The 72,089-nt window shown below is 35.5% G+C and overlaps 2 protein-coding genes and 1 long non-coding RNA gene across 4 annotated transcripts; 1 reads left to right on the top strand and 2 right to left on the bottom strand.

Annotated features, from left to right (window-relative positions):
• Nucleotides 1-20,094: 20,094 nt before the first annotated feature.
• LOC140891223 (1-aminocyclopropane-1-carboxylate synthase-like) lies at nucleotides 20,095-22,545 on the top strand. The gene is made up of 4 exons (XM_073299607.1): nucleotides 20,095-20,522; nucleotides 20,636-20,767; nucleotides 20,860-21,020; nucleotides 21,200-22,545. Exons 1-4 carry the CDS (start codon nucleotides 20,352-20,354, stop codon nucleotides 22,197-22,199), a joined length of 1,464 nt encoding a protein of 487 aa, XP_073155708.1. The 5' UTR covers nucleotides 20,095-20,351; the 3' UTR covers nucleotides 22,200-22,545.
• A 1,896-nt stretch (nucleotides 22,546-24,441) lies between these two features.
• LOC140863274 (uncharacterized) lies at nucleotides 24,442-25,247 on the bottom strand. The gene is made up of 3 exons (XR_012143947.1): nucleotides 25,152-25,247; nucleotides 24,991-25,063; nucleotides 24,442-24,672 (listed from the first exon to the last, which is right to left on the bottom strand). It is a non-coding gene; the product is annotated as an uncharacterized lncRNA (long non-coding RNA).
• A 22,148-nt stretch (nucleotides 25,248-47,395) lies between these two features.
• Nucleotides 47,396-54,323, bottom strand: LOC140885185 (monodehydroascorbate reductase, chloroplastic/mitochondrial). 2 transcript variants are annotated; one of them, XM_073292141.1, is made up of 17 exons: nucleotides 54,146-54,323; nucleotides 53,873-54,057; nucleotides 53,671-53,770; nucleotides 52,823-52,900; nucleotides 52,509-52,580; nucleotides 51,904-52,022; nucleotides 51,379-51,463; nucleotides 51,199-51,288; nucleotides 50,025-50,126; nucleotides 49,533-49,622; nucleotides 49,299-49,379; nucleotides 48,909-48,980; nucleotides 48,743-48,837; nucleotides 48,586-48,674; nucleotides 48,406-48,468; nucleotides 48,276-48,316; nucleotides 47,396-47,958 (listed from the first exon to the last, which is right to left on the bottom strand). In XM_073292141.1, the coding sequence occupies exons 2-17, from the start codon at nucleotides 54,040-54,042 to the stop codon at nucleotides 47,827-47,829; spliced, it is 1,479 nt and encodes a 492-aa protein (XP_073148242.1). In that variant the 5' UTR covers nucleotides 54,043-54,057; nucleotides 54,146-54,323; the 3' UTR covers nucleotides 47,396-47,826. The 2 variants fall into 2 exon arrangements, with proteins under 2 accessions (XP_073148242.1, XP_073148237.1); XM_073292136.1 differs by having other exon boundaries at nucleotides 53,873-54,050.
• Nucleotides 54,324-72,089: the final 17,766 nt, after the last annotated feature.

Raw genomic sequence — 72,089 nt, 5'->3', positions numbered from 1 at the left:
GTACGGAGATGCGTGAGCCTCTGTCAAAATCTCCGCTCGCAACTGATCGACGTTCGGTACCCACATCCTACCACGGTACTGAACGATGCCATCCTCCACTGTATACAAGAGATTACCCCTAGCCTCATCTCTCTGTCTCCATCGCTGTAACTCCTCATCAGTGGACTGCCCCTCTCTAATCCGATCTCTCAAAACTGGCTGCACCGTCAACACTGACAAGCTCGGTGCATGGCCGCTCGGATAGCACTCCAAACCAAATCTCTGAATCTCGGTCTGTAGTGGTAACTGCACAGTCAAACATGATACCACTGACGACTTCCGACTCAAAGCATCTGCCACTACATTAGCCTTACCCGGATGGTAGCTAATGTCACAATCATAGTCCTTCACAAGCTCAAGCCATCTGCGCTGCCTCATGTTCAACTCCTTCTGGGTGAAGAAGTACTTGAGGCTCTTGTGATCGGTGAAAATCTTGCACTTCTCGCCGTAAAGATAATGTCTCCAGATTTTCAACGCAAATACCACTGCTGCAAGCTCCAAATCATGCGTCGGATAGTTCTGCTCATGAATCTTCAACTGTCGCGACGCATAAGCGATAACTCTGCCACTCTGCATAAGTACTGCGCCCAACCCAAGCTTGGACGCGTCGGTGTACACCACTAACTCCTCATGTGGCACTGTCATAGCTAACACCGGTGCTGAAGTAAGTGCATCCTTCAGCTGATCAAAGCTCCTCTGACAATCTGGACTCCAACTATACTTCGCGTTCTTCTTGGTCAAGGAAGTCAAGGGTACTGCAATAGAGGAAAAACCCTTGATGAACTTCCTATAGTATCCTGCTAAACCCAAGAAGCTACGAATCTCCGAAGCATTCTTTGGAATCCCCCAATCCCTCACTGCCTGCACTTTGGACTGATCCACTGCAATCCCATCTCTAGAAATAATGTGGCCTAGAAACGCCACCTGCTCCAACCAAAACTCACACTTACTGAACTTTGCAAACAGTCGATGCTCCCTCAAAGTCTGCAAGGCTGTATGCAAATGCTGTGTATGCTCCTCAATGCTCCTCGAGTAGATCAATATGTCATCAATAAATACAATGACAAACTGATCTAGATACGGCTGGAAGACACGATGCATGAGATCCATAAAAACTGCTGGAGCATTGGTCAACCCAAAGGGCATCACCAAAAACTCATAGTGTCCATACCGTGTCCTAAAGGCAGTCTTAGACACGTCTGAATCTCTGACCCTCAGCTGATGGTAACCAGATCGCAGATCGATCTTGGAGAATACCGAAGCTCCCTGCAACTGATCGAATAAATCCTCTATCCTCGGTAGCGGATACTTATTCTTCACTGTGACTCTGTTGAGCTCTCGGTAGTCAATGCACAATCTCATGCTACCGTCCTTCTTCTTCACAAACAACACTGGAGCTCCCCATGGAGAAAAGCTAGGACGAACAAAGCCCTTCTCCAACAACTCCTGAATCTGCTCCTTCAACTCTCTCATCTCTGTAGGAGCAAGTCGATACGGTGCCTTAGAGATAGGCACAGTATCCGGCAACAACTCAATACTGAACTCCACCTCCCTCACTGGTGGAACTCCTGCAACATCGTCAGGAAAAACATCTGGATAGTCACGTACCACCTCTATATCTGATAACGATCTGCTAGAAACATCTGAGGTAGTGACCACACTAGCCAGAAAACCCTGACATCCACTGCGCAACAGTTTCCTCGCACGGACAAGTGATATCATCTGAGGAATACTGCTAGACTGAGATGCAAAGAAAATAAACATCTCACCTCCTGCTGGCTTCACTGATACTGTCCTACGTCGGAAATCAATCGAAGCTCCATTAACTGATAGCCAGTCCATACCCAAAATCAAGTCGAACCCAGTCAATGGAAGAACCACTAGATCTGCTCGAATGGAGTGTCCCTGCAACTCCAATGCCATATCCCTGATGACACTAGTGGTAGTGATAATCTGTCCGGATGGCATGGTAACATCGTAACCACTGTCTACAACCTCTGGTGTAATGCCTATCCGTCTGATAAAATCCCGGGAGATAAACGAATGCGTGGCTCCTGAATCTAGCAACGCAAACGTGGAGTTGCCTCCAACTAGAATTCTCCCTGCACGCAGAAGATTCCCAACAATTCACACCACTAAGCTCCCAAGGTTAAAACACTAAAATCCTTAATTCTAATCACAAAGAACAAAATTCCTAGTCTAGCATGCTGATAATTAAACTCAAGAAACAGGTATTCAAATATGATTGCAATTAAATAAAAGCAAAGTATTGAAAAAGTTCTAGGGGTTAGGTATACCGGTAATCAAGGAGGTATCTGGATCTGCCTCCTCAGCCTGCATAACATAGACTCGCCCACTAGTATTCTGCCTCTGCGGGCAGTTGGCAATCTGATGCCCTGGCTCTTTGCAACGATAGCAGACTCCTGCTCCCAAAAGACACTGCCCGGAATGCATCTTCTGGCACTTCGGACACACTGGATATCTCCCTGGAGTAGGGGCCCCGCCCCTAGTCTGCTGCTGTGGCTTCCCCTGAGGCCTCTGCTGAATCGGGCCCTTAGATGGCCCTGTAGACTGCTTCTTCGCAGGTGGCTGCGAAGATGGTCGCTGATACCCTGTATGCGTAAACTGTCTCTTACTCTGTTGCTCTCTCTGGATCGCTGTCCGACCCTCCTCAGAACGCAAAGCTCGGCTGACTGCAGACTCATATGTGAAAACGTCTGCCATGCGTACGTCATGCCTGATCTCTGCCTTCAGGCCCTCAACAAACTGTCGCAGCTTCTCCTGCGGACTCTCAGCAATCATGGGCACAAAACGACAGCCCCTCTCAAACTGGCTCACGTAATCCACCACAGATCGGTCCCCCTGACGGAGACTCATGAACTCACGGATCATGCGGCTGCGCACGTCCTCAGTAAAATACTTGGCGTAGAAGATACGCCTAAACTCAACCCACGTCAATGTCGGTAGATGGACCCCTCTAACTGCACCCTCCCACCATGAGGCTGCATCGCCCCGCATCATATATGTAGCACAGCTCACCCTGTCGGTGTCTGTGATCCCCATGTAGTCAAAGATGGACTCAAGTGAGCGAATCCATCCCTCCGCCACCAACGGATCGGTGGTCCCCAAAAACTCCTTAGGCCCCTTCTTCTGGAACCTCTCGGCGACGTCCTCCTCGTGGGACAGTCTGGGACGGGCTGCCTGCTGCTCCAGCAAGGCAGTAATACCCGCCATCATAGTGGCACTGGCCTGCTCCAGTGCTGTAATAGGGTGCTGCTGAGGTGGCGGTGGAGGTGGAGGTGGATGTGGAGGTCTCCCACGTCGATTCACCTGTCTGGGAGGCATTCTGCACCACCACATATTTATTTACGTAAATCGCCATGCATAACTAGGTGTTTAAAAATTAAGGCTAACTTAAATTCTAGGAATTAAATCATACTATAAACATTTAAAACTTACAGACCGGTAGCGTGGATTTCTGAGCTAGCATAGCAGTAGTGACCCCTCCAAGAACCGTGCTCTGATACCAACTGAAACGACCCTAACTCTCTAATAAATAAATATGCGGAAAAATTTTTTTTTTTTTTTTTATACTACTAAATAAATATAAGTACATATATGCCCATACATATATGCACCAAATAAAAATACTAAAAATAAATTCATGACTAAATAAATAAACAATTTAAATACTTAAATAAAATGCATTCTTTGAAATAATTAAGCATCTGAGTCAACCCTAGAATTTAAAAATGTGCTGCATAAATAAAATAGATAAAAATGTGCATGCACTAAAATATTTAATAAAATATTCCAACACCTCAACCCATAAAAATCATAAAAAATGTATCATAAGACATCAGTACGGTGACTCAGAAGCTGTCACGGTCACGGGGCTACTGCAGCACGGCTCATACATCCTCACCACCGGTAGGAGTAACCTGTTCCTCTACGTACTCACCTGCACCATATCAGTGTAGTGAGCCTAGAGGCCCAACATGCATACTAACAAGGGTTTAAAATAATTTAAATCAATTTAATACTAATACATACATATACATGAATGAGCATGCTTAAAAATTACATAACATAAATTACATAAATAAACATACATAACATACATAATATCATACATACATAAGTTGTTGAGCATTTGTTTTCTGAACATCGTATGGTCCTATCCGTAAGTGTGACCCATAGTGCGACTGATCAGTCTAAGAAACCATCGTACGAGGCTGGTGGCGAACCACCCATACATAAATGGCAGCGAACTGCCCATACATAAATGGCAGAAACTGCCCATACATAAATGGCCACACTACTTCAATTTCCACCTAAAATATTTTATTTTGCTCAACCATAGAAACTAAATCATAGCATAAAAATTGATTTCATGAATGCATGTACTTGAATAAATTGTGTGTCCTTCATATATATTTAATTTAATTTTCTTACTAACATATAAATATTAAAATAACTTAAATGCATAAAAATAATTAAATATATAATCAGGACACATGCAATTTTCTCATGGATGGTTCTGGACTGATGGCCCTACACTCAAGCCCATTAACTTAAGACTTGGCCCATAAATCAAATCAAGCCCAATAAGACTAATTTAGGCCCAATAACACTGTCCCTGGCCCAATGGGCACAATGGCCCAATAACAGGCCCAATAACTTTCATGGGCTCCCAAGCCCATAAAAATTTCTGGCCAACTTAGAAATTTAAATAAAAATTATTAAAAGCCCAAAAATAAATAAAATAACCCAAAATAATTTAATGGACCCTAAATAAATTAAATGATACTAATTAAATTTTTGAGAATTTAATTAGCCCATTTAATTCCTAATTAACTTAAAAACTTAAAAATAAAAATACCCGAGCCCAATTAAAATAACCCGGACCCGGACCCACTTAACTTAACCCATATTATTTTAGACCCGACCCGGACCCAAGACCCGACCCGGAACCCACTAGAAACCCTAACCCGAAACCCTAGCCTAGCTTACCTTTCTCGGCCGCCGAAGGGCTTGTGCAGCAGGCCTTCCCGGCCTGCTGCAGCCCAGCTCCGGCCGCCGTGGCCGGAGCCCCGCCGGCAGGACCTCCCCAGGGTCCTGCCGGTTCGAACCATACCAAGGTCCCAACCCCATGCTTACCCTACATCGAACCGAAGCCCCTCAAACCCAAAACCCTAACTGCTACTCGGCCGAACCCTTTGCTGAACAAGGTGACCACCTGGGCTCGTTTGGCTCGAACCACTCGAGCCACTCGAGCCCAGACCACGTTCCCACACTCCCGGAGACCTAGCCATCAGCCGAACCATGCATGGATAGGAAGAAGACGTGAACATGCTATGAAATTCGAAGGCAATGCACCAACAACAAACTTCAAACGATTTTCTGAAAAGTTTCTAAAAGAATTTCCATGCCTACCTTAACCTACATAATATATACTGATATGATGTTAAAAACAAGAAGAAAATCATGCCTTTCACCGTAGGAGTTGATTAGAACGCACGTAGGACGTTTTCGGGACGACGGGGCGAACACACCTTCGAAGCTTTAAAAGATTTGAGCTATGGAACCTCCTAGGCTTGAGGAAGAAGATGAAGATGGAGAATGGAGGCGGTTAAGGGGGTGAACGATCGGCTAAGGGGTTTGGGGTAGATTAGGTTTAATTTTGTGTTAATTAAAATATAGGTTAAATAATAAAAAGGTTTTAAATAATTAATATACAACTTAAACTCTTAATTAAACATTTAAAAATCTGATAACATAAATAAAATCTCGAAATATTAATTTAGGGAAATTTTAAAAATACTAAAAAGTCAATATTTTGACTAATTTTAGATAAAAATGACCCCTAAAATTAAATAAAATTAAATACTAAAAATTTTGAGATAATAAAACTCAAAATAATATTTTAAGGCTCCAAAAAGGCTCATAAAATAATTTGGCTAGAAAGTTGTCATCTCGTCCGTCCACGGTCCCGTCTACGCGATCAAATAATAAAAATACTAAAAATCATAAAATTACTAATTATGGATTAAATGCTTAAAAATAAATTAAATCATGCATAAATAATTCACATAATTATTTAACCCATAAATCATAAATTTAAATAATTAAATATCCTAATTATGCAGGCGTATTTATGTAATTAAAAATACCGGGTGTTACATTTATAAATATGAATAAAAGCTAAATTAAGAAAATAATATATTCCTACTTTACCAATATAATTTACCCATATTACAAAGATATAGAATCCTAGGAACTAAAGAAAAGAATATTCAACATAGAGAATTAATATCATATTAGTGTTATTGAAATAAATTTAAGAGAATACGTCAAAAAAAGAAATAAATTTAAGAGAAGAAAAAAGTATAAAGAATAGTGTCGAACCACTTATTTTACTACTATTGATTTATGAAAAATAAACATATATATGAATAATAAGTTCTAGGCATTAAATTAATTTTTTTTGTCAAATATTTATAAATTCCTTTATATTTTGAACTTTTATCTCTTTCACGATTTTATATTTCGTCTTCCGTCGTTTTTTTCCTTTTTATTTGTGAAAGAAACAATATTCTCATCATCTTCATGAATAAAAATGCTTGTGATGTTATCGTCATCAATCATTTACATTTTCATAGTTTTATTCTATGATTCTTTTGTTGGAAGACCTATTTTTCTAATGTTGAAAATATTTTTTTTTCTAATAGTAGCAATAATTTCTTTATCCCCATTCTTCATTCTTGTGTTGTTATCGTCTTTTATTACATGTATGTCAATATCTTAATTATCGATATATTTGTTAGACATTATCTTTTTGTTTATCTCTATCTCGTATAGGGGTGCAAACGAGCCGAGCTACTCGTGAGTAGCTCAGTCAAAACTCGACTCGAGCTCGATTTGACCGAGCTTGAGCTCGAGCTCGAGAACATGCAATCGAGCTCGAGCTCGAGCTCGAAATATATGTGGTCGAGTAGCTCGCGAGCTACTCGATAACACATATAAATATAAAATATAATATAAATATATATAAATATAATTTATATAATATTTTATTTATTTATTTATTCATATAATTTTTTATTTATATATATTTATATATAATTATATATGATTTTCGAGCTCGAGCTCGAGCTCGAGTAACTCGAGATATAGACGAGCTCGAGCTCGAGTACGAAATTAAGTACTCGATCGAGCTCGAACTCGAGCTCGAGTAGTTAAATATGAGTCGAGCTCGAGCTCGAGTAGTGTGCTACTCGACTCAAGTCGACTACTCGACTCGGCTCGACTCGATTACACCCCTAATCTCGTATAAAAATACTCATTCATTAATTGCATGATCATTTCCATAAAATAATTGTTATAGTTTATGGTCTTTACGGAGAAGAAAAATTAATTATTTCGTAAACTGTATGTATTCAATCATATACGTTAAATTTTAATTATAAATTAAGCCTTTGAAAAATGTTATTTGTTTTTTTATATATAAAAAGATATAGATAAAATAAATACTCACGAAGTATTATAAGAATCATCTTTCTTCTATATCCGATAATACAGATATCACTTTAGTGAAATGTAATTTATAAGGGTCGAAATTTCTTTATGGCACCAACATTGATAACACACGATTTAATTATTTGAATTTATTGTCTGAATTCATCGTTTTAAAATAATTAATCTTAGTTTATGTCACATAAATGATATTAACGTCATGTCCTTAAACAAATTGAGTTTTTGTGTGAAAAAATATTTTCACTCTATATACAAGCAAATAAAACAAAAAAATTCCCTATCAACACCTTCTTGGACTAGCTTGTCACACGGAGCTTGCCTAGTGTGGCTTACCTGGCTAAAGTAGTTTTCAGGCTATTGCGTTAGTCCGATTGTTTAACCAGTGCGCACCAAAGATAGCGGCTGCGAGTTTTCACGTCACAAAAAAAAAACAAAACAAAATAAAAAAATTTCAGTATTTCAATCTTCTACAAATTAAGTTTTTGTATAAAAATTAATTTCACGTCATCTACAAACAAATAAAACAAACGAATTTTAGAATTTTAATATTCTCAAATTATCGTGGAAAAAAATTATGTTCAATTCATCTATCTATAAACAAATAAACACTTCTTGGAAATTAAATCCTTATTTAATATGTACGTAGTTTGACAATATTGACCTTATCATAATAAATAATTTCCCAAAAATATCCTCGCAAAATATCTAAAGTATGTTTAAATAAAGGATAAAATTAATAATATACAATTTAAAAATTTAATCTTAGTTCATACTTTTATAATTGAGATTGAGACGACGATGATGATGATGATTGATGATATAGATATATATTCAATGCACACATCCAGCCATCCTGCCCCAAGTACAACTCATCTTCCCCGAGAAAAAAAAAACAGCATGCAATTCAATAAAAAAGAACCAAACCAATCAGTCATAGCCCAAGCCCAATTATCAACTAAACATAGCCAATTAGCCATAGCCTAAGCCCAATTATACATTAGTACTCCTTTATTTATAATTTACAAAACATCTTACCAAAATTTAAAGACTTATATAGTTATATAGTTACTGAAATCATAATGAGTCATATTAAAGTATCAATATTTTTAATTTTTCTTTCCCTTTAAAACAAACAATCAAGACATAGGAAATCCTGCTTTTGGAGCATTTTCACCTCCCAACTATAATCAAACATTTTAAGAACAGATTTGCTATATATAGTTTTAAATGGAATTTTCATGCTGTCAATTTACTATGTTTTCTATAAAAAAAAAAATTAAAAAAAATTACTATGCTTTCTATACTAACCGCGCTCCTCAACTCCTCCCATTTTTTCGGTTTTTCCCCTTTACTCTATTTACTCAAGAAATATTTATTTTTAAAAAAATAATGTTAGCGCATTACGCCCTATTAATTTAATCAAAACCACTCAAAGTCCTTTTAATTCTTAAATATGTGTTCTGTAATTTAATAATTCGATTTTCTTTTAACTAATACTAGTTTACCCGATCCATACATACAATGGTCAATAAAAATTATTATATTATTAGTATTTATTTTTATTATATTTTGGAAAATAAAAATAATAAAATTCCGTCCCTGCACCTATTTGTAGGCCTGCGGAGTATATGAAGGTGCTGTAGATCTAAAGTTTTTCAAGAATCCACGGCTGAGAATAGATGGCAGCTAGTAGGATCGTCGGTCAATATTTTTCTCTCCCACGTTTTAAATACAAATTAATTAATCTAAAGTACTAGTATTTCATTTATCTTATCTCAATTTGTTGGCGTGTTTATTAAACTTTAAACACTTTTAATAGTAATCTTAATCTCATCCTCGAATTAATTAAAAATACGTATGCAAAATTCAGCTATTTTAATTAAACTTGAGGCTTCTCAATTTCATGATCAGTCATTTTATTCAATGTAAAATTTACTTGGCTAATTTGATTTCACAATCAATATTCCGAAAAAAAAAAGTTTATTATCATAAATTTATCAGCATATTAATATTGCTATAAAAAAAAACTTAAACCATATAAATAAATTTATATAATTTTTCTTTTTAACTAGTTAAGTATTAAACACGATGGATACTGGTACTTGTAAATATGGACAATGATTTGTGACGCCGAATTGAGAACTTACGGGATTTTTGTAAGGAGATAGTGATTCCGACAATAAATTTTCCGACATGTGATCCTCATTCCTCATTAATGATTTATATATACCATGCATGCATGCAATGTGTGTAACATTGCCAATTAGTAGATGCTCCTTCTCTAAGGTTTCTCAGTTGTCGTGGAAGGTTCCATAGCACAACATCATTCAAGGCTAGTGTGGTAAAAGTAAAACATGAGTCGCTAGATATTTATTGCAAAGTACTCTACATATTGTACTGGTCGTTTGGTGAAACATCAAATGGGCGTCGCATAAGTAGGGGTGTTCAAATTTTGCTTTCAGCCGAAAATATAAGATTTCAAACCGAAAACGAATGTTTATTTTAGATACAAATGTTAAAATGAAAGTTTATATGATTCGTTTTCCTATCATGTAACTATGTAAAGCAAAAATGAATCGACTGAAAAAATAAATTTAATTAGAAAAAATTTAGACTTTATATATAGAAGTTAAAAATTTTATAGAAAAAATAACTAAATACAAATAAAAAAGTTGTATTTTAAAATATACTATAATTGTTAATTAAATAATTTTCGTACCCAAATTTAAAATATACTATAATTGTTAATTAAATAATTTTCGAAACTGAAATACCCAAATCGTTTTAGTAAAAAACCGAATCGAAGTATATTTTTCAAAATGGAAAATCGAAAATTAAAAAAAAAACTGAAATAAATTTGAGTAAAAACTAAGCCAGACGAGAAACACCAATGCAGATAAGTTCATATACCAATCAAAAATTTTTATGCGACAATCCTTTTTATGTTATTTAATTTATATACTATTAAAAATATAACAAAACATGACATAACCTATGGTGTAATTACGTACGGAGTTATATCACGAATTGTGATGTTTCTCGCTTTATTTTATTTATAAAAAAATTGACCAAACTCTCTGACAAAGATGAGGAAGTCCAACTCAAGTTATTTTATGTTCCTTGCTCAAATTAAATTTGTGATCTAAAATTAAGGTTGGACTGATTGTTGACTTTTCAATTCCAACGTGGCATACTGATAATTTTGAGCCGACTATTCAAAAATTACAACCACAAAATGTGCATTTGAACCAAACATTCCTGCTTTATTAATAACATATGTACAGGTACATGGATTTTCTGTTTAATCCCCAAGCTGCCACTGCAAACTTTTATTTTCTGTTTCCCCATGTTTTGCATGCTTTTTGAGTACATTGATTAACATGTTTTTTTTTTTCCAATTTTTTCGCAGTATCTTATATATTATATATTCTTCAAGGCCCACCTATAGCTCATTTTGTGAAATACAAAGAACAATGTACTTATGGCCAGAGGCATGAAAATTTGAGTCAAAGTTCTTGAAATTTCAAGAACATAAGTATTGAATAATAACTTTACTAGGAAACTTCTCAAATGTTATCAAATCGCCAAACAATTATTTCCAACTGAATAATTTCTCGGAGAAAAAGGAAGTCCAAGATAATTACTGGAATATAATTAAAATACATTTCACATATATTAATTTAGTAAAATGGTCTTATACACTATATAGTCTCTATGTGTGGACGATGCTTCTAGATGTTAATACATTATATTTAGTAATAGATTGATCAACACCAGTGCTTTCTAATACAATTTTTTCAATATTTTAAGCTACTCTCTCTCTCTCTCTCCATATATATATATATATATGCTATCTATACCATCTATACTATATTATAAATACTATATTATAAAAAGAGAGCACCTCTTAGTAACTATCTTAATATGACCACCTAAAAATTAAAGAGGGAGTACCTCTTAGTTATTTGATTCAAAAATAATTCATAAAAAAATGGCTGCTAAAAAATATAATTTTTTAAAGTTAATTATCACACAAAAATGGAATATTTTTTTAAAAAAAGCTATTTTTTTTTTAAAATAAATAAATCTAACATCTTTTTCCACATGTTATATCACACACACAACGGAAGTGTTCCTTCCACTAACATGTATATATATATATATATATAGAAATTTTCGGTTTCTCAACAAATGTTGTCCACTTCATGCCCAACCACTAAAACCTGACTAAAACCCGGTGGTGAGTTTTAGTGATACAAAAAATCAAAACAAAAACTAATAATATTTGTTAACTGAAAACTTCTCTATATATATATACATGTGCATATATATCCCAACAATAACAAAGACTTTAAACTAATAATATATATATATATATATATATATATATATTATCTCTACTATTATATAATACTTGAGCATGTTAGAGAAACCGTTTTCTGAAGACACCATTTTTTCTTTCCTATTTTACCCCTCTTTTTTCATTTCTTCTTTCACATGTAGGCTCCCCACTCCCCATTTCCCACTTCCCACTTACCAGTCACTCCCCACTATAACTTCTGAAAATCTAAAATATAATTTATCTTATAAAATCATGTTGATTGTTATTGTACACACGCAACACATGTGCATCATTTTACTAGTATATATAATAGTTGAGCCCTTTAGAGTGAGAACACTTAACTTTTTTTCCCCATAATTGTACTTTACACTACATAAATATGTAAATTTGATTTTATTTATATATATTTACATATTTTTCTCAACTAACCATTATAGATAGGATAAAATGATAAATAACTTTTAAATTTTATTTTTTTATTATTATAGAAATTAAAATAAATAATATTTTTTAAAATTATTGAAAAAATAATATTTATGTATAGCATATAATACAAATATATTATATGATTTTGCTCACACGCAATGCGTGTGTGCGGTTATCCTAGTATATACAATATATAGTCTTTGTAACTTTGTTGTTAGTATACGGACATGTCAAGGGCTGAAAATTGAAATCCAATTGCACGTTATTAGTTTAAAGTCTTTGTTGTTGTTAGTATATGACATGTCCGGTCCAAAATAAACCTAGCCAGTATTAATATTTGCTGGATGGGTTAGGTCAAAATAATTCGAAGCAAAAGTAGTTGTGACAGATCTAGATCAATAAATTTCCTTGAATGCCATTATTTGCTAATGATGTATCAATATATGTGCATTTAATATACAGTTGCCACCGGGAAATTAGTTGCGCAACATTTAATGCATTGACTACAATAATTGAAAATTAGATTAGATATCATTTGGAGTTAATAATAATAATAATAATAATAATAATAATAATAATAATATAGAGATAAATAATGTAATATGATTAAAAAAATGATAATTGATATAATTTTGATTTGATTGATAAATAATAGTTTGTTTGATTTGAATGATTAACGCCTATTTGACCTTAATTTTAACTAACTATTTAGTTAGGATTTTCCTGCCTGAGAAATTGCTCTTTTCAAAAAGTTGAAATAAACAAAGAGCTAATGAAGGCTGAAATGGAATATCGTATGTAGTGTAGAATCAGATCTGAAGCTCTTTGGAATTGGAACAAGCAAGGAACGAGTGACCACAAGCTCCGCTTAAGCGCTCGACATGTAGTTAGCTTAAATGTTCATTATGAGGCCGAGCGAAGCGCACCTCTGTGAAAGTGGAACCTAACATCAAATTTTAAATAAGATGATAAATTACCTTTTAATCATTTTAAAATTTAATAAAATTAATTTGAATAATATTATTTATTAAGCGTAATATATATTAGTTTAAATCTAATGATTTTATTGATGTAAGATAAATAATTAATTATTTGATTGATGTAAGATAAATATTTAGTAGATAGATAAATAATATAACAAAATAAACATGAGATTGAATGAGATATGTTATTATTTTTCAATGTTTTTTTTTCTATGATGTTGTGAAATTTTATCATTTTTTATTAAAATATTACGAACTCACGTGATCTTAGAATCACCTATGGTGGAACATAAACTAAATCAAGACTATGCCCAATTGTTAGTTGCCTCACCTCAAATTAGGAGTGTTTTGAGATTGTTTCTAAAAAATTTTAAGAGTTTTTTTCTTTAAAAAAAGTTTATTAAAAAAATCTAGTAAGCATTTTTTTTAAAAAAATAATCTCAAACACTACTTAAGTTGAGTCCAACTGATTGGGCTTGAGCTCTCAAGATCTAACTCGATTCCTTCATTCGAAAACTTGTGGTCAGGGCACAAGATCATAATATTTAATTTTAAAGATGTGATTTGATATTCTTTACTATATTTGAAATTTTTATGCATAACAATTTTCGTGTTATATAAACTTTGATCACTAATACATTTTTTTTAGAAAAAAGTTATTACTAACACACATCATGTCTTGAGGCTTATGAGCCGGAAATCTACACAAATGCTATTATAATATCGTCTCATATGTTAATTTTTTGAGACATTCATTTTATCCGACCCGGTCAATGAAAGAGGGCAATTTTTTTTTTGAAATATCTTACTATATTATTATAGTAGAGGGTCTCTGACTAACTAACTTTCAATTAATTGGTGAAATTTGAGATAAAATTACGATTTTATCCTAACTTAATTTTCAACAAAACAAAAAGTATTAGACAAATTAGTCATTTTATATAATCTCTTTTTTTTAGCCACTAGAAACAATATTATTTACCAAAATGACACTCACTATCTTTATTTTTTATTTTTTAATTTTTAGATTAGATTTTTTTTTGAAATATTTAGATTAGATAATTATCAATCTCAAATTTTTGAATATTTAATTCATCATGTGAGTTTTAAAAATAATATGAAAATTAATTAACAAAAAAAAATTTATATATATGCACGCATCGCGTGTAACTGACGCTAGTCTTTATAAATTTTTATCAAGATATAAACGATTGCATTGAGTTAAGAATTCAATTTTTATCACAAACATAATCTACACTAAATATTAACCTACAACCCCTTATTAATATGACAAAACTACATCAAAATAAAATTACTATTATATTCTTCGCCAAATTAAATTTCATAACTGTAATATTTCTTCTATTTTATAATATATATATATATATATATATATAAATATAAATCAAACTATGCAAAAATGTTCACTGAAATCGAAAGAAAGTTTTGAAAAAATTAAAGACGTACAAACACACATTACACCGAACAAGACACTAATCTTGATTAATCCCACTTAATTTATAACTTGAATTGTCAAATAAGGCATGTGTTCTCGGCCCAGTGGTATAAATCTTTCCCTAATGAGAGAGACAGAGGCTGGAGATTTGAATAGGGAAGACAACCCCAAAAAATATTTGAATCCTAGACCGTCTATTTTTTGACATGTGGGGTTTATTTTTTTCACAGCAAACCTCACATTTATCAATAAATGATAACCACAAATCCATTAAGTATTTAAAATGTTTTTTATTCTAGCAAATATACAATAAAAAAAGTCCAAAAAAATCTAAATCGTAATATTTTAATAATAATTAGACAACAAATGAATAGAATATTGTTAATTTATGGTATGGATTATGAAATTTATTATTTAACATTTTTAGTTAAATAGTAGATAATATATAAAAGATAAATATATCATTATTAATATATGAGTATAACTAGTCTCTTGTGAAATGGTCTCATTGCTTTATATTCGTAAGACAATGTGTTAATTCAACCATATGTACAATAAAAATAATAATATTTTTATATAAAAAAATAACAATTTTTATGAATCGAGTTAATTAGAAGATTTGTTTCACAAAATTGACATATAATTCCGTCTCAACTTAGTTTTGTGTTAATATTAATATAAATAGTGACGCGGATCGACGATAACTCGTTACCCGCTCCAAACGCACTTTTAAACACATTGATCAGATCGAGACACGTCTCGAATGTGATAAGTTTAAATTGTTTAATACAGTCCCTAAGATTTGAACTCTGGAGATTATAAAAGCACCGACCCAAAGTGTGAATAAATAAAAAAAAATTGCCAATTAGAGTAAAATGTAATTTTCAAAAAGAAAAAAGAAAAAAAGGGGCGATGACAAACGATGAATGGTAATCCAATGTTTGATTGTTCGACAAGAGAATCCAGCGTTCCTACCTTGTCGTCATCTTCTATGATTTGACTCGGATTACGTTTGCTTTCAAACTCTTAGATTTGACTTTACTTAAAATAATCACACACAATTTCTCCATTTCGTAACACTGTTAATATAAAAAAAACATAAATTATTGAATTATACGCTTCGTTTCAATTCAAACTTCAAATCCTAATCCCAATATTTATCTTTATATTCTACCCACCGCCAATGTTTCAACTTTCAAGACCAAGATATTTTCTACCAACATATTGTTCTCATGTTTATTCCTTGTTTCCAAAATAAAATAAATTTTTAGAAGCATTAGATGAAATTTATGGGATTCTTTATTTTTATTTTATTTTATCCTCTCGTAAACAAACTTTGTAGAGAACCGACAAATTAGTGTTAGAAATCAAATCTCAATCTTACAATTATTCAATAGATCACTAGAAAAATGCCTGCCGACTTTCACATTCTGTAGATAATACGTGATGATGAAGAACTCGGCATTGATAATTCTAGTTAAATTTGGATGTCAAATTATTTCGCAAATTAAGAAACGTTTAAAAGAACAAGAAACTGAGCTTAATTCCTTTAAAATTAGTTAAACGTGTATAACACAAATTGATCACATTTTAATTAAAACGTAGACATACATCCGACCTAGACATTTATGTTAACTAATTGTTGGCTCAGTGTATAATGTACATACTCTGTTTGCTGTCGTTAATGATTTGTATTTTGAAATATTTTAGGCTGTGTTTGGCTTTATTTTTCATAAATCATAACCTAATCTTCGAGTTTCCTTTTTAAAAAAAAATTATATATCGCTATTTTTTATGAAAATAAAAACATAGAAATTGCTTCAAAAAACTTGTTATTTTATGATAATTTACAACCTTTTTTTATAGTTTTTTAAAATAATTATTTCGTAAAATAAAAACAGCATGATAATTGTTTTGTTTTGTTTTTGACTAAACATGATAACTGTTTTTTAGAGGGGGACTGTTGGAACATTTTGGCAAACTTAGTTGTCATGTCGCCTACCAAAATTGTTGGCACTCTCATCCTTTGTTTTGTGGAAAGAGAGATAATAGCAACACTGTAAAACGCCAATTTATATTATTTTATTAAGTGTGTATGACTTATAAAACTTGTTTTTGGTATTATAGTAATTTTTTAAAAATTTTCTCATTATACCCTCACATCCCACACTAACTGATAAAAACTCTTTTCATGTTTCATTTTCTCCCACTTTCTTATCGATTTTCCCTCTAACCTCCTTTCTTTCTTCCATTTTTTTTTATCTTTCAAACTCAAATTTTCTATGCCAACACCACTATTAAGTTTGAGTCTTTACTAAATTATATATTTATGGAACACACATCGCGTGTGTCATGATGACTTGTATATATATTATGTATGTCCTATAAATATCAGTAAAAAATGGAAGATCTATTTGTACATTATAAGTTAGACCAAAATAACATTGGGCCTTGACATTATATTTTTACAAAAAAAAGGTGATGCGCGTTAATGATTCATTAATTAAATTTCATGTTTTTTCAAACATTTCAACGTATTTAATCAGTTATACTAAGTTGATCAGTATTTTGAAATTACCCCGCAAAGTATCTGAGTTTGTTGGTTTCTTTTGCCAATATTTTTTTGTGAGAATATGTTGCATAGAATTTGGCTTTTGTAGTTTTATCTGAATAATATGATTTGCATACTAGTTTAGAAGATTTACTCATTTGCGCACCTAAAGATTAATTAGCCAACCGTTTTCGGTTTTGTTTTAACCACAAAAAATAATAATAATAATAATAATATAAATATTTTATATATAACTAAAAGCATCTTTGTTAATAGATATCGAACATTGGTTAAAAAAACGATAATTTAGCATTCAGTCCCCAAACCTAAATCAAATTTGGTGATCAGTCCCTGTTAGAAAAAACTTTGTTTAAATTCTTTGGACCCACATGTTTTATTTTGGATGAAATTCGGTACATAACATGAAAAATACGGTACAAGTACAAGGTAATTGAATATCGACTGTTTCAAATATTGGTACTAATTTATGATTTTTGAGTACTCAAATATGTAATCAAATATTGTTATAATGACACATTTGTTTTTTAGATGACCATTGGTACAAAATATTAGAAATACGGTACTTGTATATGAGATTTTGAGTATCAAATGTGTTAGATCTGGTATAAATATATAATTTTCGAGTACTAAAAAATATTGACATTAATAACACATTTATCTTATTTGGATGGAAATCGGTACAAAACATTTAAAATATAGTACTCATATGTGATATTTGAGTACACAATGTGTTAGATCTAGTACAAATATATGATTTTTGAGTACTCAAACATATGTTGCAAGTTCACATTAATAAAAATGTTTAGATTTTATACTCAAAATCTTATTTTTTGTACTCGATCTTGAACAATTAGTGCTCAAATATCATGTATTTATACCATATTTTCAATGTTTTGTATTTAATTTTATCCAAAAAAAATAAAGTGGGCATAGGGAGTGCAAACAACTTTTTTTTCTGACAAGGGACTGATTCTTAATTTGAATTTGGTTTTGGGGACTGAACACTAATTCACCCTTAAAAAAAACGATTCCTTTAGGTAAAATTGTGTTTGGATGTAATTCTATTTTATATAACTAATGTGTAAATAATTAGAATATAAATTTAGGATTTAATTTATGATTTTGTTGTTATAGAAATGAATATCAACGAATTCCGTGGATTTAAAATCCTTATCCAAGCACAACTTTAAAGCAAAGTCTTCATTTTAAGGAAGTGTTTGCAATCACTAAAAAAAAAGTGATTGATAGCTTTTAGCTTAAAAAAATCATTTTTGTGTGTTTCTTAAACCTAAATTATGTGTTAGCTTATGCTTAACTTAATTAAAATCCAAAAGCTAGTCATGTGGTGATTATGATTCTCCAAAAGTGATTCTAATAAGAAGGTCATTGTTAAAATCATTTTAATCACTTATTTATCAAACACTATCCAACTTTGATTTTTAGATTTTCACATATGTTTTCAAACACTCCCAACTTTTGATTTTTCTTAACTTTTTTATAATTTATAAATTAATCACTTTTACAAAAACACAATCTATTGCAAACACTTCCTAAATATTCTTGTGAATGGATCATAAATTTATGCTACGAGAGCTCTAGTAATGTAACGGCACAACTTTGCAGTAATTTGAGCTTTAACAACGAAAATGGGAGAATTCATAAATAGAGCAATCAAAACATACCGCCAAATTCAACATAACATTGGAGAAGTTCGTTGGATGGCTCACCCACATAAAATAAACAGGTTGGTTGGTAATAGTGCGCAACACCTAATAGCCGGTTACAGAATATCGGCTACCCTCCCCTGTCTTTTTGGACTAAGGATGACCATAGATCTCATGCATGATTTCATATCATTCGAATCGGATATGAATAGGATGCTAATAAATCCACCTTCGTCCTCTGCCCTTAAAATCTTCATACAATTATTTAATTGAATCCAAAAAAATATTTTCATACACTCCTCCATTCCAGTGAAATATCGAATTCTCAAACGGATTTAATTAGAAGAAATTATGGTTTTTCTTAGTTTTGACAGTTGGACCAACTTATTTGCCGTGAACTTTACATAAATTACCAATTTATTTTGTTCAAATTTATTTATTTTTGGATAAGTATGTAGTGTTATAAGTTATTATAATAAACGGATATAATTTTCCTCATGTGTTTGATAGCAGACAAAACATTCGGTACTCTGGTTAGGGGTACGTAAATCTTACCAGACCGCCAAAGAGAATCGTGTTTTGTTAGAATAACTTTTTTAAAAAAATTTGATTCATTTTATTTTCTGAAAAAAATTATGAGTTTCGTCTCTTAAAACATTTACGGGATCGAATTCCATGGATTTGATTTAGAAAATAATTATAACATTGGATATCAATATATATATTTCCCTCTAAATTACATTTGAAATCTATCCTAATTAATTTTGTTAATGGATGAAGGAAAAGTAATGTAAAATTCATCTAATTTTAATTAATTAATGGAATAAATTTGGACTTGGATTTCAAATTTATCAATTCAAACACTGCAATCAAATTCAACTAAATTCTTGACTGTCCTGCCTTAGCTTATTTGTAACACTTTTTGTTTCTTCTCTTTTTTATTAGATATTTACCGTTCAAACGTAAGACTTGAAATAAATTCACGTTTGGCCTTCAGAATACATATGATAATCACAAAATAATAGAGTCTTCAAAAAACATTCAAAGCCGCCTAAATATTTTCCAAAACAAAATTCCAGAATTGGTATCTTATTCTTCATTTAATGTGGCTATTTTAAGTGTTCTTCGTGTGAAGCTTCACTCTGAGCGGACTTCTTATTCGAAGAATTATATTATACATCAACGTACACTTTAAACTCCTATATATACCTTAGTTTTCCAACCTTCAATATACCATAAACCCATCCATTCTTTCATTTTTGTTGGTTCATTATTACTTCATTTGTATAGTTTCATCAACTTTGCAAATTGAAAATTTTTTTGAACCTAAATAATGGAACATATTTCAAGTATTCAACAACAGATTTTATCCAAGATTGCAACTAGCGACGGACATGGCGAAAACTCGGCGTTTTTCGATGGCTGGAAGGCTTATGACCTTGATCCATATCATCCCATGGAAAATAAAAATGGTGTGATCCAAATGGGATTGGCAGAAAATCAGGTACTGCTACTATAAAAGTTTACAGGGAGATTTTTTTTCTTCGGTTTCTACAAAAATATAATGACCTGAAGTATTTATTTAGCCTGCTTTCTTTTGTAATTAACTTCTTGCAGCTCTCGTTTGATTTAATCAATGAATGGATTAAGAACAATCCCAAGGCCTCCATTTGCACTGCAGAAGGCTTGGAAAAATTCAAGGACATTGCGATTTTTCAAGATTATCACGGCTTGCCAGAATTCAGACATGTACGTACTAAAAGTACTTGAGCCATTTTGTACTCTTTTTTTTTATGACATATTATGGATTCTGATCTTTATTTGAATGCAAAAATCTTCAGGCCGTTGCAAGATTCATGGAGAAAGTTCGAGGAAATCGAGTCCGATTCGATCCCGACCGTATAGTAATGGCCGGAGGTGCAACTGGAGCTCAAGAAACACTGGCCTTCTGCTTGGCGGACCCCGGTGATGCTTTGTTGGTTCCAACACCTTATTATCCAGCGTAAGCATTCTGTTGCCTCTAAATCAAATTTTCATTAACTAATCTTAAAAACATAATGTATTATTATTAATAAAACATGTTATGTACCCCTGTACGGTCAAGATTGTGTGGGCACCCTTTGACTTTGATCATATCTAATACCAACAAAATTATTCAACATACGTTTCAATATTATGCAGAAACGATCGTGATTTAACGTGGCGAACAGGGATACAGCTCTTACCCGTTATCTGCTACAGCTCGAACGATTTCAAGATCACGCGGCACGCCTTGGAATCTGCACACAAGAAAGCTGAAGAATCAAACATCAGAGTGAAGGGATTGCTTCTAAACAATCCATCAAATCCATTAGGCACAGTTCTTGACAGGGAAACTCTAACAGAGGCATTGAACTTCATAACTGAGAAAAATATACACTTGATCTGCGATGAGATTTACTCTGCAACGGTCTTCAGACAGCCCGGTTTCGTTAGCATTGCTGAAATAGTGCAAGAAAACATTGGAAAATGCAACCTGGACCTAATCCACATAGTCTACAGTTTGTCCAAGGATCTTGGATTCCCTGGATTCCGAGTCGGTGTGGTGTATTCTTACAATGATGCAGTCACAAACTGTGCACGTAAAATGTCGAGTTTTGGACTTGTTTCGACTCAATCGCAGCACTTGATAGCTTCGATGCTATCAGACGATGTTTTCGTGGACAGATACCTAGCAGAGAGCTCGAAAAGGTTGGGCAACAGGCACAGCGTTATATCCAAGGGACTAGCTCAAGTTGGGATCGGCAGTCTAAAAAGCAATGCAGGACTTTATTGCTGGATGGACTTGAGAAAACTTCTCAAAGATCAAACGTTCGAGGCAGAAACCGAGCTCTGGAAAGTGATAGTCAACGAAGTTAAACTCAATGTCTCCCCTGGTGCATCCTTCCACTGCTCTGAGCCTGGATGGTTTCGCGTTTGCTTCGCAAACATGGACGACGAAACAATGATGGTTGCATTGAATAGGATACTTAACTTTGTTGCACAAAACAAGGAGATTGAGGCGACTCCACGGAGACAATACAGGAGGAATAAGCTTGAGATCAGCTTATCTTTCCGTAGATTGGATGAAATCATGATGACGCCCCACAAAATGTCGCCTCATTCGCCAATGTCTTCGCCTCTTGTTCGAGCAAAGACTTGAGTTTATGCTACACCGGAGGAGATGCAATATTTCATGATTATAGCTATTATAGGTATAAGCTAGCTACATCTCATACGTGGATTTCATATATAGAATAAAAAGGAAGTTAAGGTAGGACTCCCCTCATCATAATAAGTTTTTTGCCCATTTGACAGAGATGAAAAATTAATGGTTAAATGGGAGTATTATTAGGAGAAGCATGTATATTTATTGTTTCTGTTTTTCCCTTTTTCCTTGACTGGAAAAAGGATTTGGCTCATGTTGCATGTGACCTAAGTTATTAATTTTTTTTTTCCAGAAATGTGAAAGCTTGTAACATCTATATAATATATTGTGTTATTAATGATCTTGTTTGTGTTAAAATATTCTTCAATTTGTTTCCACAAGTCCATTTGTTTTGGTTATATATATTGTCATTCATTCTAATTTTTTACGCTCACAACTAACAAAAAAAAAAAAAAAAACAATTTCATTCATCAAAGCTCTGGCACATATCTATCTTTTTTGTCATGCATATCAGACAAAGCTACAATAATATAGCATCCTAACATTATTAAAGAAATTTTCTCTGATGGTTAGGGAAACAGCTTGAAAGCAGTACGTGGATGCAGTTGAACTGAACAAAGATGAAATGAATTTTGGACAAGGCATAAAATTAATAACAGAAAAACTGATCATTTAAGATAAACCTACATATAATCTATGTCATGTGAAGTATACATTAAACGGGAAATGCTATATGTACACATTGATTTATACATTGGGTTATACACTACACATAAAATTACAAAATTATCCTTTTACTTGATTTGAAAAAAATCTTTCCAAAATACATTAAAGATATTTATGTAATTTTAAGTGCAATGCGTAATACAACGTGTAATCCTTCGTGTACACGTAGTATCACCCTTATTATAACATCATTAACACTTGACTCTGAATCCAACTGTGGCAGTTGACTCCTAATCCAACTAGCTAAGGCCCAACCATTGGCTACTTTCTCGTAGTTATGTACTGTTGTTCAAAGTTATTGACGAACGAAAGCCACAATAATACAAGATCCAAGAGAAAAGATGAACGACACGCAAGAGCCGAGACAGCACGGAAACCAAAAATGCAACGAAGGCAAGAAGCAACGATCAGAAGGAAACCCGAGGCCTGTACGATGTACAATTTCCTTAAAACAAATTCGTTCACTCCCGGTTGTGCTCGGAGTATGACACTAGTGTTTGAGGGAGGAAGAAGAAGGCGCATGCAATCGGACCCAAGATTTGCACCCCTTGCGCAGGCGTACACGGGGGCGTGTGCGAGAAAGAGCCTCTTAACCAATTATTTTTACACATTCTCAAAATGTAACACAATATAAACTCTTCCATTCCAACTTATTTTTCCAATGTGGAACAACATCAATATTTCCACTTAACCATCCACCCATTTAACTTTACAAGCCCAATTTCCATACACAATGGAAAAGCCAATTCATTCCAAGAATTCAATAATTTTCCAACATGTACGAGCAACATATTTCGAACGCGTTTTGTTGGAGAAGCTAAAATGCTAAAAGAATCTCCGACTTCAACGTTTTGCTTTTATCTAAAAATAAAAAACAAAATATATTTTAATATTTATGTAAATGCCAAAAATGCTTATGCTTTTTAATAAAAATCAACATGACTTAATAAAATAATTTTTTTAAGTTGCATTTCTTTATCGGTTAGGTTAAATTTAAGAGGTGCTTCATAAAATAAGTTTGTCAAATGGGTTATATAATCTTTCGTGAGTTTATAAGTTAATTTTTTTTAGTTTACGTTCGATGTGAGACAATTGTAAAGTCGACCTCTTGAGAAGTCGACTTTCGCGGTACTGGCCCACTCTAGACGATTTTCACACGTTTCAGTGCATGCATCATGAACCATAATCCAACGTATTTTTTTTATACAATTATTGACACTGATATATATGACGGTAGCATTTTTTAGGTCGTCTACTCCGTTAAGCCGACTCTCAACTAGAACACTAATTTTATAAGATTATATACCAATATGTGTTCCATCTCAAAAAACTTACCAAATGACTGATATATATAACTTTATGGATTTATAAACTTCTCTTTGTTATTGGATTTTCTATATATTACGGTATCCAAACTCGCTTCATCTTAGTTTGTCGGTGTGTTTTGCTTTGATTCAACGAAATATAAGTCAATTCCGACACTTATATTAATTTCTTTGTCGGGCGATATATGAACACTGAAGAAGAGAATGGAGAATGAAAATAAATATTGACTTGGTATATGTTACTCTAAAAAAATAGCAGTAAAAAAACAAAATATTTATTGTTTAATTTTCTGGCTCTATCGTCACTATTTCTGTCGAACAAAATTTCCTCAATTTGTCCACCACTTGAACCGGATCAACGTCTCCGATTAAAGTTAGAGTTTTGTCCTCTACATCCACAGCAATATAGTCAACCCCTGCAGAAATATGATTAAAAGATAATAATAATAAGCACAATTAAGGTTAAAAATGTCCCATAACCTGTGAATCTATAATATTAATCATGTTCCAAGTAACTTCATTCCCTTTTGATTTATGATTTGCAATATCATTCTAGTAGTATATATATATCGCCGCCACATATATAGTTTCGTTATGTGGATCATGATTTTGATTTGATTTGATTCGACACAAATTTATAAAAAAAGAAAAAATATATATGTAATTTTTCTACTCAGTAAATAATTATGCATTAGTTGAAAACACAGATTGAGTTAAGGATGATCGATCAGTACCTGGTAAGCAAACTGCTTTCATGGCCTTCTTTCTGTGCTTTTCATCACGGATTTGCAGGCTCAGCACCACTTTCTGTGTATGTTAAATTGATGAAGTCAAACAAATTGTGATTAATAAGTAAAGATACTTCAATTATATAATTTCCAAGAATAAAAGATACCCGCATCATGTAATTTGTTCGAGAATAATTTCACCTTTGTCATGTGACAATGTTTGATAATTCTTGATTGGGAATTAATTAGAAGCTAGAGAGTTTTAGAATCAGTGAGAAATGAAGGTGAAGAAGTTGCTATTTATTTTGGGAGCCAACAGAGCCCGTTGTCCCTAGGATGAGATACCGTAGTGTATTGAAAATTATATATTGTATACGCTATAAAAAATTTTATACCGAAGATTATCGTATCAAAAATTTTCGGTATAACTAGCATACCAATTTTATCAAAATTTTACTGTATACTGAGATTTCGGTACGGTATCGGTATATGTGATTTTTAAAAAAAAAACCTATATTTTTTAAAATTGAAATTTTATTCTTTTAAAATATTATATATTTTTTACATTTTTATATATTATATATTGGTATTTGATATATACCGAAATTTATAAATATTATATCATTATCATATCGTATCATACCAAAATATTAAATATACTAAAAATTCAATATTTTTTTGATATATAACCTCGATATACCTAAATTTCGTTATTTTTTCCACCATTTTTTTTCTCCTTTAATGAAAGCACTAGACGTCGACGTGTGCAAAGGTTTGCTTCACACTATCTTTATCGAATTCATTTGATAACTGGCTTTTGCATTATTTCGAAAAACTCGTTATTTTTGAAAAAATGGCTAGTCATGTCTACCGATTTGACTCTGTTTCCATTAGATTCTTTTTTTTTTTTTTGTTTGTTTTGGGTTTAAGCAATTTCCATTATATTTTCGAACTGAATAAATGGAAAACACAGCTCATTAAGAGGAGAAATAAAAATTGTGTACATATTTGATTCGATTGGCTGGACCTTCGTAAAAATTTTAGTTGATATAATTAGTAGTTTGAAAATATGTTCGGACGCCTTTCCACAAAAAAAATAAAAAATTATTTGTTCGACGACTGACTTGTAGAAGTCTCCAAGTTCAAGGGCTCAATTTTTTTGCATTTGAAATGTTCATGTGTACATCTCAAATATAAAAAATGTGAGTCATTAGAGATCATTCGGACAGTCCCATTCGAGCACTGTCCGAATGAGGTAGCATAGACTAAACCATCCCGAAGATTGATCACCTATCTATACTCATATCGTAAAAACATATTTTTTATTTTTTTTTGAAACTAACATATTTTTTACTTAAATTATAATACATTACACGATATATTTTTTTAAAAAAAAGAAACAACGTATTTTTGAAATTAAAAGGTAATATATATATATATATTTTACCAAAATCAACATATACGACACAATATTATTTCATAACATAACTAACAAAAAAAATTAATATTTGTAATATAAAAAATAATTTTTTTTATATAGTTTTGTTATACAAAGATTAGTGAAGCAAGTAGGGGTATCAAAATTGAATGCATTTCGTCAACTCGATTAGAAAAATATCGGGTTAGGGTATTAGATTTGACCAAAAAAAATTAACCGGGTTCGAATTTGGTTTGGGTCAATCAGGGTTGACTCGAGATGACCTGAACTTTAATTTAAAATTATTTCATATGTAGAATGAAGAAAAAATTGCTATATTTTTATATATGGTATGTTTTGAATAAAATTATTGTATATTAATATAATAGATGTTTATAATTTAAGATTTATTTTGTAAAATTTTGATTTTTTTAAACAATTGTTTTTTTAATAGATATGTCTTAAATTTTCTACAATTAAATTTTCAAATTTTAATTATATAAGCGATATTTTTTATTATGTGTTAAACTAAAATATTTCTATTAATATTGTGTTGGTTCAGGTTAAACGGTTCGGGTTTGGGTTGACCATCTTCAAATTGATTCGGAGTTTGGAGGTGATAATTTTTCAATTAGTGTCATCCCCAACTCACCCGGATTATATACGTAGAGACAAGCTTTAAAAAAAATAATAATACTTGGGTATTGGTGAGTTACAAGTTTCGCTATTTTAAAGAGAAAAGGGGAACACTAAAAAAAAAAAGAAGAGAAAAGGTAAATGTTCATTGTACTTAGATATTTTGAAATATGTTGTTTAGCGAGATTGTAGTTGTTATTTTACCATGTTATTTTCCGGGAAAGGTTAAATTATCAAAATTTAGTCAATAAAAACGTCTTGGACACGCCTAAGAATTCTACATCCAAACTTTCTTTTCCACCTTTTTTTTTTTTGGGGTTTCTTTTGAAAGTCTATACCAAAGATATTTCATATTAATAAATATGTGACTTTGTGTTCCAGATAAAATCAATTGCCTGTTCATTTTTTTAAATTAGTTGACTTGAACACACTAAAAAGAAATAAATTAGTTGATTTTTTTAATAGAAATAAATTAGTTGATTTGAAAAAAATTGACATACATGGAGCAAAATAATTTGAAACATGTCATTTTAGAGATGTTTTAAAAAATGGTAGGTGCGCGGTGACATATCATTTAACGCCAAAAATCTTATCTTAATATTTATTGTTAATTTTAATTTTTTTTAACAATTTCTCTTTATCAAATTTAAACACAAAATTCTTGGAATATTTTTCATCTTCATCCGATACAAATTGATGACGTATATATCAAATTTTTTTTTAAAATGTCTAAAATAATAAAATAAAAAAAAATTAATATGGGAGGATTTTGAGCCCGCTAACTTGTAACTTGTAAGTGATGACTAGATGACCTAAACAACCGATTAATGTAATAATACCAAGAGACATCAATTGTCTAAAAAAATGTAGTTAGGACCAAATTTATACGCAAAAATGCCTTCGAAGAGTGAACAAGAACCATCCCTCATAATTTCTCAAAAGGAAATTTGAAGTTTTCTCCAACTATTCAGTCTTTTATACGTGTACCCATGCTTGGTTCACACAATATGCTTCAGTATATTTTCAAAGCTCCAACTTAAAAGAGTAAAAAATCACGATCTCCTGCTGAAAATTGCTCAAAGCCACCGAGATTATTACAGATTTTACCTTTAAATTATGAATGGCAAAATCTCTGTATCACACTAAAATTCGTTTTTTTCATTTGCAGCATGCTTTTGCTCAACCTCTATTGCGCACATAAATTGGCAAATTCAGGCATCGCAAAGACAACTTTCATATCGCATACAGAGTCTCGTGTACTTCCACCATTATCCTCGGTGATGCTTTTATTTTTTGGGTATGCATCCAGAAAAGGAAGCTCGAAATTATAGAAGAAGCTATGCCCAAGTCAAATGGAGCGACAAACTACACTGCAGCTTCAACCTGCAAGGATCCTCGGGCAACGGCGATTGGCGGTGTGAAAGACACGTTCGCTTGGTCGTGCGGCGCAGCAACAGAGGTGACAACATTGAAGGAACTTTGTTATGCTAGCCACCTCCATGCCCACCTATGAGGTGTCAATTATCACGGGAGGTGTATACGTAACATGAATGAGATTTAAACAATATTTTATGTTATAAAAACATATTTTATCATTAATGGATGTATTATATATAATGCATAAAAATATATATAAACCAAATAATAATAATAATACTTTTAATTTTAATTTTTTTTATCATATTTTAGATTTAATAAAATTTGATAATTAAAATATTTATATACTACATTATTATTATTATTATTATTATTATTATTATTATTATCGAGGTGGGTTCGAGGATGGAAATAACATCCACATACCTAACCAATTATATTGTGGGGTTTTTTAAAAATCCCAGAACTCATACCCGAAAATATTTTCCGAACTCGCCCCATTTCGGGTTTTTCCCGCGGGTACGCAAACACGCAGGGAAAATTGTCATCTCTAGGAGTCGATGTGTGCAACTTTGACAAACGCAACAAAATGATCAAATAAGGGGTCGTGCCCGGGTCGCCTGGTCACGTTTTGGGCACCATTAACAAGGATCCTCTTTCTTTTTCGCCAGTCAGGCTTTTGGTGCTGGTTCGTTCGATATTTTATTATTGTTCTCTTTGTTTTATTTTTATTTTTTTAATAAAATTAAATTTTCTCCTTTTTTTTCCCTTAGGATTGCTGTGACAATGACGACTCACATAAGATCAAAGTCATGTTCAGAAACCTTTTTTGGAAAATTCGTGTCATAATGATCGCTGCGACGGATGTGCTTGAAGTTTCTCAGTTGCTGGACTTCATGGGACTGAGTGACGCTCCGGTCATTCGTGCCTATTACCGTCCCGTGTCCATCATGGAGGTATTTCCCAGATTTATTTTCTCTTATCTCAAGAAGTAGGAATAACTGCATTGGCATAAGACACATTTTTTCACTGTTGTCATTTGGGGATTGAGAAGAGCTTAAAATGGAGTACTTGTTTGTTTTGTCATTGACATACCAAACTTTTCCAGTACTTTATTCACATAAGATTCTTGTGATAGGACCGGTTGGTTCCCTTTTGCCTCTGTTTCTCCTGATATCAATGCCAAGTACCAGTGCCCATGTCTTTCATTTCAAATTCCTGATTCAGTTTCATCTTGAGTTTATCAATCTCCAGTATGTCCTTGCTTGTTATTAACATGTCATCTACGTATAATAACTGGTTTCTTTCTTGTTTTTTAAATACACTCAACTATCATATCATTCATTCCCATTAATTTGTCAAATTTTTTATACCATTGCCTTGGAGACTATTTTAAGTCATAGAGGGATTTCTTTAGGAGACATACTTGGTTTGGATTTCCCTGCCTGAAACATCAGGTTGTTTAATTTAGGTTATTGACATTAAGACTGCTTGATTCCAGCATTCCTACTGATATAAGATTTAATATCTCCTGAACTTTACAAGCCTTATTGTTTCTTTAGAGCACACACCCCACATACAATCTTCAATTTTACATGTTCCTTAAACCCCAACTGACTGATTTTTGTCCTTGTTTTTGCTCCAAGCTCCCTCTCATGGCGGACCAAGACCTCCATTTCAAAGGATATTTGCACGAGGCTATGAGTTGTTTCAATGAATTTGAGTTGAAGAATAGTCTTCTGAATGGAATCTTATTTAGAGGATTTGAAAAGACCTTTGGTGTTTAGCGACGAGCGCTTCTCCACATCCTGGACAAAACCAACAACGTGGTGATTACGCTCCGGAGAGATAGGATGACAATGGGGCGGGGCGGAGACGAGGATTCCTTTCTCATCTCCGTTTCGAATTCGAACCTCATACTCATACCTGCCCTGATCCCCATAATTTCTTATCGGGAACTCCTCATCTCCATCCCCAACCCCGTGGGGACCAAGTCCTCACCTCCGTCATCATCCCCCGAATATATATATATATATATAATAAATAAATTTTATTATAAAATATTTATATATATTTATGATATTATTAAATTTTATTATATAAAATATAAAAATTATTATTCAGATTTATGATAAAATAAATAAAATATTTTGGGTAAATTTTTTATTATAATATTAAATTTAAAAATTAATAAAATATTTTAAATAAAAAATATTTCTATCAATGAAAATTATTATTTTAAAGAAAATACTATGTATAAAAAATTTATTAAGATTATATATTCTTTCTAAATTTATCAAAATAAAAAAAATATATAGATTGATATAAATAGTTTATATGTGTACGTAACATGAATTAGATTCAAATAATATTTTATTTTCTAAAAAAATTATTTTATCTTTAACGAATGTATTATATATAATGCATAAAAATATATATAAACCTAATAATAATAATACTTTTAATTTTAATTTTTTTTTATCATATTTTAGATTTAATAAAATTTGATAATTAAAATATTTATAATCTACATTATTATTATTATTATTATTATTATTATTATTATTATTATTATTATTATTATTATTATGATCGAGGCGGGTTCGGGGATGAAAATAATATCCTCATACCCAACCCAATATATTGCGGGGATTTTTAAAAATCCCCGAACTCATACGTGAAAATACTTCCCCAAACCCGCTCCGTTTCGGGTTTTCCCCGCGGGTACGCAAATACGCTGGGAAAATTGCCTTTCTTAGGAGTCGATGTGTGCAACTTTGACAAACACAACAAAATGATCAAATGAGGGGTTGTGCCCGGGTCGCTTGGTCACGTTTTGGGCACCATTAACAAGGATCCTCTTTCTTTTTCGGCAGTCAGGCTTATGGTGCTGGTTCGTTCGATATTTTATTATTGTGGTCCCTCGAGGAACGCTAGCCTAGGAGGGAAGCTTTATGCATTTGTCATTGTGGATGATTTCTCACGATTCACGTGGACATTGTTTTTAGCCCACAAAAATGATGCCTTTGATTATTTTAAAACTTTTGTGAAACGTGTTGAGAATGAGAAAAATCTTTCAATAAAGCAGATCCGTAGTGACCACGAAACTGAATTTTAAAATGAGAGTTTTTCAAACTTTTGTGAAGAGAAAGGCATCGGTCATAATTTTTTTTGTCCTAGGACTCCTCAACAAAACGGGGTCGTTGAGAGGAAAAACAGGACACTTGTGGAGATTGCGAGGACCATGATATGTGAGCATTCTCTACCAAAATATTTTTGGGCTGAAGCAATGAACACTGCCTGTTACATTATCAATCGCGTATCAATAAGGCCAATTCTCAAAAAAACTCCATATGAATTATGGAGAGGGAGAATGTAGTAACCCGGAACCCATTTTAAGATAATAATATGTTAAACATGATTAAGGGTTGGTAATTGATCTATTTCGGAGTGTTATTGGACTTCGGAAGAGGAATTTGGGCTTTTGACTTTGGGCCAGATCGGAAGCTCCAATCCCAGTTCGGAAGCTCCGATCCTGACCACTTCGGAAGCAGATCGGATGCACGGAGATCGGACGTTCCGATCAGGAACGGAGGTTCCGATCTCAGCCAGCCAGCAATGCTCGATGACTCAGCCGTGAGTTTTGACAAGTGTTGATCGGGGGTTCGATCGGAAGTTCCGATCCTGGAACGGTGGTTCCGATCCCGACGTGTCGGACATGCACAGAATGAGCTGGAATCGGAAGCTCCGATCCCGAGATCGGTGGTTCCGATCGTTGCCGAGATTTTGGCTATAAATAGGGCTCATTTGCTTCAGTTTTGAAATACGAATTCCCGCGTTTCCTTCTTCAGTTATATAGTGTGAGATATACACTTGAGGGCCCTATCGGTTATAATAGAGGTTCTGGAATAACCAAGGTGTGGTTATAGTCATCCGGGACTAGCGATTCCAAAGGGCTAACTACGGACGAAGGTATGGTCCGGGAATCTATTTAAGTTTTGGGAGTACTTATTAGCTTAGTTAAGGCTTATAGAATTTATGTAGTGATACGGTGAACTTTTGAATATAGGCTTGGAACCTAGGATCTATTATACTTGAACTAGCCTAGAGGTACGTACACATTGACTGAGATTGCCAACGAGTATACATGTTTATATGTTGCATTTATTTGGCATTATTATATGGCATGATGTATGATTTACCGTTTTTTATACTCATATGTCATGTGCATATACACGTTGAGCCTATTCCTTGTTATACCTGATTATAGAGCCGCTCATCTCTATACTCGATAGTCTGTCACTGAGAGTACCACGACGGCGGGGGCATTTATGTCTGTCTACTCTGGTGTACTAGACGAGTGTGGTTGCACCCAGAGGTTGATCCGTGCGGTGGCAGCACTCATAGGGCGCCGGTTCTGAGCATGACTTTTCAGATGACTCTGTACCAGTCATCATGTTGCATGCATTATATACATATGTTTACTCATGTCTATGTACTGGGCGTAGCGCTCACGTCCTAGTTGTTATCTTGGACACCCTATTTCATGGGGCAGGTCGCAGGATGGACGGAGCTGGTAGTTCAAGGCAGGACTAGGGAGCAGGAGCCTTGAGAATTTTATTATACAGCAGGATTCGATTTATTAGCTGTATAATGTTTACTTTTAAGAATTTTGATATGGTTGTATCACTACAGATTTAAGCCTGGATTATATTACTAAGCTGATATGTAAATTATGGATTATGTTTCCGCACGTTTTACTCTGTTAAGTATTTTGCTGTATTAAGTTTAATGCATGCTATTAGTTGCCAGTTAGTAGGTGATTCCATGCAGGGTCACTACATTTTTGGTATCAGAGCATGCATAGATTTTGGGATTAGTACTTGGGATTTAGTTTAGTCTTGAGTAATTCTTGCGCATTTGGGATTTTAATGTGCAATTCTTTTCAGGATATGGCTGACGAGAGTCACGGTAGTGTTGGCCAGGGAGGTGGTCATCATCATCGTCGCCATCATCATCAGGATGATCAACATCGTCCTCATGAGGGTCGACGTCGCTATACTATTAATAAGTTTATGCAGGTAGGACCGAAACCCTTAGTGGGAGGCGAGAATCCTGAACAAGCTAGAAGCTGGATGTCTAAACTTGAGAGCACGTTCCGAGCTTTTGAGTGTACTGAGGAGCAGAAACTGGAAGTTCTAGAATTCGTTCTAGAGGATAGAGCACGTTTTTGGTGGGATGCCAAGGTTGCTCAGGCACGTACTGAGAGAGGACAGGTGACTTGGGGGGATTTCTGTCGGGAGTTTCAGAAATTGTATTTTCCTCCGGCTGTTCGCCAAGCACGATCTATGAAGTTGCTTATTTTGAGGCAAGGATCAATGACTATTGATCAGTATCAACAGCGATTTCTTGATCTGCTACCTTTCAGTCCTCATATCAATGAGAGTGATGCGTCGAAATATGATATCTTTCTGCAAGGCCTGAACCAAGATATCTACTCTCAGGTTGTCATCTGTGATGACCCGGTATCTTATGAGACTTTGGTGAACCGTTGCCGTCTTGTGGAGACCAGCAACAGGCGTGGACAGTTGATGATGCCAGCACAGCCTAGTGGATTTGTTGAGCCTCGAGCTCAATCTGTTGTGCAATCCGGACCTACGTCTTCTTCTACTCCTACTACTTCATCTGGATCTCGTGTTTCACGAGGTATGTTCCGTTTTGGGAAGAAGAAGAAGAAGGAGGAGTTTTGTAGCCATTGTGGTGGGAAGCATCCTGCAGCTTCATGTCGGAGAGCTACTGGGGCATGTTATATTTGTGGTCAGCAGGGACATCTGCGGAGAGATTGTCCTCAGCGTATGGGTTCTGCTAGTGGATCGGGATCACAAGTTGGATCTCAAGCTTCTATTTTTCCACGTCAGCAGCCAGCACCACAGAGTTCTTCTGGTTATCGTCCCCAGACTCAAGGGCAGGTGTTTGCTCTGTCTCAGGAGCAGGCTACTGAGGGAAGCGATCGCATGTTGGCAGGTAACTTCTTGTTATGTGGTATTCCTGCACTTGTATTAATTGATACTGGAGCATCGCATTCCTTTATTTCTAGTCGCCTCGTTAAGAGACATAGATTACCTTATGTATCATTAGATATGGATTTAGTTGTATCTACTCCGTTGGAGCAAGAGATAGTAACTAAGTGTCTAGTGATGGGTTGCCTTCTGGAGTTTGAGGGTAATGTGTTATCGGCTAATTTGATGATATTAGCGATGACGGATTTTGATTGTATCTTGGGAATAGATATGCTGACTTTGTATCACGCTACTGTGGATTGTTATCAGCGTCTGGTACAGTTTCATCCCGTTGAGGGTGATAGTTGGTACTTTTATGGTGAGGGTGCGCGACCTCCGATGCCACTTGTTTCGGCTCTGAAGGCATGTCATGTCTTGGAGTCAGGTGGGGAGGGCTACCTCATCTATGCAGTTGATATGTCCATGAGTAGTACGGGTATTGATCAGCTACCGGTTGTCAGCGAGTTTCCTGACGTATTCCCTGATGAGATTCCTGGTTTTCCTCCGGTTCGAGAGGTTGAATTTGGTATTGATCTAGTACCAGGAACTACGCCTATATCCCGAGCACCTTATCGTCTGGCACCGTCAGAGATGAGGGAATTGAAACAGCAGTTACAGGATCTGCTTGATAAGGGATATATTCGTCCGAGTGTTTCTCCGTGGGGAGCACCTGTTTTGTTTGTCAAAAAGAAGGATGGATCGATGCGATTATGTATTGATTACAGGCAGTTGAATCGTGTCACCATCAAGAATAAGTATCCTTTGCCACGGATTGATGATCTGTTCGATCAACTACAGGGTACTTCTGTTTATTCGAAGATAGATCTGAGATCTGGATACCATCAGATGCGGGTACGAGACTCAGATATATCTACGACTGCTTTCAGGACCAGATACGGGCATTATGAGTTTCTGGTGATGCCATTCGGTTTGACGAATGCACCGGCAGTCTTTATGAATCTGATGAATCAGGTATTTCGAGATTATCTGGATAGATTTGTCATCGTTTTCATAGATGATATTCTTGTCTATTCTCATAATAAGGATGAGCATGCACAAAATTTGAGAATTGTTCTACAGACGTTACGAGATAAGCAGCTATATGCGAAATTAAGTAAGTGTGAATTCTGGCTTGATCGGGTAGTATTTCTCGGTCATGTGATTTCTAATGAAGGGATATCTGTTGATCCTAGTAAGATAGAGGCAGTGCTGAACTGGTCTCGACCGACGACGGTTGCTGAGATTCGTAGTTTCTTGGGTCTAGCGGGATATTACCGTCGGTTCATCGAGAATTTTTCACAGTTGGCCAGGCCTTTGACTCAGCTTACACGGAAAGATGTTGCCTTCATTTGGTCCTCGGATTGTGAGGAGTCATTTCACGAGCTGCGTAGACGTCTTACGACTGCACCTGTGCTAGCTCTACCTTCTGGATCAGGAGGTTATGTTGTTTATACTGATGCCTCTGGTCAGGGGTTAGGATGTGTTTTGACACAGCATGGACATGTTATTGCCTATGCTTCTCGACAGTTGAAGACGCATGAGAGTAATTATCCAGTGCATGATCTCGAGTTAGCCGCCATTGTATTTGCGCTCAAGATTTGGAGACATTATCTTTATGGCGAGAAATTTGAGATATTTACGGATCACAAGAGTTTGAAGTATTTATTCACTCAGGCAGAGTTGAATATGCGACAGAGACGCTGGATGGATCTCCTGAAGGATTATGATTATGAAATCAAATATCATCCAGGTTCTGCTAATCTTACTGCTGATGCCTTGAGTCGGCAGGTGAGACTGTCTGCACTTCAGACTAATGAAATATCTCATATGATTCAAGAATGCTGTTCATTGAGTTTTATGCTCAAGCACAAGAAAGGGAGGAATGGGATTCGTTTGTATACTATTCTATCTGAGCCAGCATTGTATTCTCGGATCAGAGATGCTCAGATATCTGATGTTAAGACTCAGCGATTGGCACGTCTAGCCAATGGAGTTAATACATCTGGATTCCATTTTCAGGCAGATGGTTTATTGTGCCTATCCAATAGAGTGGTTGTACCTAATGTTGCGGAGCTCAGGAATGATATTCTATCTCAAGCTCACAGGAGTCGATTATCAGTTCATACTGGAAGTATGAAAATGTATAAGGACTTGCGAACTAGATTCTGGTGGAAGGGGATGAAGCGAAGTGTGTATCAATTTGTTTCGAGATGTTTGGTTTGTCAACAGGTCAAGGCTGAACATCGACGACCAGGTGGATTACTGCAGAATCTTGAGATTCCCGAATGGAAGTTGGAGCACGTAACTATGGATTTTGTCACCCACTTACCTATGACGTCACGTCAGTGTGATGCTATCTGGGTCGTTGTTGACCGTTTGACGAAATCAGCACACTTTATTCCTTATAACCGGGAGTATTCTTATGATCGCATGGCACGCTTATATATCCAGGAGATTGTGCGATTACATGGGATTCCAGTAAGTATCGTCAGTGATAGAGACCCACGATTTACCTCACGTTTTTGGGGTAGTTTTCAGGAGGCGTTGGGTACCACTCTGAGTTTGAGCACGGCATATCATCCGGAGACTGACGGGCAGTCAGAGCGCACTATTCGTACGCTGGAGGATATGTTACGTTCTTCTGTCGTGGACTTTGGTTTATCTTGGCAGGATCAGTTACCTTTGATTGAATTTGCCTACAATAACAGTTATCATCGTAGTATTGATATGGCACCTTTCGAGGCATTGTATGGTCGACGGTGTCGTACTCCATTATTCTGGGATGAAGTCGGGGAACGGCAAGTCGAGGGTCCTGAATTGGTGCAGCAGATTGTAGAAAAGGTAGATTTGATCAAGCATAGGATCAAAGTTGCTCAAGATAGACAAGCCAGTTATGCGAATATTCACCGCAGGCCACTTCAGTTTGAGCCTGGTGAATATGTTTTTCTGCGAGTATCACCTTTCAGGAAGGTGATGAGATTTGGTGTGAAAGGCAAGTTGTCTCCTCGTTACATTGGGCCTTTCCAGATACTGGAGAAGATCGGAGATGTTGCTTATCGTTTGGCTTTACCGCCATCTCTTTCCAGTATACACAATGTTTTTCATGTGTCGTTGTTTCGACAGTACATAGCTGATGAATCTCATGTGATTCAATCTACTGATATTCAGCTAGAGCCAGATCTGTCTTTTGTTGAACGACCAATCTGTATCCTAGACAGGAAGGAGAAAGTTCTTCGGAACAAGACTATACCACTTGTGATGGTACAGTGGCAGCGCCGAGGCGTTGAAGAAGCAACTTGGGAAACTAAGAGTCGTATGCGAGCAGAATATCCTGAGTTGTTTGCTTTGTATTTTTGATTACCATATAAGACGTAATTACCGTTGTTGTAATAAGACATGGTTTGTTGTTTCATATTGTTATCTTGTGTTATCTTTAGATGTTATTTCGCGGACGAAATATCTAAAGGTGGGGAGAATGTAGTAACCCGGAACCCATTTTAAGATAATAATATGTTAAACATGATTAAGGGTTGGTAATTGATCTATTTCGGAGTGTTATTGGACTTCGGAAGAGGAATTTGGGCTTTTGACTTTGGGCCAGATCGGAAGCTCCGATCCTGACCACTTCGGAAGCAGATCGGATGCACGGAGATCGGACGTTCCGATCAGGAACGGAGGTTCCGATCTCAGCCAGCCAGCAATGCTCGATGACTCAGCCGTGAGTTTTGACAAGTGTTGATCGGGGGTTCGATCGGAAGTTCCGATCCCGGAACGGTGGTTCCGATCCCGATGTGTCGGACATGCACAGAATGAGCTGGAATCGGAAGCTCCGATCCCGAGATCGGTGGTTCCGATCGTTGCCGAGATTTTGGCTATAAATAGGGCTCATTTGCTTCAGTTTTGAAATACGAATTCCCGCGTTTCCTTCTTCAGTTATATAGTGTGAGATATACACTTGAGGGCCCTATCGGTTATAATAGAGGTTCTGGAATAACCAAGGTGTGGTTATAGTCATCCGGGACTAGCGACTCCAAAGGGCTAACTACGGACGAAGGTATGGTCCGAGAATCTATTTAAGTTTTGGGAGTACTTATTAGCTTAGTTAAGGCTTATAGAATTTATGTAGTGATACGGTGAACTTTTGAATATAGGCTTGGAACCTAGGATCTATTATACTTGAACTAGCCTAGAGGTACGTACACATTGACTGAGATTGCCAGCGAGTATACATGTTTATATGTTGCATTTATTTGGCATTATTATATGGCATGATGTATGATTTACCGTTTTTTATACTCATATGTCATGTGCATATACACGTTGAGCCTATTCCTTGTTATACCTGATTATAGAGCCACTCATCTCTATACTCGATAGTCTGTCACTGAGAGTACCGCGACGGCGGGGGCATTTATGTCTGTCTACTCTGGTGTACTAGACGAGTGTGGTTGCACCCAGAGGTTGATCCGTGCGGTGGCAGCACTCATAGGGCGCCGGTTCTGAGCATGACTTTTTAGATGACCCTGTACCAGTCATCATGTTGCATGCATTATATACATATGTTTACTCATGTCTATGTACTGGGCGTAGCGCTCACGTCCTAGTTGTTATCTTGGACACCCTATTTCATGGGGCAGGTCGCAGGATGGACGGAGCTGGTAGTTCAAGGCAGGACTAGGGAGCAGGAGCCTTGAGGATTTTATTATACAGCAGGATTCGATTTATTAGCTGTATAATGTTTACTTTTAAGAATTTCGATATGGTTGTATCACTACAGATTTAAGCCTGGATTATATTACTAAGCTGATATGTAAATTATGGATTATGTTTCCGCACGTTTTACTCTGTTAAGTATTTTGCTGTATTAAGTTTAATGCATGCTATTAGTTGCCAGTTAGTAGGTGATTCCATGCAGGGTCACTACAGAGAAAGCCTAACATTTCTTACTTTCGAGCTTTCGGTTCCAAATGCTACATACATAATAACGGTAAGGACAACCTTGGCAAATTTGATGTCAAATCCGACAAAGGTATTTTTCTCGGATATTCTACCTCAAGTAAGGCCTTTAGAGTTTTTAATAAACGCACTTTACTTGTTGAAGAATCTATGCATGTTATTTTTGATGAATCTATGTCTACTATTGTTCGCACTAACATTGATGATGTAGAATTACTCGAAGAAGAGTTGGCTTCCTCAAGCCTAAATGATATAGATGTTTCCATTGAGAAAACACCATTTCCGAAGGATTGGACGCTTCACAAAGATCACCCAATGGATCTTATCATCGTAAGTCCTTCGAAGGGAGTAGCCACTCGTTCTTCTCTTAATAATATTTGTAATCATCTTGTCTTTGTTTCGTATGTTGAACCTAAATGCATAGATGATGCTTTGTTAGATGATGCATGGATAATTGCGATGCAAGATGAGTTGAATGAGTTTAAACGCAATGATGTTTGGATTCTTGTTCCTAGGCCGCATGATAGATCTATCATTGGTACTAAATGGGTGTTTAGAAATAAACTTGACGAGCATGGCACTATCACTAGAAATAAAGCTAGGCTTGTTGCTAAAGGATATAGTCAAGAAGAAGACATAGATTATGATGAAACTTATGCGCCTGTTGCTAGACTAGAATCTATTCGCATGCTACTTGTTTTTGCTTGCTCTAGAAATTTTAAGTTATTTCAAATGGATGTCAAAAGTGTCTTTCTTAATGGTGAATTGAAAGAAGAGATTTATATTGAGCAACCTGATGGCTTTGTTGATCTTTTTTTGCCTGATCATGTGTTTAGACTAAATAAAGCATTGTATGGTTTGAAACAAGCTCCTCGAGCTTGGTATGATAAACTGTCTACTTTCTTGCTTTCAAATGGTTTTTCAAGAGGAAAGATCGACATTATCTTATTTACCAAGAATGTCAAAAATGATCTTTTGATTGTGCAAATTTATGTTGATGATATAATTTTTGGTTCTACTGACGAAACTCTTTGTCAAGATTTCTCCAAGCTTATGCAGGAACACTTTGAGATGAGCATGATGGGGAAACTTAACTATTTCCTCGGATTGCAAATCAAACAGTGTAAAGATGGGTTCTTTGTGAACCAAAGCAAATACATTAAGGAGATTCTGAAGAAGTTTGGGATGGAGAACACCAAATCATCATCCACACCGATGAGCACAACAATCAGACTCGACAAGGATGAAAATGGTAAAACTGTTGATCAATCTTCCTTTCGTAGTATGATTGGCTCCTTATTATATGCTATTGCTAGTAGACCGAACATTATGTTTAGTGTTTGCTTGTGTGCACGATTTCAATCATGTCCAAAGGAATCATATTTGTTTGCCTTAAAACGCATTTTCAATTATCTTTCAAATACTCCAAATTTCGGCTTGTGGTATTCTAAAAATTCTTTCTTTGATTTAAAAGCTTATTGCGATGCCGACTTTGGTGGATATAAGGTGGACCGAAAAAGCACTAGTGGAACTTGTTTCTTTTTAGAAAACTGTCTAGTTTCTTGGTTTTCCAAAAAGCAAAACTGTGTTGCGTTATCAACAACCGAAGCCGAATATATGGCTGCCGGTAGTTGTTGTGCGCAAATTCTTTGGATGAAGCATCAATTGCTCGACTATGGCGTCTCTTTTTCAAAAATCCCTATTTTCTATGACAACACTAGCGCCATTTGTCTTACAAAGAATCCGATTCAACATTCGCGCACCAAACATATTGACATTCGTCATCATTTTATTCGTGACCACATCGAACGAAATAAAGTTGAACTTCAATATGTTGACACAACTAATCAAATTGCTGATATTTTTACAAAACCACTAGATGAAAATACTTTTATTCGTTTGCGTGGTGAACTTGGCATGATTGAGTTGTAATCACTTGTAGGCATAAATTAAATTTAATGTCATATTAAGGGGGAGTTTAATATTAAATTCGAGCAAATTAATTTTGGATAATACAAATCAATTGTATTTATGCAAAATAAAGAAGCTCACATTTTTTATTATTATGTGAATTATTTGCTTAAAATGTTAAAATAAAATAAATTTTAAAGAGTCGAAATCATGCTTTCTTCCTAAGGCAGATCGGAACCACCGATCCAGATCGGAATCACCGATCCAGATCGGAACTTCCGATCTGTATCCCGCCACTTTTCAACTTGCGCGGTAAATTTTCCCTCCAAGATGCGGATCGGAACCACCGATCACGATCGGAACGTCCGATTCCCATCTGATCCGTCTTTTCAAATTACTTTTCACCGCCTTATCTTTAATTACCGCCTCAGGATCGGAACGTCCGAAGCCTGTTCGGAGCTTCCGATCGACACGTGGCCTTACCTCAGTGGACCGCACGATCGGAACGACCGATCCGGATCGGAGCTTCCGATCGTTCCAACCCCTATAAATATCAGATCGCTCAGTCCGATTTCTTGCACCTAAATTTCTTCTCTTTTCTCTATTTCATCTGATTCCAACCTATAAAAATGCCTGTCAAATACCGTCGTGATCAGGCGAGTTCTAGTCGCCCTATTATTATCCGTGATCCTACCCAACCAGCTGTTTCTAGGCCCATTCTTGATGATTATTTGCATCGCCAGATTCATCCGGGTCGTATCTTAGATACTACCTACTTGGCCCAATCTCATCTCCTACTGTTGAACTTAATCAATGCTCAACATTGGGAATCCTTTTTTCAGCCATTTGTTCCCGACCGAATCTTTCCTCCATTGATTCACGAGTTCTATGCAAACCTTGAACTCGAATTAGGGCATGGTGATATCACCATTGCCACCATCGTTCAAGGTAGGCATATCATCTTTTCTTCTGCTGATCTGTCCTCCTGGTTTGATCTTCCCAGGAATGGACCCGGTGAATACTTTTCCCAAACTTGGCCACAAAATGATCCAAACTTTGATCGTAATCTCTTTCTTACTACTATTCTCGGTCGTCAAGCCACTGCTGCTGACGATCGAATCCATCTCAAGAGTCTTTGTCCTGATTTCCAAATCATTCAAAAGCTCATCACCACATCCATAGTTCCCCGCAGTGGAGACCTCTCCACTTGCAAATATCTGGATTTGTATATTCTTTTTCATATCATCTCCTCTCGACCTTTTAACCTTCCGCGCCTTGTTATGCAGACTATGCATCACACGGCAACGACGGCTAAAAAGGTTTCCTTTCCTTTTGCCCGGTTTATTAACCAGATTTTGAGTCGTTTTGATATTGATTTTGAGGGGATCCCTTCTCTTGAAATCCAGTCGAGTCATATCATCAACCATCAGTCTATTATCAGGATGGATTTATCTTGGAATCCTGTATATTCTCGATGGGTTGATGATCCTAGTCGAGCTTTTTCTAGATTTTCTCCTATTTCTGATTTTCATCGAGACTTTTCCTCTCTTCCTCACTCTATCCAAACCAAAGGTTTTTCGACTGGTCCGCCCAACACTGATATTCCATCCTCTTCCAGTTTTGAGGCCTTTGCGTCTACCATTGGTGATCTTCCTTTCCAGGCTCCTGAGGTTCCTCCTACACCAATAAACCAATTTCCTAGCGACCGACTTTTCGAGACTCTTCATCGCATTGAGACGAGTATGCACAATCATTTTACCGAGTTGACTGCTAGAGTTGCCTCTCTGGAGACTCGATTTGATGACTTCGCCGCTCGCTACCCTCCTCCGCAGCATGATGATGACTCTTAGATTTTTATTTTAATTTTATTTGTATTTTTTTTCTTGCGTTGTATTAAAAAAATTATTATTATAATGAAATTGTTGCGTATTTTTTTTTACTAATTCTATGTTTCATTACTTTTTGCTTATCACAAAGGGGGAGAATTAATGGTTAAAATATTAATTGGGATAAAATTTGTTTATCTGATAAAATTTGTTTATCCGTTAAACTCTGTTGCTTATAAAATTTTTTTATGATTATCGTATATTTTATCTCCTGTTTTTAACCAAGTTTTGTGATCATCAAAAAGGGGGAGATTGTTACGCCTTAAACGCATATAAATCTCGAATTATGAGATTAATGTTTTTAATGCATTAACAAGTCTTATTTCTCTATGTTTTGATGATTAACAAAACTAGGTTAAAATGTTACTAATATTTACATTGAGCTTATTACAGATTTAAAATTTTCAAGATGAATTAAGACTAAATTCATACTCAAGATCAGAAACAAAATTCGAAGAAGTATACTGCTACGGGATCGGAAGCTCCAATTGGAGATCGGAACCTCCGATCATGATCAGAAGCATCTTTGGAAGCTAAGGGTAGATCGGAAGCTCCGATCATGGTTCGGAAGCTCCGATCTATTTCAGGGAGTTTTATATTGTTTGGAATGAAGAACGAAAGCTACGAAGAACAGGTTCGGAAGCTCCGATCTATGATCGGAAGGTCCGATCATTTTCTAAGGAATATTATATTGTTCGGAAGCAGATCGGAGGCAATGAAGTGAAGCAGATCGGAAGCACCGAACGTGATCGGACGTTCCGATCTTGAACGGCCGCCTGATAATCTTGTCTGGAAGACTTTTGCCCGACACCATATTTATTGCGCCGATCGGAAGCTTCGAAGTGGATCGGACGTTCCGATCCAGTACACCCGCGTGTCTCAGAATTTCAAATTTCGAAAGCTCCGATGTAGGGATCGGAAGTTCCGATCGATGCCAAAATTTCAGCTATAAAAGGAGGCATTCCGAGGCCATTCAATCCATCCCAACATCTTCAAGTCTCTCAATCCTCTTAAGCATTATTCAAGCCATTTGTTGAGCAATTTGTAGCCCCTTTTGAGTGTTCAAAATATATTCACATATCGAGTTGTATACGGGGTTGTAAAATCGAGGGTTGTTAGTTTGTGAGTTGGTTGCTCGGTTTTGTAAACACTTGTGTGTGAAGCCAAGTGTATTTTACGAGTGTTGAGGTTATCCTTAGAGCCCTTAAGGCCAAGAGTGTTGAGTTGTATCGGTGCGGTGATCGTGCCAAGTTGTAAGGCTATCCTTGGAGCCATCAAGGCCAAGACGTTCGAAGTGCTAGTGGATCCTTGGTTAATCGACTTAACCAAGAAGGGGAGACGTAGACGATTTATCGTCGAACTTCCATAAACATCTCTTATCCCTTTTACTGCTTTATTTATATTACACATTTATTTACTTTACTTATTATTTGATTGCTTAAGTCTTCCGCTTGCGTACTTGCATAATTGCTTTAAATTGCTAAAGTTGCCAATAGAACCTAAATCCCCCCCCATTAGGTTCTAACACCTTCCCATGAATTGGTCAAATTTTTTATACCATTGCCTTGGAGATTGACCGCTTGATTTCCTACTGATATAAGATTTCATATCCTCTGAACTTTGCAAGTCTTATCGTTTCCCAAGAGAACACACCCCGCATTCAATTTTAAACATTTTTTGACTTGATGACTGAGCATACTTTATTTTTTGGTTCGCGATCAAAAGGGGAAGTTTAAATATGATGTATTGCTGGATGTGTTTCGTTTTTTTTATGACACCACCAAAGTTGTTGTATTTCGCAACTCTGACAATAAGGTTTAATTTTCTTTGCCAATTTTTTTTCAAGTTTGTTTTAATATTTATGTTATTTTACTGATCAAGATTGTGGTGTGAATTCTGAGGCAGGTTATGTGGTACCCCGGGGTTCGTCTACTAATAATACCATAATTAAATAAATAAGGCATTTAAAATAATCAACAGCAAGTAATAATTTTTTTTTCATATCAGCGTAGAGGCACCAAATTCAGCGCCTCTGCGCTGAAAGGAAATGTCGCGCAGAAGCACAACATTCAGCGCTTCTGCGCTGGCTTTTTATCAAGAGGAGGCACTTCTGCGCCTCTTCTCACACAGACGCATGTAGAGGATTTCCCCAACTCCCTTCCTCGCTCCACTTCTGCGCCAAATTGAACGCTTCTACGCAAGACCCTGACTTTCAGAAATCTCAACTTTCTGCTATAATTTTGCTGCTACTGTCATGAAATTTTCAGATGCAAAATGGTTCCAACTTCAGAATTTGAAAATACAACAACCACAACAAGTTATAAACTTACCCAGAAACATGATCTAACATCAAACTCAACATAATCCATATACATCTAGGCTATGCAAAATCTATACAATGCATGTGTTGGATAATATACAAACTCAACATGTTTCAGAAGGAGGTTTTTGACAACATGCTACAACTCAGCCCGAAGCATCACTTCTAACTCTTCCCAACTCTCATGACCTCCTATGACTCGGCCCTGAATCATCTGTTGCAATTCACACACTAAAACAAAGCAACATTCGAACACACCGGTAAATATAAAACTTAGTATGAAACAACGAAACGTACGAAATATTCAAATACGACAATGTCAATGCATTTCAAACTTGAGTAACATTTATGAAATGCATGAAGAATGACAAAAGGCTATCAAAGATCAAGGATCAATATCTGACACCGGTTTAGATGATAAATGTAATGGACTGGGCCCGCACCCTCTGCTCTAGCCCATCTGGCCTTTGCTCTGGGATGGCTCAGCCATATTCTAACTCATGGTTTTCTCCCCACCTGGCTAGGGGAGTTTTTTCCCTTTCCAGGGATCGAACCTTGTACATCCAAACCGAAAGCCAAACGGTCCAAACCAAACCGAAAACCCGAAAATCCGGAAATCCAAAAACCAAAAAACGAACCGATAATTCGGTTCGATTTTCGGTTCAAACCGAATTTTCGGTTTCGGTTCGGATCAGGCGGCTATCCGAACCGTGAACACCCCTAGTTACAAGTTTCGTTATTTTAAAGAGGAAAGGTAAATGTTTAATGCACATGTTAGTCTATGCTACATTGGAAGCGTTTTTCTTCCTATTTCAATATCATTATAGATCATGTGTGATCCTTATATTTTATTAAAATTGACATATTTATTGATAATCCAATGGTTGTAATTTAACCACATCATTGAAGGAGATGTACACCAAGTATAGCATATAATAATCCTTAGTTAGATATTTTGAAATATGTTGTTTTAGCGAGATTGTATTTGTTACTTTACCATGTTATTTTTTAGGGAAAGTTAAATTATCAAAATCAGTCAATAAAACCGTCTTCGAAATGCCTAAGAATTTTATACCCAAAACTATCTTTTCCTTTTTTTTTTTTTTTGGGTTTCTTTTGAATGTCTATACCAAATATATTTCATATTAATAAATATGTGACTTTGCTTTGAATAGTCTTCCAGATAAAATCAATCGTCTATTCATTTTGTAAATTAGTTGATTTGAACACACTAAAAAAACAAATTATTTGATTTGAAACAATTTAAAAAACAGTCTAAAATGGATGATTGAACAATTTTATTTTATTTTTTAAAAAAAAATGACATAACATGGAGCAAAATAATTTGAACATGTCATTTGAGCGATCTTTTAAAAAGTGGTAGATAGGCGGTAACCTACCGTTTAGCGCCGAAAATCTTATCTTAAATATTTCTTGTTAATCATAATATTTCTTTAACAATTTTTCTTTATCAAATTTAAACACAAATTTTTTGGAATATTTTTCATTTTCATCCAATACAAATGACATATATATCATAATCTTTTTTAAAAAGTTTAAAATAAGAAAATAAAAAAAAACCTTATTAAAAACTAAGACGGTGCAATCGCTTAAACGGTCCTAGATAATATCTTTTAGAGCATGCCAGCATGGCATGTTAGACTACGCCACATGATTTTCGTCTAATTGAAAATTCAGATTGTGATAAATCGTGATAGTGAACTCCAAAAGATTAATGTGATGCTTCTTTTTTTAATGGCAAAAAAAAAAAGACGGGGGGGGGGGGGGGGGGGGGGGGATGGGATTTATAGCTAGGACCAAATTCATACGCGAAAATGCCTTCGAAGAGTGAACAAGAATCATCCCTCATAATTTCCCAAAAAGAAATTTGAAGTTTTCTCCAACTATTCAGTCTTTATACGTATACCCATGCCTGGTTCAAAGCTCCAACTTAAAAGAGTAAAAAATCACCCGATCTCCTGCTGAAAATTACTCAAAGCCACCGAGATTATTACAGATTCTACCTTTGAATTATGAATGGCAAAATCTCTGTATCACACTAAAATTCGCTTTTCATTTGCAGCACGCTTTTGCTCAACCTCTATTGCCCACATAAATTGGCAAATTCAGGCATCGCAAAGACAACTTTCATATCGCATAGAGAGTCTCGTGTACTTCCACCATTATCCTCGGTGATGCTTTTATTTTTTGGGTATACATCCAGAAAAGGAAGCTCGAAATTATAGAAGAAACTATGCCCAAGTCAAATGGAGCGACAAACTACGCTGCAGCTTCAACCTGCAAGGAAGCTCGGGCGATTTCCAATGCCTCCTCCACTGAGGAAGCACTTTGAAGCTTGGCTTTCTCGATCGAAGGCTGCTTTCTTGCAAGTTCAGGAAGTAGTTTGAATTCCTGCAACAGGTCGGAGAGGTATCAGTCTTGCAAACAGAACACAGTACAGCAGGCAACATATCATGGGTAACAATTTTGTTACACACGTGATGAATTAAGTCATCAGAAATCTCACTTCTGTGCTATCAGATTGAGCATTTCTTAAATTTTGAACATGTAAAGTGTCCATTAAATTTGTCCCATTCGAGCCAAATTACTTTACTAGGAACGATCAGATGTTCAAGGTGTTAATTATAATTGCATTTATAATGCAGATCTCAACTATGAAAGAAATACACTATAAAATTTTGTCTATTAGTTAGTGAAAGAAATTATACCTCAGGGCTTCCACTTTCAAGAAAAACTCCTTTCAGTTTACCTGCAAAAAAATTCTGTTCAGTCAGCTTCTACAAAAGTGGAATCCCTTGATGCTTATTTTATGCATCCGCAGATGCAGAGGGGGAATACCAGAGTCTATCCAGAATGTTGCAACTTTTGGATCAAATTTCCCAACTTCAACAGTCTCACCAACTGCACAGAACGATGAAACAAGTTATTCTCACAAAAATCAAACATGCAAAAAAAATTGTGGAGACTTGGAGTTTGAGATAACATGGAGTATGTACAGAGAGCGACACGTATGCTCACCATTGTCTCCAAAAAACTGCCACCATACTTTCCTCTGACTACCTTCATATTCAAACACCCTCGAGTAGAAATACGGGAGGTAGTCATACCTAAGAAAAATGAAGCGGTCAAGCTGAAGTTTTCTAAATAAAATCAGAGAGATTTTTATCTGCCTTACGTGTCAGTATGAGCAGTTAGTAGTGCTTTAACACAATGTTGTGCAGACTTACGAGCATGATCAACATGCTCAACCCGAGTACTTCGGTTGTAAATCTACAAGAAAAGCCCATCAATTTCATCCGGTAAAATTAAAGCTCAGTTCGATCGATGACACAAAGACATACCTTCAAGGGAAATGCTGCTACATCCCCGATAGCAAAAATTCCCGGCACACTTGTTCTAAACAGACCATCAACCTGAGATTTAAATGTCACGGCAAGTTATGTTGTTTTCTACATGCTGAGCAAGTGGAATTGTGAATCACATTGTCAATGGAGAAGGCACAAATTAGTGAAAGATAATTTACATTAGTTGGTAATTAATACTGGTCCTTAAACCATAAACGTAAATGCTAGAGAAACTTCCATAGCTGCTGTGTTTTGTTCAGGAAATGGCTCTCGTTATATTTCGTTTCTCACAAGCAGAAAAAGAGTTCCCAAGGTTGAAGTTCAATCAAGCATGCAATTTTTCCCCAACAAGACAAGGACATGCCCAAAAATAATAACATATCGTACCTGTATTCCACCAAGAGTGTTATTTAACCCAACGCTTTCAAATGGAGTGACAGCTGGCTTCGCTCCAATGCCGACAACCACCTGTGTGCCAAAGAACAATGGTTAAATATATTTCGTTCTCCACCTTTAATTTTAACCATCAAGAAAAAAGAATTTCAGTCATGCACCACAGTTATAGTTTATATGTTAGGGAGCTTAAAAAATAAATAATAAAGAGCAATTTCTCTGGATTACCGTGTCTGCTTCTATGATAGAATCATCCCCAAGTTTAACACCAGTCACATGTCCATCAGAACCAGCTTCTAAAGTCTTTATGGAAGCACCCTGGAGGCATAAATTTTGTCAAATGCTATCCTTTATTAGATGGAATTTCAATGAATTAAATCTAATCTATTAAGAACCACAAAATTCTAGCTTTTGAATAAAAAAGAAATTACTCGGATTTCTAGCTTTTGGTAGTTCGATCGTGGCTCCATACGGAAAGGAACATTGGGGTTGTAAAGGGAAGAAGGAAAAATGTTAAATGAAACGGCTATTTAAAGGAAGGTTCCATATGGGTTAAAACAGATAATAGTTGTATGGTTGTATAATGGCCATCTTATCCTTTGATGCATGGAAATAAATAAGTGAATTTCTTTTCTTCAACCCTTTTTTCTCTCTTCCCTAATTTCTCTTTCAGTGTTCTTTCTGTCCGGGTGGAGTGGGGAGAGGGGTGATAGCACCAACCTTGACAAATTTGACACCATAATCTTGATACAGTTCTTCATACTTTTGCGCAAGAAAAGGAGTAAACAATCTTGTCATAAGATGGTCTTCAGGAAATATGATCTGTCATCCAAAAACAACGCAGGTGAAGAATTTGATATAACTAGTAATTAACACAAATTAAAATTAATCTGTAAATGACATGTAGAACTCAGAGAACCTAAACAAGCTAAAGTACAGATATCGTACTCCTTTTAAGGAACCAAAGATTATGGTTATGTTTTCAGTGTAACTGAAAGATTTTCAGAAAATGGATTGGGAATATGATGAATGTCAGGTTCTATTTCCCTAAAGAGATATTTTCTACCTTAAATACTATATAGTCTATAATGCCATACTTTTAACATCACGTTAATATTTTAAATTTGAAAATGTCTTGTGTGGTCTTTCTTAAAATAATATATAAATATAAATATATATATATATAATTCTTTTTAACTTGATGAAAAATTAAATATAAAAAACTTATTGCACAGGAGACAGTGAAAATGTGGAAATAATTAAAAAATGATCTGCCTATGTGTGTCAGAGTTTCTAGGAATCAAAACATTCTCCACAACATAACAAATATCGCCCACACATTCTGTTACGTATTGGGCCAGATTCAATCTAACAGGGAGATCTAAGCCCAATAGACAAATCTAGGAACAATCTAGATTGTGGGTAACCTTGAATAAAATGCAAAGAAGTAGAATACGGGGAATTCATTCATGATTATTGTGTTTTGTTCTTACTAGCTTGAGCTAGGGATCTTACTAGCTTGTGCTAGGGGCAAGGAGACTGAATGCATTCTTCTTGTAAAAGGATTTTATCCTTGGCTGGGATATTTCTCAGACTATATTTCATATTACATGTTAATAAATCTGTCTTCCTTTTCAGTTAGTTAATATTTGAAGAATTGAACGTGTTAGGAGATTTAGATCCTAACACATTCAGTGTAAACACTTCTTAGGCAAGGCCACAAGAATAATAATTAAATTTATTAGAAAACAAATGATTACATTAAAATAATTTTAGATGACACAAATGGCATATGGAACAAAAATTTGTGAGCTGTTAAATGTAATATTTAGTCTTTCACCCATATATTATTAGTTAAATGATGGCTGAGAGATTGAAGAAGTTGCTCGCTTACAGTAGTATCAAGATTCCACCCAACTGCTGCTGCTGCTACTTCCATGCCAATATAACCACCACCAACAACTACAACTTTCTTTGCTTTTTCCTGAGCAGATATTCCAAAGTTAATCATGAACCATGAATAAGACCAACTTGAATACCACCAACCATAGTTATCACAATAATTCAAAATTACCAAAGATGATATTAGTGAATTGGCATCTGCAACATCCCGAATATAATGAACGCCTGGTAAGTTTCCTCCAATTTTATCTGGAAACCTGGATCCAAGGAACAACACACATTCATATATCTTTAATAAGCAATGTGGAATAAAAATTGTGAAGTTCTGTTGTTGAAGAGAAAACAAAGATTAAAAACCTACAGCAGCAAAAAAAGTTCAACACCAAGCTAAGTATATATGTAGGGTAAAAAATCGAAAAGAAAGTAACTTACTCCAAGTCAGAGTCCTGTTTTACATGAGTGAAATTTCTGTCAATACACTGAGCATTTAATGAGAGTTGATTTTTTACATTTTTACTGTTAACAAGGAATGTCAAAGTACAAGCATTATTTTGCTGTTAACATTCAGTTGGAAGCGCATTTCACAGTTGTCCAAAACACTCAATAGTGAGTATATGACAATTCAAGGAATATAAAGGTAGCAAATACCTTTGTTGGAAGATTATACTCAGGTCTTTGCAGAGAAATTGAACGATACCTGGAGGAAGTACAACCAGTAGCGATTATAAGTGATCCATATTTTAGCAGCTTTCCTGAACCAGTTTTTAATGTTTGCTTCTCTATATCAAGGTTTGTCACTGGATCCTCAAGCAGCAACTGTATGAAAATGATTGTTTTAGGTATCAACAGTGAACATCACCAAGTTGCACTTGCACCACAATGATGTCATTCAAAATTAGAGGCTCAGAAAAATGATCTACTAAATGTGCTGATCACACTAAACATAACCACCACACTAGTAAATAATCCACATTGAAAAAAATATAGCTGAAATTAAAACCATTTGTAGAATGAAGTTTGGAATCAACTTTAGATGGTGAGTATATGCTCAAATCACAAATGTTTTTTTCTTGACAGCCCGATAACGGGCTCAAATGTGCATACAACGTTGAAACTGATACACTCAATATCAGAACAGCTAATCACAAACTCAAAACGTGCAGCTTTAACACAATTATATTGAAAAAGACAAATAACAATCCAAGTAAACTCATTTTTTTTCAGATTTCAAGTGTATTTTCCATAAATACACTGAGATCATGCAACAAGCAAGAAGAGGAAAGAGGAGAGATTATATGTTACCTCTATCCCTTTCTCCTTGTACCATTCAGGTATCTGCCTTTCACCCCCTGAGCCCACACAAGTATGGAAACCCTGAAATGCGAGAACACCAAATGCACTCGTGATATTCCCCACATTTTTATATGTATGGTTGCCAACAAAATAATGGCACTGACATTGTAAAGTCCAATTAGCATTTCAAGTACCATATACACTTGAAAACCACGGCCTAACACGTGTGAAAGCATGAGTCCAAAACAAGCATCAATAGCAGATTTTAGAACAATTTACGCAAGCTAAAGCTAGCAATAGAAGATCAATGACATCATACTCACCGGTAAACGAGCTGGCTTTTTATCTGTTGGGAACAAGTAAGCTTTCGTCAAAGCTGGACGCTCATAAGGTGCATATGCCTGTAATAAAAGAAAAAATTGATTGAAGCATCACCACCAAATACCACACTATCAGCAATGCAAAATTAGATACCAGAAAAATGTGACATATAATGTGCAACGTGGACAGAAAACATAGTTTCTGTCATTCTAGTTTCTAATGTGTATTTGTTGGTATTCCTTGAATAGTTGAATTAAATCATAAAAATCTTTAGAAGATGCTTTGATCACCTGCTATCAGTCCTTCGACTCCTACCATCATGATTTCAAATCGAACACCAATTCATAAATGTGGAATCTAGTTTATACAAGTGCGGACAACAGCATGCTGCTGTGGCAGCAGAATAATCACTTATCACTCATCCATTTCTTGGAGAACCATAAATGCAAAGAAAATATCAGCATCCAATGTTCAGTATAGTGCCAAAGCCAAACACATTGCAAAGAAAGGTTTCAACTTTTAAGGATAATCCTAGTAGAATCCTACATCTCTCCAACTTATCCAAAATGAGATAGTACACGAGACTTTTTTAACAAATGAGGTTACTAGCATTCATTGCCTACCTCCAAGTGGTGGACCAAGGACTTCAGGTTAGAGGTGATATGTCCACAGATCTCGGGGGAGAAACTTGCAGTTCTAAACAACTCACCACATAAATTTCAATTTGTTTAATATATATTTTGGTTGAGGGAAGGTAATAGGCCGCTTCGTAAGCACGATCGAATGAAATTTGAATGTAAGAGATGAAGTTGATTTGATGCAGAAACATGCGCGGGGACTAAAAAGCAACCTCTTTGGAAACAATGCAGAGCTTTCCATCAGCCATCCCGTGCTCGACAAAAGTCCGAGCTGCATAGCCTGCAGCATTTCCACCGCCAACTATCACAAACCTGCAATCCCAGATCAAAACCCAGAAAATAAATAAATAATTCCAAAACAGAACTTCAAAAAGAAAATCAACATCAAGAAGTTGCAGCAGTCCAATAGCTTACTCTCGATTATCGTTGGCGAATGAGGAAGCCGAAACCGTGAATCTTCTCCGACAAATCGTGGAACCAGTTGAAGAAATCTGAGAAATTTGACTGATTGAACCTGATTGCGGACACCATAACGAAATTCCGTGCTTGAATGATATCAAATTGGATGTACTCGCCATCAGCATTCTACGAGCTGCAAGCTTTGGCAACCCAAAAGAATGAGAAACAACTTAATTCAAAGTGCAGAAAAGTAAAATGAACTAAATGCAAGAGAGAGAGAGAGAGCACCTGCGGTCATCTGAAATCAAGAATTATATAGTGATTGTTTTTTTTTTTTATATCATAGAATGACAGTAAAAGAGAGTGAAACAATAATGGAATTTGAACTTTGACTCTTGTGGAGTTTGAAGAGTCGGATCGGATACGGCGACGGCGATTGGCGGGGTGAAAGAGACGTTCGCTTGGTCGCGTGGCGCAGCCACAGAGGTGACAAGTGACCATTGAAGGAAGTTTGACAAATTTCTTTTTATTAACTATATACTATATAACAATAACAATTTTTTTTTAAAAAAAAATTGAAGTATTACAAATATAAATATAGTCAACATAAAAATAAATAAAAATTAAACTTGATTTTAAATTTGTTAGCCAACTTATAAATTACAAAAATTAGAATCTTGACTCTTGTGGAGTTTACATTTATCATATATGATATTAACTTCCTTGAGCTACATATTTGTATGACGTGCAGTCATGCCTAAACTTTAGAGGAACGAACTTATCTTGCTAATTAAATCACTCCCACAATATACAAACAAGAAGAATTTACAGAATTTATATGGGTTCTTGGATAGGGTTTGAGATTACTTCTAAGACTATAGGAAGCACTATTGTCAAGAAAAATCTCAAAATTGTTTATTAAAAATAATCTCAAACGCTAACTTAAAATCGTGTAAAAACAATTTTCAAAATTCGAAAGATGTTCCTTAGGAGTTAGTGTCGGGGAAAGGTGGCCTTTGAAAAGTCAATATGAGGCAAGTTGGCATTTTAATAATGATAGGTGGCAATTCATTTGAAGACATGTGTACGATAAATATTGAATATTGAGAATTTTCCTTCTGATGTTTGTGCGCGGAGGGGGCTCTATAAATAGAGCTCCCTACTTTCAGAAGAATGCATCCCATCCTCCAGTTCATTTCTTCAGTAAAGCATTCAAATACATTTGGCATTCAAATACATTTGAGTGTATTTCTATATATATTTGTGAGATAGGTTTTCTCCTGTATAAGAGAGTGAGTGTCTCTTTGGAAACACAGAGAGAGATTGTAATTCTTCAAATATTATAGTGGAATTTTTTGGTCTTGCCCGTGGTTTTTACCCTAATAATTTTTAGGGGTTTTTCACGTAAATTTTGGTGTCTATTTATTCTTTAATTTCCATAGTTTCTATCTCGTAATGCCGCACCTGGGATCAACAAGTGGTATCAGAGTCTTGGCATAAAATTTCTTAAAATTCTGAGTATGCTCTGTGGTTGCAGCTGTGACTGATCTTCCACATCAGAAAAGATTTTTTGAGATTTTATAAGGCAGGATTATTGTAGTCAAGATGACGGCAAAATACGAGATAGAAAAGTTCAATGGGAGCAATTTTTTGCTGTGGAAATTGAAGGTGCAAGCAATTCTAACAAAGGAGCGTTGCTTGGCAGCTATTGGAGATAGACCGGCGGATGTCATGGACAATCAAAAGTGGAATGAGATGAATCACAATGCTGTTGCCAATTTGCACTTGGCGATAGCGGATGAAGTTTTGTCAAGTATCTCGGAAATAAAAAGCGCAAGAGTTATTTGGGATACTCTGACAAAATTGTACGAGGTCAAGTCACTACACAACAAAATTTTCCTAAAGAGAAAGCTTTATACTCTTCGGATGGCGGAATCCTCATCGATGACCGAACATATCAACACACTGAATACTCTATTTTCCCGGCTAACCTCTATGGGGCATAAAATAGAGGAAAAAGAACGTGCGGAGCTTCTACTTCAGAGTCTACCAGATTCATACGATCAGCTCATCATCAATGTTACCAACAATGTTCTTTCGATGTCTTAACTGCGGTTCTTGGAGAAGAGAGTCGTCGAAGGAACAAGGAAGATAGGTTGGCAACGTCGAAGCAAGCAGAGGCTTTACCGATAACGAGAGGAAGATTGACGGAGCGTGACTCCAGTGGGAGCCACAGATATGGTAGATCAAAGTCAAGAAGTAAGAAGAAGAATATTTACTGTTTTAAATGTGGCGGTAAAGGGCACTTCAAGAGAGAGTGTACGAAGAGCATCGAAAAGGGATCTCAAGGAAATGTGGCCAGTACTTCAGGAAGTGGTGAAATATTATTCAGCGAAGCAGCAACGGTTGCGGAAGGCAGACACAAATTTTGTGATGCATGGATTATGGATTCAGGAGCGACGTGGCATATGACGTCAAGGAGAGAATGGTTCGACCAGTATGAACCAGTCTCAGGAGGATCTGTATTCATGGGAAACGATCATGCCTTGGAAATCGCTGGGGTCGGTACCATTAAAATCAAAATGTTTGATGGTACTATTCGCACCATACAGGAGGTACGACATGTGAAGGGCCTGACAAAGAATCTTTTGTCTTTGGGGCAATTGGATGATATTGAGTGCAAAACTCATATTGAGAAAGGGATCATGAAAATTGTGAAAGGCGCGCTTGTGGTTATGAAGGCGGAAAAGGTTGCTGCAAATCTGTATGTATTGTTGGGGAAAACACACAAAGAGGCGGAACTAGCTGTTGCATCAATTGGTTCGGGAGAAGAATCAACAGTGTTGTGGCATAGAAAGCTTGGACATATGTCAGAATGAGGAATGAAGATTCTCTCTGAACGGAAGCTGTTGCCAGGACTTACAAAAGTGACTCTACCCTTTTGTGAGCATTGTGTTACCAGTAAACAACACAGATTAAAGCTTGGCACGTCTACTGCCAAGAGCAAAGGAATATTGGAGCTGATTCATTCTAATGTTTGGCAAGAACCGATGGTATCCCTAGGAGGAGCGAGATACTTTGTCTCGTTTATTGATGATTTCTCTAGGAGATGTTGGGTGTATCCAATCAAGAAGAAGTCAGATGTTTTCGAAGTTTTCAAAGTTTTCAAAGCGCGGGTTGAACTTGATTCTGACAAGAAAATCAAGTGTTTGAGGACGGACAATGGAGGAGAATATACCAGTGATGAATTTGATGCATTCAGTCAGCATGAGGGCATCAAACGACAGTTCACGACGGCTTACACGCCTCAGCAAAATGGAGTGGCAGAGCGGATGAACAGAACTTTGTTGGACAGAACAAGGGCCATCTTGAGTACTGCGGGTCTACCAAAGCCATTTTGGGCAGAAGCAGTCAAAACCGCTTCTTATATCATCAATCGTTCTCCTTCAGTGGCGATTGATTTGAAGACTCCGATGGAGGTATGGACTGGCAAGCCAGCTGATTATTCTCGGTTACATACATTTGGAAGTCCGGTGTACGTTATGTACAATGAACAAGAAAGATCGAAGTTGGATTCCAAATCCAGAAAGTGTATCTTCTTGGGCTATGCTGATGGAGTAAAGGGGTTTCGCTTGTGGGATCCTACTGTCCACAAGCTTATCATCAGCAGAGATGTTATCTTCGAGGAAGATAAAGTAAAGGGAGACAAAGGCATACAGAATTCAGAAACTACTATCATTCAGGTAGAAAATAAGACAGACGAAGATCAAGTTTCTTGTGAAGCAGTACCAGAGCACGAGGTACAAGAACCAGTTGAGTCAGAGTTTTCCAAAGTGAGGCAGTCAACTCGAGAGAGAAGACTACCAGGTTGGCTTTCAGATTATGTCACTGAAAGCAACATTGCATATTATCTATTAACAGAGGATGGTGAGCCATCGAGTTTCCATGAGTCTACTCAAAGCTCGGATGTATCCCTGTGGATGACAGCGATGCAGGAAGAATTGGAAGCATTGGACAGAAACAAAACTTGGGATCTTGTTACACTACCACGAGGAAGGAAAGCTATCGGTAACAGATGGGTCTACAAGATCAAGCGTGATGGAAATAACCAAGTGGAGCGGTATCGTGCAAGATTGGTTGTCAAAGGGTACGCTCAGAAAGAAGGTATTGACTTCAATGAGATATTTTGTCCTGTGGTTCGACTTTCAACAGTCAGGGTAGTATTGGCATTGTGTGCGGTGTTTGACCTACATCTAGAACAGCTAGATGTGAAAACGGCATTTTTTCATGGCAATCTTGAAGAAGAAATCTATATGCTCCAGCCAGAAGGTTTTGCAGAAAAGGGAAAAGAGAACTTGGTTTGCAGGTTGAACAAATCTCTGTACGGTCTCAAACAGGCGCCGAGGTGTTGGTACAAGAGATTTGATTCCTATATCATGAGCCTTGGGTACAACAGACTCAGTGCAGATCCTTGTACGTATTTCAAGAGGTCTGGTGATGATGATTATATCATTTTGCTGTTGTACGTGGATGACATGTTGGTAGCAGGTCCCAACAAAGATCGTGTCCAAGAATTGAAGGCACAGTTGGCTAGGGAATTTGATATGAAGGACTTGGGACCAGCAAACAAGATTCTAGGGATGCAAGTTCACCGAGACAGAAGTAAAAGGAAGATTTGGCTTTCCCAAAAAAATTATTTGAAGAAAGTCTTGCAACGCTTCAACATGCAAGATAGTAAGCCAGTTTCAACCCCTCTTCCTATTAGCTTCAAGTTATCTTCTGAGATGTGTCCTAGCAGTGAAGCAGAGAAGATGGAGATGTCTCGAGTACCGTATGCATCAGCAGTGGGGAGTTTAATGTTCGCCATGATTTGTACAAGACCAGACATTGCACAAGCAGTGGGAGCAGTCAGTCGATATATGGCGAATCCTGGACAAGAGCATTGGAGCACGGTTAAGAGGATCCTTAGATACATTAAGGGTACCTCGGATGCTGCATTATGTTTTGGAGGATCAGATTTTACACTCAGGGGCTATGTTGATTCAGATTACGCAGGTGATCCAGATAAAAGAAAATCTACTACTGGTTATGTGTTTACAGTTGCAAGAGGTGCAGTCAGCTGGGTTTCAAAACTGCAAACAGTTGTGGCGTTATCTACAACGGAAGCAGAATACATGGCAGCTACTCAAGCTTGCAAGGAAGCAATATGGATTAAAAGGTTATTGGAGGAGCTTGGGCACAAACAAGAAAAGATTCCTCTGTTTTGTGACAGTCAGAGTGCCTTGCACATTGCAAGGAATCCAGCCTTTCATTCCAGGACTAAACACATTGGAGTACAATTTCACTTTGTACGGGAAGTAGTAGAGGAAGGAAGTGTGGACATGCTGAAAATCCATACGAAGGATAACATAGCTGATATTCTGACCAAGCCAGTGAGCACGGAGAAGTTTGAATGGTGTAGATCCTCAAGTGGCCTCGCAGGAACATAAGCAGCGGGAATGGCAAGATTGAAAGAATGTGTGGAGATGTGTTTGATTCTCAATCAAATCTCCAAATGGGAGAAATGTCGGGAAAGGTGGCCTTTGAAAAGTCAATATGAGGCAAGTTGGCATTTTAATAATGATAGGTGGCAATTCATTTGAAGACATGTGTACGATAAATATTGAAGGAAAATTCAATTGAGAATTTTCCTTCTGATGTTTGTGCGCGGAGGGGGATCTATAAATAGAGCTCCCTACTTTCAGAAGAATGCATCCCATCCTCCAGTTCATTTCTTCAGTAAAGCATTCAAATACATTTGGCATTCAAATACATTTGAGTGTATTTCTATATATATTTGTGAGATAGGTTTTCTCCTGTATAAGAGAGTGAGTGTCTCTTTGGAAACACAGAGAGAGATTGTAATTCTCCAAATATTATAGTGGAATCTTTTGGTCTTGCCCGTAGTTTTTACCCTAATAATTTTTAGGGGTTTTTCACGTAAATTTTGGTGTCTATTTATTCTTTAATTTCCATAGTTTCTATCTCGTAATGCCGCACCTGGGATAAACAGTTAGGAGCAAATTTCAAGCATTTTCATTAATTTTGAATGGGACCATAGAGAGCAGAACTTTCCAACCATGTATATATAAGGGCATGGTGATAGGCTTTCTAAGAGGGCTGTTTAAATTTATAAGAAGCAGCTATTTATATTTTATATGCATGCCTACCGGATCCCGCCCCTAATTATACCTATATTTACCATTTTAAAAGGAAAAGCCCAAAACTTAAATAATTTTTTTAAAAAATAAATATATATAATTTGACAAATGCCACCAACAAAAAACAGCTCGACAATTTACTACAAACCAAACTGGAAAGTGGAAACTTCAATCACCAAAATCTAAGTAAAATATTAGCATGCTTGGATTATAGCAAAACAAAAATCACTTGTAGAAATATCATGTGGGAGGGATCCAGCGGGTAGCCAGAAGAACAAGCAACTAGTAATCTTAATATTAATATTGAAAATACAACAGTAGGTAACTAAACACAAAAAAAATATATAAAATAAAAAAAATCCACAAAAGATTGAAAATGATAGTAAATTACAAAGTCTTCTCTCTCGTCCAATCCTGATGGCAATCAAAATCAAAACCCATGAAGTTTGTCAAAACTAAATTGTCTATAAAGTTTTACGAACAGAGCATATGCACGGAAGAAGAAATATTCATCATATTAATTGTGAATGAATGAATTACAATTACAGTGGGAAAACTCTTATATACTATCCACCTAATACACGTCATCATCTATGCATACAAAATATGTATTTATTCTAATACTCCCCCCTCAAGATGAGGAGTAAATATTGTGCACACCCATCTTGGCTAAAAGAGAACGGAAACGATCAAGAAGCAACGATTTGGTGAATAAATCGGCGAGCTGAGCACTGGAAGAAACATGCAAAATCTTGAGAATACCAGCTTGTAGTTTTTCCCGCACAAGATGACAATCAAGCTCAATGTGTTTGGTACGTTCATGGTACACAGAATTGGAAGCAATATGGATAGCAGCTTGACTATCACAATATAAAACAGGTGTCTTACGAAGAGAAACACCCAAGTCACGCAAAAGAGACAAAAGCCAAAGCACCTCACAAGTAGCATTGGTTATGGACCGATATTCAGCCTCGGCAGAAGAACGGGAGATAGTATGTTGTTTCTTGGAACGCCAAGAAATCATGGATGCTCCAAGAAAAACACAGAAACCACTAGTGGAACGTCGTGTATCAACACATGCCGCCCAATCAGAATCGGAGAAGAAACTTACTGTAAGAGGTGAAGCAGAGCTATAGAAAAGGCCTTGACCCAATGTCCCTTTAATGTATTGAAGAACAGAATAAGCAGCCTTTAAATGCGTTGTACGAGGCTTAGAAACAAATTGGCTAAGCTTATTTACATAATAACACAGATCAGGGCGAGTAATCGTAAGATATAACAAACGCCCAATTAAGCGACGATATACCAAAGGATCTGAAAGAAGATCACCATCATCTTGGCTAAGTTTCAGATTAGCATCCAACGGCGTTGTGCGAGGCTTACAGCCAAGAAAACCAACATCCGACAACAATTTCATGGCATAATGACGTTGACAAATAGAAATACTTTGAGACGAACGAGCAACCTCAATACCAAGAAAATATTTGAGAGATCCCAAGTCCTTTAAAGCAAAATGACTGTGTAAAAGGGCTGTTAAATCAGTTGCAGCCTGAGCATCATTTGTAGCCACAATAATATCATCAACATATGCTAAAAGAGCAATAAAGACAGAGCCTTGAGTGCGTGTAAACAGAGAATTTTCAGCTTGAGATTGAACAAAACCAAGACTGAGCAGAGTAGAAGAAAACTTAGAGAACCATTGCCGTGAAGCTTGCTTAAGACCATACAAAGATTTATGCAATTTGCAAACAGCATTGGATGGTAAAGACTCCCCCTTTTTGCCATATCCTGGTGGCAACGACATGTATACTTCCTCATTCAAATCACCGTGCAAAAAGCATTGTTCACATCCAATTGAATCAAGATCCAATTATGAATAGCACTCAAAGCTAACAAGACTTTAACGGTAACCAACTTTGCAACCGGAGAAAAAGTTTCAAGATAATCCACCCCTTCTTGTTGATTATAGCCCTTAGCAACCAATCGTGCTTTGTAATGATGTAAGATTCCATCAGCTAAAAACTTTGCCTTATAAACCCACCGACATCCAATAGGAAACTTTCCAGGAGGTAGAGTAACAACAGACCAAGTTCCATTACTTTCCAAAGCTTGCAATTCCTCCTCCATGGCTTGCTGCCACTCAGGAATTGCAGCTGCCTGGGAATATGTATGAGGCTCAAAAACAGAAGACACATTGTGAACAAAGACTCTATAAGAATTAGACAATTTATCTGAACTTAAGAACATAGCAAGAGGATGAGCTGTGGAAGATTTGGAAGAAGAAGAAGTCACTGTATAACAATGATAATCACGCAAATGAACAGGCTTTGTGAGAGTGCGCTGTGATCTATTAGTGATAGAGCGTTCTTCAGAACCAGTATGTAAAAGATCAGACGGAGGAGAAGAAATACTCATTTGTGTTGGCAGAACACTAGGAGAAAAAATATCACAAGGATCTGATGCAGAGGCAGGAGCAGATTCTTTGAATGGGAAAATACCTTCATGGAAAACAACATCTCGAGAAACAAAAATATTGTTAGTATGAAGATCCAACAACTTGTAACCCTTATAATTTGGTGAATAACCCAAGAAAACACACTTAATAGCTCGAGGTGAAAACTTTGTGCGATGGGTTAAAAGAGTGGAACTATAGCATAAACACCCAAACACTTTCAAGTGAGCATACGAAGGATGTTTATGAAACAACAACTCAAAAGGAGTTTTATGAAGGAGGACTGGTGAGGGTGTCCTATTGATCAAATAAACGGCGGTACGAACACAATCACTCCAATAGACCACAGGAAGATGGGACTGAAAAAGAAGAGCTCGAGCCACATTTAGAATATGTTGGTGCTTGCGTTCAACAACTGAATTTTGTTCAGGGCGTTCAACACAAGAATGATAATGTAAAATTCCACAAGATTTGAAAAATTCTGTGAAATTTAATTCAGGAGCATTATCAGACCGTACTGATTTGATTCGTTTATCAAATTGTGTTCGAATCATCTCACAGAAACTTGGAAACACAGTAAGAACATCAGATTTTGTTTTGAGTAAATATATCCAAGTATAGCGAGAATGATCATCTACAATGGTTAAGAAATATTTATAACCTTCAATGCTTATGGATGAGAAAGGGCCCCAAACATCTATATGTATCAAATCAAAACAATATTTGGAAATAGTACCATTAGAAACGAAAGGTAAACGTTTTTGTTTGGACAAATGACATATCGAACAATGAGATATATCATCAATAATAGGAGTAAAATGCAATTCATTCTTTACAACAGAAAGTTTAGTAAAGGATGGATGACCCATTCTGGAGTGCCAAAGTTCTGTTTTAGAAGAGAAAGTAGTACAGATGATGGACGAAATACTTGGAGACTGTAGAATGTATAGATTTCCAACTCGTTTACCCATCCCAATCGTTTTCTTCAATGCTGGGGCCTGAATTTGACAGAAATCAGACAAAAAAGTAACAAATCATTTAGTGGATTTGGTAAGAGAACTAATGGACAAGAGATTGAACTGAAAAGTAGGCACGAATAACACATCAGTGAGAAGAAGATCACTGGACAAAAATACCATGCCAACATGTGTGGCAAGAATGGTAACATTATTTGGTAACTTGACTGCCGTGGAAAAAGGTTTAAAAGACTGAAAAAGAGACAAGGAACAACAAATATGATGTATGGCCCCTGTGTCTAGGATCCAATCAGTATGAGAAAAAGAAGAAGATGTTGAAAAAATACCATGAAAACAGGATACAGAAGGTTCCCCAAGCTACTGTGATTCTTGAGGGACTGCAGAACCAAGTTGAAGGTGAGAAGTAAGGAAAGCAATGAGCTGGTGACATTGATCAGTAGTTAAAGCGTTCCCAAAACTATTCTTGGCATCATTAACAGGTGGAACATTTTGACAAGAATTCACATTCGCCTTCCCTGCCTGTGACGACTTAAATTTTGGATGACCTAGAGGGTAACCATGAAGTTTGAAGCATTTGTCCACTGTGTGTCCTGTATAATTACAGTAGGAACAAACAATTTGATCTCGCTTATCTTGTTTATCAAATCTACCTCCCTTAGAAGACTGAAAATTCTTCACAACACCAACAGTAGACGCATTAGATTGAAAACTCCTCACAGCAGCTACATTAGATGGAGTAGACCGATCGAGAGAAAATTTAGGCACATCAAGATTAATAGAACGTTGACATTCCTCTTGAATAACTAAGGAGAACACCTTTGATACGGTAGGAAGAGGTTCCATCATTAAAATCTGTGCCCGCACTTGAGCATAAGAGTCGTTTAACCCCATCAAAAATTGAAGCACACAATCCTGATTCTGAAAATTCACCAACTGCTTCATTGATCCACAAGTACAAACATCAACCGGCTGAAAATCTCGAAGTTCATCCCAAAGTGTTTTCATCCGAGTGTAATAAGAAACCATATCCATCGAACCTTGATTGAGAGCAATCAACATTTTCTTAATTTGAAAAATGCAAGGTGCATTACTCTCATGAAAACGATCTCGCAAATCAATCCAAATCTCATAGGCAGTAGAGATATACAACAGACTATCAGCAATATCACGAGAAACAGAATTGAGAATCCACGAAATGACCATACTATTGCAACGCTTCCAAGATCCATACAGTAGATCATCAGAGGAAGGTTGAACAATGGTGCAATCCACAAAACCAAGCTTATTTTTGGCAGTTAAAGCCACAATCATCGCGCGACTCCAAGTGTTGTAATTATTGCCGATCAAGTGATGCGAGACCAAAATCATACCTGGATGATCTCCATTGTGAAGAAAAAAAAGACTGCTGGAATCTTCAAAATTGAAACGAGGATTACCAGCAGGAACCTGAAGATTTTGATTCGCCTTCACCATGGAAGTAGATTGAGAAGTATAATCCTTCTAGCTCTATGATACCATTTTACGAACAGAGCATATGCACGGAAGAAGAAATATTCATCTTATTAATTATGAATGAATGAATTACAGTTACAGTGGGAAAACTCTTATATACTATCCACCTAATACACGTCATCACCTATGCATACAAAATATGTATTTATTCTAATATAAAGAACATATAAATTTGATCTAGTTTACAAATCCTGTACTCTAGGCAGATAGATTTGGATTTATGAACCAAGTTTAAATCAAAATATGTGAAATCTATATTTCAAATTTCTCTCCTAGCAAGGTTCTATTTTAATTGAAAGGCTGCGTAACATTGGATTCAATAATTAAATCTTACGAATTTAAAAGTTTAGTTCATCCTACCTTAAGGCACCGTTCTGTTCATCATATTACTAATATATATATAACTCATCTCATCTCATCTCACGTTCTTCTCATCATATTATTTATCTATATATTAACTATTTATTTTACATCAATCAAATCATTAATTATTTATCTCACTTCAATCAAATCATTGAATTCAAATTATTATATTAACCCTTACAAATAATATAATTTTTATTTTATTTATTGTTAAAAAGACGAAATAGTCATTTAACATTTTTATATAAAATTTAATCAATCAAATCAAATAAACTATAATCTATCAATCAAATCTAATACTATTTTAACTATCATTTCTTATTTATTTTTATTACATTATACTACTTATCTATATACTATTTATACCATATCTCAAACCAAACGGTACCTAAGATTATTATTCTAATAGGAGATCTAACAACCTTTGATTTTTCATGTCAACCCTATAATATTAATTATGCATATGTGTTGAGATGTGGACCCTTGGATAAATGATTTGAGTATTATCCATATAATAGGAGAATTTAAATATAATTACTCAGAAATTAAGTTTTATAATCATGATGAGCATATTAAACAAAACAACGAGTAAAACAACAAACATAGCTTCAATATGAATTTTTGAATTCTAAAAAATGCACACACAAAAAACACAAACAAACAAACTTGATTTAAAGGTTTTATGAATTTGAAACATATATCAAGAAAAACTTAGTCCAATGTCGTTTTTTGTGTTAACTGAAACATGATAACTTTTTCATCGAGTTGATCGTTTTAAGAAATAAATTAAATAAGCTATAGTAATTGATAGTAGTGTTTTGTTTGCATTTTTAGTGTCGTTTTGATTAGTGTTTTGCATGCATTTTGTGTCATTATTTATGTTTTAGTCTAGTTTTATTTTATGTCGTGCATTTAGCTTCCTAATGTTTTATTGGTTTATTGTGTAGGAATTGATATTTTGTTGGTTAAAGAAATTGGAACGCTTCCATGCGTCGAAGGAAATAGGAGAAGTCAAAATTTTCATCAACAAGTGATGCGCTCGATCCGAGAAAGTTGTAGGATTGAGCGCGGTCAAAGATTTCTGAAGGCAGTAGGATGCTCAAGGTCGCGCGCTCGATCGGGTGGAAGTCCCGGATAGAGCGAGCTCAAGGAATTTTCGAGGCAGAAGGTTGCCTAGTTTGGCGCGCTCGATCCTAGCATTTTCCCGGATCGAGCGCATAGGTCCGTTGCGGGAAGGATTTGTAATTTTGAAAACTTATTTTAATTTTTGCTCTAGACTTTTATTAGACTTATAGTTCCGTTTTGGGGAGATTATCAGATTATTCTACACGCTTAAACGCGAAGAACTCTCTGTGGACGGCTAGGTTTTCATCTTTCTTTTCTTATTTTTATTTTTTCTTATGAATTTTTGTAGAGAATTCATGAGTATTGTTGGCTAAACTTTAGTACTTGGTTGAGGAAGACAAAACCCTTGATTTTACTTATTCATGAGATTTTGATTTATAATGTTTGATTTTTATCAAGTATCAAGAATTATTCTGAATTGATTGATATGTTTGTGTATGAGATTTTTAGATTGGCCATCTTAGGATTTCATTATACAAACAAAAGCTAAATTAGAATTCAAATCCGTAATTGTTTGAAACCTCTAATTTGCGAAGCAACTGCGTGTAATATTTTCTGCTGTTGAATTTATTATTTCGTAGGGATAATAATTGACTAGGCTAAATACAACCGCTGGTGTTTGTGTTGTCTAGTTTCATCAGTTTTACTAGTTTAAATGTTACCGTGAATTTAAATCTGATCGCTGGTATTGGGTTAGTTTATGGGGTAAGGGTTAACTTAGACTGCTGTTGTCTAGTTAACTAAAATTAAGGTGAGACTGAAATTAAATTTCCAATGACGAATATTTGATGAGATTAATTTTTATTTTAGTGAATCGATGATTGAATGAATGAATATCAAGGGTGTAGTCGACCGATACCAAGTCTTATTTATTATTGATTTCCTCAGTTAATTTTTAATCTTGCGTGATAGTGATAATTTAATTATTTAATTGCTAAGATTTTTAGTAGTTAATCTCAACTCCAAAACCCCTTTTTATTTTAAAGAACACTTTTAAATTTACCTTTCCTCGTGGGAACGATCCCTACTCACGCTACTGCATTATTTGTTTATCTGATTGAGTCGGGTAATTTGGGCGTACGCGATAAGCGCTACCAAATTTTGCATTGTGTTTGTTGCGTGCTTGCATATAGTTCGTAAATTGTTTCATGAGTATTTTGTGTGCATGAGTTGAGGATGAAATTGTTAGCCTATGATGAGATAGTTGAAAAATGGATTTTTGAAAAAATTTAACTCTTGATTGGATATGAGAAACCGTAGGTTGTTTGTTGAATATTCTTAAGCACGCATGTTTAACCAGTGAAGTGTAGCGATTATTAGATATCGTGGATGTCTGTTGGACCATTGCACGATAATAGGTGTTTGTGAAACTTGATAGTGTTTGAATCTTGATGATTTCTTTGATATGACATAAATGATCTTGGGCGCACGTAGAAAAAAATAAATAAATTTTACAACTCCATCCGGGCCTGAAAAGGATTGAAATCCTAATCCTAAAAAAATCAAATTCAAGGCTAAGTATGCGGATAAAATGGGGTTGATGCTCCTTCCAGGCTAAAGACGAGGGGATTGAAATTCTAATCCTGTCTTAGTTGTAGCTAAGTTTGCGGGTAATTATTGGGGCTAAAGCAATACCAGGTGTAAAATCCGGAGGTGTGTAATCATTCTCAAGAAAGTTGTGTTGTGTTGAAGGATTGTTGGGAGGAGAGTTCTTGATGGTGTAGCTTGCACCGAATTATTATAGGTCGGTGAACAGTCTTGAAACTTTGTTCTTTTGAAGTTGCATGTAACTAGGGTAACATGACACACACACACACGTTCGCATTCGACTGAAGGTGTATCATTGATGATTGAGAGTCACTATGAAATTATTTTTTTTTTATGAAAGTGGTTTTCTCTGAGGCTATGATTTGCGTGATTCATCCTTGCTTATGTTTTTGTTCTGTTTCATTTTGTTTTTGCATAACTTGCTCGAGGGCGAGCAAGGTTTAAGTGTGGGGGTATTTGATAGTAGTGTTTTGTTTGCATTTTTAGTGTCATTTTGATTAGTGTTTTGCATGCATTTTGTGTCATTATTTATGTTTTAGTCTAGTTTTATTTTATGTTGTGCATTTAGCTTCCTAATGTTTTATTGGTTTATTGTGTAGGAATTGATATTTTGTTGGTTAAAGAAATTGGAACGCGTCCATGCGTTGAAGAAAATAGGAGAAGTCAAAATTTTCATCAACAAGTGATGCGCTCGATCCGGGAAAGTTGTAGGATCGAGCGCGGTCAAAGATTTCTGAAGGCAGTAGGATGCTCAAGGTCGCGCGCTCGATCGGGTGGAAGTCCCGGATCGAGCGAGCTCAAGGAATTTTCGAGGCAGAAGGTTGCCCAGTTTGGCGCGCTCGATCCTAGCATTTTCCCAGATCGAGCGCGCAGGTCCGTTGCGGGAAGGATTTGTAATTTTGGAAACTTCTTTTAATTTTTACTCTAGACTTTTATTAGATTTATAGTTCCGTTTTGGGGAGATTATCAGATTATTCTACACGCTTAGAACGCGAAAAACTCTCTGTGGACGGCTAGGTTTTCATTTTTCTTTTCTTATTTTTATTTTCTCTCATGAATTTTTGTAGAGAATTCATGAGTATTGTTGGCTAAACTTTAGTACTTGGTTGAGGAAGACAAAACCCTTGATTTTACTTATTCATGAGATTTTGATTTACAATGTTTGATTTTTATCAAGTATCAAGAATTATTCTGAATTGATTGATATGCTTGTGTATGAGATTTTTAGATTGGCCATCTTAGGATTTCATTATACAAACAAAAGCTAAATTAGAAGTCAAATCCGTAATTGTTTGAAACCTCTAATTTGCGAAGCAATTGCGTGTAATATTTTCTGCTGTTGAATTTATTATTTCGTAGGGATAATAATTGACTAGGCTAAATACAACCGCTGGTGTTTGTGTTGTCTAGTTTCGTCAGTTTTACTAGTTTAAATGCTATCGTGAATTTAAATCTGATCGCTGGTATTGGGTTAGTTTATGGGGTAAGGGTTAACTTAGACTGCTGTTGTCTAGTTAATTAAAATTAAGGTGAGACTGGAATTAAATTTCCAATGACGAATATTTGATGAGATTAATTTTTATTTTAGTGAATCGATGATGGAATGAATGAATATCAAGGGTGTAGTCGATCGATACCAAGTCTTATTTCTTATTGATTTCCTCAGTTAATTTTTAATCTTGCATGATAGTTATAGAAATTTATTATAAATTAGTTTGAATTTTTAGTGGTTAATCTCAAACCAAAACCCCCTTTTTATTTAAAAAAACACTTTTAAATTTACCTTTCCTCGTGGAAACGATCCCTACTCATACTACTGCATTATTTGTTTATCTGATTGAGTCGGGTAATTTGTGCGTACGCGATAAGCGCTACCAGTAATTTAGGTGGAAAATTTCATATTGTTTAAAGTCAATTAAACGCGTACCGATATTTTATCATTCTGATATCTGTAACAAAATGTTACGATATTACTATACTATCGATGGTCAAACCAAAAAACTAGAGATTTCTAAGCATTATGCATACTTACCGTGTGTGCATGTGTTTTTTTTTTCCCTCATATTTCATAACATTTAATAATTTTTCAGTATCATCTTTAAGAAAACTGATTTGGAAATGGAAACAAATAAAAATACAATGAATTTCATTTTTTTTAATTAAAAGTTCGATCTCAATTCTTATCATGCATAGCCTAAACTTAATTTTGATAGTCACTACTGGTTCATTTTCATATTTTTAATATTACGTAATTGTAAATATATATATCGTTGATTTTACAAGTTAAGTTCATAAATGTGGTTATGGACTCAAGTTCGTGAGTACTAGCATCTATAAATTGAGCTCGCGCGGTAAGTGTATTTCAGTATTTATAAATTAATTTTGCGAGTAAAGGCTAAATTATTAGCTAGTAGTTAGTCATTATGTGCAGAGTGATCATGAGATTAGATATCTTCGTTCTCTGTTATTGAGATGTGTGTGTAGATATATGATATATCAAGCTAAATTTAGTCCCAACTAAAGTCATAAATTTGATGGTTTACAATTCTGGCTTTATAGTCCCACAGTTATAAATGTATACAACTTATTGAGAATTCGATTAACATTTTATTACTCAGGAGATGTCGAGAATTTGAAATGATCTAAATGAAAAGATTTTCGAAAGAGAGGGGGGGTGGGGGAACCTATCATCCTCCTTATTGTTGAAGTTATTTTTCTTAATTGTTTATGTTTGTTATTTGATTTAATAGAATAATTTATTTGATGTTTACTAAGTCATTGTTTACCAAGTTTTTAGGAAGTCCAGTAGTAATGTTGCTTTTTTCTAGGAATTATTAGTTACTAGTATCATCCATTTTCAGCTCTATATATGAGCACAAGTTTGTAAACATTTTTAACGTAAGAAATAAAAATCTCAAGTTATTATCTGAAGTATAAAAACTTGCATTTGTCCTCTGGTTCTTTCCTTTAAAATCATCCCTTGCCCTTTCAATTTTTTTAACAGTGGTATCAGAGCCACGGTTAGTGGAGTGAAGTGAGTAGAAATAGCAAATGGCATCTGAAGCAACATTTGTGCAACCAACTATTCCTCGGTTTGATGGTCACTATGATCATTGGAGCATGTTAATGAAAAATTTTTTGAGGTCCAAAGAATACTGGCAGGTCATGGATTCTGGTGTATCAAAACCAGCTGCTGGTGTTGTGCTTTCGGAGGCGCAAAGGGCTGATTTAGAAGGGCTGAAATTAAAGGATTTCAAAGCAAAGAACTATCTTTTCCAAGCCATTGAACGTTCCATCTTGGAAACCATTCTTAGCAAAGAAACTTCCAAGCAGATTTGGGATTCAATGAAAAGAAAATATCAAGGATCAAACAAAGCAAGAAGGCAGCTGCTTCAAACACTTCGTACGGAGTTCGAAACACTTCGCATGAAGTCAGGAGAGTCTATTTCTGATTTTTTCTCAAGAACAATGACCATTGTCAACAAGATGCGTGTCAATGGAGAAAAGATTGAAGACGTGGCAGTCATTGAGAAGATTCTTCGATCAATGACGCCAAAATTTAATTATGTTGTTTGCTCGATTGAGGAGTCAAAAGATCTAGATGTCCTTTCGATTGATGAATTTCAAGGGTCATTGCTGGTTCATGAACAAAAAATGTCTCAACAAGAAAAAGAAGAGCAAGCTTTGCAAGCTACAATGAACAAACAACCTTCAATATTCTATAAATCTGATCGAGGAAGGGGCAGAGGAAGAGGTAATAATGATCGCAGAAAATCACAACAAAAATATGGAGATAATCATGTTCATGATTCACAAGGGAGAGGAAGAGGACGTGACCAACGAGGTGGTAACCAATCAACAGTCTATAGACCAAAGACAGTAGACAAATCCAATGTGGAATGTTATAGATGTCATGAGTTTGGGCATTACAAGTCAGAATGCACAACCAATTTATCCAAAGGACCTGAAAAATCTCATTTTGCAGAAAAAGAAGATGAAGTGTCCTTGTTGATGGTCTGTCAAGCCAAGGAGGAAACTCAGAGGAACATGTGGTA

The sequence above is a fragment of the Henckelia pumila genome, chromosome 1 (assembly GCF_033568475.1).
Source record: "Henckelia pumila isolate YLH828 chromosome 1, ASM3356847v2, whole genome shotgun sequence".
Classification (NCBI taxonomy): Eukaryota; Viridiplantae; Streptophyta; class Magnoliopsida; order Lamiales; family Gesneriaceae; genus Henckelia; species Henckelia pumila.
Note: the sequence above shows the minus strand (reverse complement) of the source record. Positions and strands in the feature narration are given on the sequence as shown.

What these genes read in the sequence shown, in the direction of transcription:
- LOC140891223 (XM_073299607.1), top strand. Translation starts at nt 20,352, where the DNA reads ATGGAACATATTTCAAGTATTCAACAACAGATTTTATCCAAGATTGCA. An exon ending in GCTTGCCAGAATTCAGACAT is followed by an intron (nt 20,768 to 20,859) that starts GTACGTACTAAA and finishes AAAAATCTTCAG; the next exon opens with GCCGTTGCAAGATTCATGGA. An exon ending in CCAACACCTTATTATCCAGC is followed by an intron (nt 21,021 to 21,199) that starts GTAAGCATTCTG and finishes AATATTATGCAG; the next exon opens with AAACGATCGTGATTTAACGT.
- LOC140885185 (XM_073292136.1), bottom strand. An exon ending in ACAAGGAGAAAGGGATAGAG is followed by an intron (nt 52,023 to 52,508) that starts GTAACATATAAT and finishes ATTTTCATACAG; the next exon opens with TTGCTGCTTGAGGATCCAGT. An exon ending in CTAACTGCTCATACTGACAC is followed by an intron (nt 48,675 to 48,742) that starts GTAAGGCAGATA and finishes CATTTTTCTTAG; the next exon opens with GTATGACTACCTCCCGTATT.